Source organism: Callospermophilus lateralis, chromosome 1 (assembly GCF_048772815.1).
Source record: "Callospermophilus lateralis isolate mCalLat2 chromosome 1, mCalLat2.hap1, whole genome shotgun sequence".
Taxonomy (NCBI): Eukaryota; Metazoa; Chordata; class Mammalia; order Rodentia; family Sciuridae; genus Callospermophilus; species Callospermophilus lateralis.
In genome coordinates this window covers 211,252,810-211,324,898 of record NC_135305.1, presented here as the reverse complement: position 1 = coordinate 211,324,898, position 72,089 = coordinate 211,252,810, and the positions used below count along the sequence as shown (strand labels likewise).

Sequence of the window (72,089 nt, the reverse complement as noted above, 5' to 3'; positions counted from 1 at the left end):
GTCCAATCAACATGAGACAGGGAAAATACCTGGAATGCCAGATGACCCCCAAGTAGTTTATGGTGGTTGATAACATGTTAGAAAAACCATGTAGTTTAGCACATACACCTCTTGTGGCCTAAACCAATGGGTTCAAATGAATCCCTCTCTCGTACTAACCAATTATTCTACCCAACTTGTTCATGCCATTGAATGTGCTAATCAATGGTAAGAATTGTTGTTTGATTTTCCCATGGTATAGAATGATTTGCTGTGTTATGTTGTGATGCATAGAGTACCCCCAAAACCTATAAAATCTCACTGAACAAAGGACTGGGACTCACTCCCTGTGAGTCCAGTCTTCAGCTTGTAATAAAAGACTCTAGTGTGATTGCATCGGATTGGGCTTCTGGAGGTCAATTGGGGTCCCACGAATCTGGCATTACATCTGAGGCTTGTCCAGGATCCCTCAGACCCCAGACCCCGGAACCGAACCAGAGAGTCTAACACCAGTGAGTCTTTTTGTTATTCGTGTCTGTTGTCTGCTTTGTTCTAAATCTGTTTTAGAATCTGTATTCTATAATCTGAATTCTGGGGCTGGCAACTGGCCTTGACATAGGGTTGCCAGCTGGGGCTCCTGGGAGATATCCCAGACCCCAATCTTGGGGGGATACTCCCCCAATCTGTTCATCTGAGGGAATCTGTTTTGGCTTTTTGTCTGTGCCTCTGTTAAGTGTGATGGCATTGTTTTACTTTGGACAGATGCAGTGTACCAAGTTATGATCTGCCTTAGTGGAAGTAACTTTCGCTAAATTTTAGCCTGAAAATGTCCCTAGTATGCTTCTCCTGCTTCCCTGAAAGGGACCAAAATAGAACCGCCAGCTTTTCTGTTTTCACCTCTTGCACCCCTTTGAGCTGTGTTTTAAAGAACTCTGATAAGCTTTACTCCCCTTTGTTAAATGGGATTAGGGAAGCAATGTTTTCTTTTCTTCCCCTACTAGGCTGACTTGAGTGCACCTACTGCAGAGGGAAATGCCTGCTGGGAATCTAAGAACTTTGATATCTCCCTTTTTCTTTTTCTCAAAACCCTGTCCTCATTATTAAATTGGCATTAATTGGCTTCAAGGACAGGAACCAAACTTTTAGTTACAAATTTTGACACCCCAGGGGGGACTCTAGAGGAGCCCCACTCCGCTTTCTTGGGAAAACCTAGCACCCTAAACAACTGCATGCTGAGGATGTAAGATGAACTTTTTGAGAGCTGACTACTGAAAAGTTAGGAGATATGGAGCTTGCCTGGTGCCTGGGGTCAGACCAAACTAAAGGAGTTAATCCTGTAAGTAAAAGGAGGGACTGAGGGACTCCCAGCAGCTGCTGGAGCCCTTTTGCTTCGGGAACTCCCTCCTTCCTTCCCAGTACTGTAAGGATTACTTCACCTCTGTCTACATAAAGAAAAAAAATGGGGGGACACTGAATGCAGTAAAATTGCCACATTGAGACTCTTGATTTTACACTTCTGGTTTCCCCTCTGTGAGAACATCTGGTCCACTCGTAGGGCATCTATGGTGTCACTGGTGTAGGAGTCATAATTAAATGGGAGTTGGAAACTTGGGGAGATTTTTCTCTTATCTGGTCTGTTTTAAAGGTTATTATAGATTGTTTCTTGGGGATGATCTTGGCTGAATGTGTGTCTTAAAGATGATGTTTTGGGCTGGGGATGTGGCTCAAGTGGTAGCGCGCTCTCCTGGCATGCGTGCGGCCCCGGTTCGATTCTCAGCACCACGTACAATCAAAGATGTTGTGTCTGCCGATAACTAAAAAATAAATATCAAAAAATTCTCTCTCTCTCTCTCCTCTCTCACTCTCTCTTAAAAAAAAAAAGAAATGAAGCTTGATTAAAAAAAATAAAGATGATGTTTTATTGTAACAATCTGGTATCTGAATGAGTTTTTGAAGCATTGCACAATCTTGCAGTTGAAAGTTGGGTTTGGGTAATTGTTTAGTTTATTATTTCAGTTAATTCATGCCAAAGAACTTAAATACTTAGGATGGAAAACTAAAAAACTCTACTTCCAAGTTTGGCAAGTAACTCCCAATCATTTATTTTTTCACCAATTTTTGAATTGAGTAGCCTGGGAGGATTTCACTGGGTGTACCAATGCATTATTAATTTGGGCAAGGATAGTAAATCATGGTGTGGTATCTGTTCCCCTCAGCGTGTAGGGCTTGGGGAAAGAAAGTGTTGGATTGGGGGTTGGTCGGGCTTATTGAAATGACATTGAATAGCAACAGTCTTGGGAATTTTTAAAGCTTAATTTTGGATATAGATGGTAGTGTGTGTTTCTTTTTTGGAACTTAATATTACTATAGGAACTTCAGAGCAAAGGAAGTGGCTTAGTGATCCTGAAGGGATTTCTTCTGATGGTAGCTTTTATATTATCAAGTAAGATCCTATTTTCAGTTGTTTGTAAGCAAGTTTTTCTAGTGTAGGAAAAAAATTTTCCTTTGGCAAAACAAGATGTAAAGATATAAAATTTTGTGAATTGTATCTTAAATTTGCATCATAATTTTCAACATCCAAACCTGAAAATTATGACTTATGGTTAAAATGCCTTATGCATGAGGCTTCTGCTCAGAATTGCAGTTTTCCCTGCTCCTTCCAGACCTCAGTCAGGACTTGAGTTGAAATGCAAATAGAAGAAGCCTACAAGCTCAGTAGGAGACTGATCTGAGGCCCAAAGAAAAAAAGAGTAGATGTCTTTTACCTGAACTCAAACTAGACTAAACCAAAAAGTAAATTGTATGGTATTTACTATTTACTGGCCGGTCATTTTTTCTAGGATTCTTGCTTTTTCTTAGATTCTGTATTTTTTGAGCTCATGATTTTGATCCTTCAGACCTAGGTTAATGTTTTTCTGATCAGTTCTATTTTTGATCAACTGTGGAGTTTTTAAACATTGTAATGGAGATTTCACCTGTGAAAAGCTACAAGGCCTTTACTATTGTGTTATGTGTGCACACTTGTGTTATGTGTTGTATGTCTATATGTGCGTATGTCCATATATCATGCACATGATATGAAAATTGGCAGATATATGAGGAGCCTCATGAAATTTAAAAAAAAATGGATCCAAATATCTTTGATTCACGTGATTTAAATAAATTGGGTAAACAGATAAAAATGATAAAAATAAAGATGTCTTTAAAATTAAGCTTACAAGTTTTTCTAGATGCTAAAAAAACTAATAAAATGTTGATGTCTATGAAATGTTTGATATGCTTTCGTTCTAGGACTTTTCCTCAACAAGAAAGAAATGGTTAACACTGTGCAATACACTTGTCTGATGTTTTGATAAAATAAGTAAAGTAAATTTGACATGGGATTGCTCATTTATGAGTACTTTTGTTAGATATATGATTGATTTACAAGGTTAAAATGCAAAATGTTAAATGTATCATTGAGTACTCTTAACTCTGAATTGCATTGAGTAACATTATTGATGTTTTCGTAAGTTGGTAAATGAAGAAAAAAAGGTTTAAAGTTGTTGTGTCACCACTGACACTTAGACATCATGTTTTCATGAAATGGTAAACAGATGTGATTCTATATACAAGGGTTTATAGAAGATTTCTTTATACAAAGTCCCAAAAGTTTCAACTGTTTCAATTAAGAGTACTATAAGTAAAAATCAAGTATTTCTTTTTATTAAAATGAAATAATCTGCCTAAATTCAGAAATTTACAAGGATTTTTTTTAAATGTGAACAGAAAAGGAGGTTAACAGATGGAAAGGAGAAATTAGAAGGTTCTAGGTATGGAAATCATATTTAATAGAAGAGATAAAAAGTGTTTCTGGATAAAGAAAGTCTTTATGTGATGAAGTAAATAAGAGAGTTTAAGTAAGTGATAAAGAAGGTCTGTGTAAGTTTGCTTTTACAATAAGTCATATGTTAAAAAAACAAAGATTTCTTAAAACATTAGTTTACCCATCACATTGTGTTTTATTGAGTTTTGTTTCTTGTTTCTAGAGCAAGTAATCTTAAAGGAATTAAACTGCTGTTAAGGACTGTTATTTTAGAGAATTGTTATTTTAGACTGTTATTTTAGAGAATTGTACCATGTTATTTCTTTAAAAGCTAAACTTGGTTATTATAAAAACACCAATGAAATTGTGGTGCTATTAATGTGTTCATATCTTCCAGGTATACAAGTCTGTAAGGTAGAAGTTTTAAAAGACCATGATATCAATCCGGTGTTCTAAAGTTGTATGGTAATTTTAGACTTAAAAGAAAAAACATTTGGAGATTTATTTATATCATTTGATGTTCTGTAACTGGACCTGTTATCAATAAGATATGTAAAGTTTTTTGTTACTTTATACACTGGGGTACAATTTAAATGTATTTTTAAACTAATGAGGGCCTAATCTGTGTAAAAGTTAATATTGTAAAGCATAAAAGTACTTTGCTACTTTTCTACAAAAGGTTAAAAGCTTTCAGCCTTTCTTTAATTCATGTTTTAGATGTGATATCATATTGTGTTAGCTAATATTCATGTGAACTTGAGCAACAATTTATGTAAACTTTGTAAAATGATGTTTAAAAAACAAAGATCAGCTTTAGAACTACAGCACTTAAGATTTGTGAAGAGCCCTGCCTTACCTGAGATAAGGCTTTGTGTCCCATCTCACTACATGTGAGAATGACTATGAAAGAAGTAGGCCAGATTTCAGTATATTTAAGGTTGTGTCCAAAAGTTGGTTTTTGTCACGATTACTAGGATCTCAAACAGGGGATATGATGTATAACTGTGCCAAAGTTCAAGGTAGCTATTACATGAACTAAATACGTTTTTACTCTTGTTAATTTTGTTTTGTAGTTTTTGTATAAACGGTTTAAAGATGGATTGCCTGTTAATGTTTTACAGAGGTACTGCTTTAAGAACACACAACCTGGGTTAATTTAAGATAATAAGTTATCACCTACAGGATAGAGAGATAGACATTAAAGCCCAGTACTCTGTTGAAATTTATTTGCTGGATGTTTAAGATTAAGATTTAAAATTAAAGTTAAATTAAAAGCGCCAAGAAAACCGATATTTGGTTCTTGCCCTCTGAGTCAGTCTGAATCCAGGGAACAGGGATTCTTCTAAAGAGCTTTGCAACTCTGGGCCACATAACTTCCCGATCAGGGAGATTAATGAGACCACTGGAGAACAGAAAGCCAATCAGTGCATTTGCTATGAATAGGAGGGTCATTGGAGAAGGGAGACATCCCTGATGCTTCCAAGGGAAGCCACATGGTTAAGCAAGACCTGGACCCATCTTAGCGCAAATGGCACTAGCAGAACTGAGAAGCTGCTCCAAAGTTCCCCCAGAATTCCCATGGAAACTCAGCTGACTGTTAACAATAGATAGAAACAAAAGTCAGTTTGACTGCTTCATCTTAAACACTTAGCAAAAACACTTAAAACCAAAACAATTATTCCTGGGCATTTTAAATAATAATAATAATTTTAAATGTAACTTAAGGTATACACCTTGTGCTAGCCCCCAAGAATAAGTAAGACTGGAGGCTACAGAAGAGATTCTTACACAGGAATGCCTAATAATATCAAAAGAAACTATCAAGAGGAACTGCCAGAATAGTTTTTAGTTTAAGGCCTACAGATATTCCTAACCTACACAGGGAGGCTTGGTGTTTGCTAGTATGATTATCTAGCCCAGAGTAACAAAATTAAAGGTTTCTCTATTAGACACAGAGGTCATACTAGTAAAAGGATTTTGCAAGATGACATTAAATTATTAAACTGTATCTTATGGGGAAGGACATCTGTAACACTAAAAGTTAAATGTTATGTTAACAAGCCTGATAACTGGGGATGTTAAAGCTTGGTGAGGGAACTTCTATACAGTGACATGTTCCAGCTGCTGCAACATTTATTCAGTACTCATGGTTTTTATTTCTCTTATAGAAGCGCCCATCCCCAGATGACTTTACAACCTGTTCTTCCCCAACCAGACTTCAAACCAAAGTGACTTCTAAAAGGGAACTCATGCCCCCACATCGTCTCCCACGTCATAGAGCCCTCTCATGTTCAATGCCCCATATCAGCTCTGAAGCAGCCAGAACAAGCCATCATGCCTTCTCCTTACAGCAATAAGGAGTTCCTAAAATTAGAGGAGGAATGAAGCCAGAAATAGACAGTGTAGATAGGTAAATGGAGTCAGGAGGCCAATTTTGAGTGAGTCTGGAAAGTTGAAGACTGTCCCCTGAGGTTTACTGTATATTCTAAAATTACCCTAGTGTCAACCTTAGTAGGACCACTTGTGAACAAGCTAGTGGCTTTCATCAAGGACAGAGTAAACACAGTTCAGATGATGGTTCTGCGTACCCATTATCAAGTCCTAGACCCAGAAGGAGACTCCTACCAAGATATAGGGCCTGCCCATATAGACCCCCAACTAAGGGAACCATGATTGGTTCTCAAGTTTCCAGACAAAGGGGGGAATGAGAAACTGATGTGACTCCATTTTTAAAAATAACAGCAGCTTCTAAAGGAAGGGGGTGTGACCCGTGTCCTTGGAAAAACCCACAGAGCACTCCTAAGCACATTCCCACCCTGCTGAGTTGTTTGTCTGTAAATAACAGGAGAGGTCTGCGGTGCCAGGTGTCCCTGACTCAGTTAGGCTAGGTGAGGACCCATGAGACATGGGTCCATGAGCATGAGACAGGGAAAATACCTGGAATGCTAGATGACCCCCAAGTTGTTTATGGTGGTTGATAACATGTTGGGAAACCATGTAGTTTAGCACGTACACCCCTCGCAGCCTAAATCAATCAGTTCAAACGAATCCCCCTCTTGTTCTAACCAATCACCCCTACCCAACTTGTTCCTACCATTGAATGTGCTAATCAATGTTAAGAGTTGTTGTTTGGTTTTCCCACAGTGTGGAATGATTTTCTGTGTGATGTGACGCATAGAGTACCCCCCCAAACCTATAAAATCTCACTGAACAAAGGACCGGGACTCACTCCCTGGGACCGCTGCATCGGGAACAGTTGTGAGTCCAGGCTCGAGCTTGTAATAAAGACTCTTGTGTGATTTCATCAGATTCGGCTTCTGGAGATCTATTGGGGTCCCACGAATCTGGCATTACACTACAAGTCCTAGCTGTAAACTACTCAACCTGAGGAGACCTTCATAGCCTTCCCCTGTCTATCCGGACAGCACCTTGTTTACACATGGAAGTTTCTTTATTGAACAAGCAGAACATAAGGCTTGAATATGACATGGTGACATTACATGATACTTTAGAGGTACAATCTTTACCCCTAGTCACAAGTGCACAGCTTGTAGAATTGATAGCCCTAAGGAAAGCACATAAACCAGGGATACAACAGAGTTAATGTTTATAATACACCTACCTAATGCTGCTTACACATGCAACAATTTGGAAAGAGGATTCCAAACAACTGGGGAAACATCCAAAACTGTTAGAGGCTGTTTGTTCACCTAAAGAGGTAGCAGTAATGCACTGCCAAGTGTCAGATCAGGTGGGGCAGGCAGCGGCCAAAGGAGGCAGATTTAAAAGGGCCACTGAACAGACTTTATTGAGATATCACTCCCGGGCGGAACTCGATCAGACCCACAGAGGGACAGGGGAAGGGTCTGAGAAGAAACCGCGTGGAAGCTCAACCGGACTGGACTTTTACGGGGCTTACAGCAGGAAGGGAAGGGCTTGGGACAGGAAAAGGTGTTAGGGTCCCTTGCCCCCTTGGAGTTGGTCAGGGGAGTTGGCTGAACTCCAGGATTGGCCAGGGGGTCCTGCTGATTGACAGGCATTAGTCAGGAGATCTGGCTGATTGACAGGCATTTCCGGCGCGGGCTGCTTTGTTCTAAGTAGCCACTAAGTCACCACCACCGACCTAACACCAAGGGCATCAAAACAATAGACAAGCAGATCAACAGGCCAAAGATGCTTCTAAGGGAACTCTATGCCAACTGACAACCTTACGCCCTCTACTATGGACAGGGTCTCCCCCATAGATAAGACTTCCATACAGCCAAGAAGAGTCACATCAGGCCTTATATAGGGGAGACATTCTCTTACTTTCTGGGTGGATTCAGATGGAAGATAATAAACTTCCCACAAACTCTCAATTGAAAATTTTACACACCCTACATCAATCTTTCCATTTGGAGAAAAACACTGCCCAGCCAACTCAAGAGATATTTGAGGGAAAAAAAATACCAAGGAAAATCCATCAAATAATAGTCAAAGCCTGTGAGACATACCAGAGAATTAACCCACTTAACTCTACCAAAAAGCCTCCAGGATTACAAAAGCACAATTTTCTGGGGAGAACCAGCAACTTGATTTTACCCACATGCCTAAGAGCGGTGGATTCTAGTATTTATTAATTATGGTAGATATTTTTACAGGATGCACTGAGGCCTACCCCTCCAAAACTGAACGGGCAGAAGTAGTAAAAGCCTTATTATAGGAAATAATGATGAACCCAACCTAATTACATTTTAAGATTGGTAGCCATCTTGTCACAAAGTCCTGAAAAGTTAATTTCTGTTTTACTATAAATTACTACAATTTCTAGGCTTGTTTGGAATTCCTGTACCTTGAACTCACCCATTCCTGGCTTTCCCTGACCAGATAACAACCCTCTCTAAAACCTTAGTGGCGCCTCATAAATCCTGGCTCCCCCTGACCAGATAACAACCCTCTCTGAAACCTCAGCAGCACCTCATAAATTCTGATGTTGGGATCCGAATTTACTCCCTATCTTGAAATAGCATGCTGTGTAGATCATTAACCTGCTATCTGCCTTTGTGTTATGCTTATCAAAATCCTGTTACCTGTAAGTTCTCAAGACACCCCACTTTGCTACTTTTTGTGCTATAAAACTTTGTTCCTGGAGAGCTGGGGGGCTGATCTCTAGTCCTGGCCAGCTCCTGTGTGAAATTCACCATACACAGCTCTTCTGCTTTGGAAAACTGCAGCAAATTGGGATGACTGTAGAAGGCCTGTAGTCAACCCTGGGTTGGTAGGGGAAAAGAAGGCTCCAGTGGCTCACGGAAATGGTTTGTGGTGACATACTTCTGCAAGTTTTGTTTAGGCTGTATAGTTAAAGCAACATCCAGGGGTTTCATAAACTGACTTCCAGACCGCTCACGTATAATTTAATCAAGCCCATATTGAAGCACACCGGTGGTGACTGACCAGAACATACAGCTGTTCCCCTGATCAACCCCAAACAATTGCAAGGGCACCCCTTATAAGCCTGAAAACCACAAATGGGACAGGACGTTTGGGAGTCCAGCCAATGCCAGCCAGCCACATTACAGAAGCCAGAGAGTGCGTCAGAAGGAGGGGAGCTTAGCCAATCACAGTTAGCCCAATCACCCCAGTTACAGAAACAGCCCCTTTACCCTAGTTACAGAAACAATGCCCCATTAGTGTTCTTAAGGGTTTCTATAGCAAAAGGAAAAGAACAACTTGTTCCAGTCATGACCTTTCTATTTGGCATGGCTGTTTTACAGAATGGAGTTACTAAACAGAATGGAGTCACCTTGGCTTGACTATTGTAAGGCAATAATAGGTGAATTTAATAGGTAGTGTCTTTAAAGTCAAATTAGATAATATGGATTTTCTCCCTTTGTTTTAAATCATTTGGATCCAAAGGCAAATTGAAGCATATTACTAACATGCCAGTAGACTTAATTAAAATTTTTTTTTTTTAGTTGTTGATGGGCCTTTATTTTATTTTGTATATGCAGTGCTGAGAATTGAACCCAGTGATTCACACATGCCAGACAAGCACTCTACCACTTAGCCACAACCCAAGTCCTGCCAGTTGACTTAATTTTAATGTAGTTTTAAAATAATGGTAGTTAATGGGCTAATGAAAAATTTGTTTTCATTCTTGGGATTTTTGTACTGGTGGTATGTGACAGGTTTTTATCCTTTTATTCCTATATACATGCATACCTACATGTATATGTATATACACATATTTGGTTAGGGGCACAGGACTTTTTACATGAATTTTGTATTTTTTACTTTTTGATGTATATTTTCCTCAAACACAATTTCTGTACATTATTTCTTAGCATTTCCTAGCTATTTCAGAAAATCTGTAGGTGAAGAAATGGTATTGGGGCTGCAGATATAGCTCATTTGGTAGAGTGCTTGCCTCATATGCACAAGGCCCTGGGTTCAATCCCCAGCACCACCACCAAAAAAAAAAAAAAAGTTATGCCAGGCATGATGGCACATGCCTATAATTCCAGTGCTCAGGAGGCTGAGGCAGGAGGATTGCAAATTCAAATCCAGCCTCAGCAAAATTGAGGTGCTAAGCAACTCAGTGAGACCTTGTCTCTAAATAAAATATAAAATAGGGCTGGGAATGTGGCTAAGTGGCCAAGTGCCCCTGAGTTTAATCCCTGGTACCCCCCCCCCCAAGAAAAAAAGAAATGTTATCACTTTTTTCTCTATTTATATTTCCACAAAATTTTACTAATAAAATTCAAAATACAGTGATAATAATAACTGAGTGCTTTTTTTTTTTCACAAAGGTCTACTAAAGAGAAGAAGAGAAAGAAAAGAGAAGGATAAAATTCTTTTTCACAGGGATAACAATTCTCTCAACTGGGAATTCAGAGGTCAAGTTTCCTATCAAAGTAGTTACAGATATTGTCTATAAGAACCATTCTAAGCTCAAATGCCATGCAAAATCAGATGGCCAGATTTGGCCTGGAGACCATGGTTTGATGACCAAGAGACTTTTTACTGAGGCTGTGGAAAAGTTGAAAAACAAAAATAATCAAAGACAAGGAATATTAGACTTTGTAACATTCTTTTTTCTAAATTATATGCATTTTTATTATGTCATTTAAAAATATTTATTTTTTAGTTGTAGTTGGGCATGGTATCTTTATTTATTTTTATGTGGTGCGGAGGATCGAACTCAGGGCCACACATGTGCTAGGCAAGTACTCTACTACTGAGGCACAACCCCAACCCTCTAATTTCTTTTCTTTTCTTTTTAAAAATTTTTTAGTTTTAGGTGACACAATATCTTTATTTTATCTTTATGTGGTACTGAGGATCAAACCCAGTGCCTTGTGCATGCCAGGCGAGTGGGCTACCACTTGAGCCACATCCCCAGCCCACTAATTTCATTTTTTAAATTTATTTTTAGTTGTTGACAGACCTTTATTTTGTTTAAATGCAGTACTGAGATTCTAACCTGAGAAACTGATATGACTCCATTGTTGGAAAAAAAAAAAAAAATAACAGCAGCTTCTACCTTAAGGTCTGTCTGAGGAAGGGGGCGTGACCTGTGTCCTTGGAAAAACCACAGAGCACTCCTAGGCAGATAGCCATCCTGCTGAGTTGTTTGTCTGCAAATAACAGGAGAGATCTGCAGCGCCAGGTGTTCCTGATTCAGTTAGGCTAGGTGAAGCCCCATAGCAACCTCCTAGCAACCACAATCAGCACGAGACAGGGAAAATACCTGGGATGCCAGATGACCCCCTAGTAGTTTATGGTGGTTGATAACATGTTGGGAAACCATGTAGTTTAGCACGTACACCTCTCACGGATTAAACCAATCAGTTCAAACAAATCCCCCTCTTGTACTGTCCAATCACCCTTACCCAACTTGTTCTCCCAGTGAATGTGCTAATTAATGTTGTTGTTTGACTTTCCCACGATATGAAATGATTTGCTGTGTGATGTTGTGACACATAGAGTATCCCCAAAAACCTATAAATCTTTACTGAACAAAGGACTGGGACTCACTCCCTGGGACCGCTGCATTGGAACCGGTTGTGAGTCCAGGCTCGAGCTTGCAATAAAGACTCTTGTGTTGAAAGACCCTCTGATTCCCTGTCCAAGAAAGACGCACGAGACACTGGCTGCAAAAGCAGGAGGTTTATTCAGACACAGGCGCCTGCGGGTGCTCAGCGAAACCTCAGCCGGAGCTTTGGTGAACAGGCACACCGGGCTTTGGGGTACAGGTCTTTTATAGGGTAAAGGGGCAGGTTTCGCGCGCGCGGTAAGCAACAGGTTTCTTATTGGCTATTTTGAACCCAGCATATAGGTTACCTAAAGGGTAAAGTTATTTTTCATTTTATGTTCCTGGAAAAATACCACCTGACAGTTACATATGAGCATTCTGGTTTTTCTGTTCCTGCTTATTAACCCCTGTTTATTCAGGCATGCCCTGGGATCTGTTTTTCTGTTCTTTCCCAACCATCCTGTTTTCCTTCTCAATCGGTCACACTTAACTGATTATCTGAAAAACACATTGTCTGAAGGTTTGTGACATGCCCTGGTAATTTTGTAACTAAGCCTAAGGTTGCTGGATTAGGGTCTTTCAGTGTGATTGCATCGGATTCGGCTCCTGGAGGTCTATTGGGGTCCCATGAATCTAGCATTACAAACTCAATACCTTACACATGCTAGGCAAGCACTGTACCACTGAGCTATATACAGCCCCAGTCCCTTCTTATTTCATTTTATTTGACCTTCTTGGTGTATCGAAGATATCTATTTGCTTAGAGATTAATTCGAATTTTTTTAGCAAAAATGAAAAGACAGGGAAAGGATCTATGTTTCATTATTAATTACCAAAATGAAATGTTTTAATTTTCAACTATGACCAGAGTACTGAAGTGAAACATAAATAAGAAAGAGAAACTGGTACTGGGGATTGAATTCAGGGGCACTAACCATTTAGCCACAGTGCCAGCCCTTTTTATTTGTTATTTTGAGACATAGCTGGCCTTGAACTTGTGATCTTCCTGCCTCAGCCTCCTCAGTTGCTGCAATTACAGGTGTGTATCACCATGCCCGGTTGCTGCAGTGCTTTTATAAAGAAGCACTCATTATCTAAAGGAGAAAAGGACTTTTTGCCAAAGAAAGGAAGAAGAGAAAGAAAAAAATTCAACCCACAGAGACTGAGAAACTTACATGATCCTTTTATGCAGTGCGGAAAAAGAGAAAGTGTTTCAAAGAGGGCCACTGAGCTCCTTCATGTTTGTTTGTTACGGGGAATTGAACTCAGGGGCACTTAACCACTTTTAAATTTTGAAACAGGATCTTGCTGAATTACCTAGGGCCTTGCTAAATTGCTGAGGCTGGCTTTTCAACTTGCCATCCTCCTGCCTTACACCCAGTCAATGGGATTACAGGCATGTGCTACCGCACCGGCTCCTTCTTGGTTTTTGAGTTCAAAGACTCTTACTGATCTCAAGGATGGTGTCAGTTGTCACGTTCTTGCCACTTGAATCTACAAGGTCTGGGGATTTCCTAGCCACCCAAGAAGGCTAACCATGGCAAACAAGGTTTGTACTCAAGCTCAAGATTTACAACAGTCCTTTCTACATTTCAAAGGCTTGTGGACAATTCCTTTAAAATTTTTCTTATTTATTTATTTATTTATTTATTAGAGAGAGAGAATTTTTTTTTAATATTTATTTTTTTAGTTCTCGGCGGAACAACATCTTTGTTGGTATTGAAAGACCCTCCGACTCCCTGTCCAAGGAAGAACGCAAGAGACACTGGCTGCAAAAAACATGAGGCAATTTATTGATACACAGGCGCCTGCGGGTGCTCAGCAAAACCTCAGCCGGAGCTTTGGTGAACTGGCACACCGGGCTTTGGGGTACACGTCTTTTATAGGATAAAGGGGCAGGTTTCCCTCGCGAGGGGTAAGCAACCGGTTTCTTATTGGTTATTTTGAACCCAGCATATATGTTCCCGGAAAAACACATTAGAAAAACCACATATTTGCACTCTGTTTTTTTCTGTTCTTGCTTATCAGTTCCTATTTGCCTAAGAATGCCCTGGGACCTGGTTTTTTGTTCTTTCCCAACCATCCTGTTTTTTTTCACAACTGGCTACCCTTAACTGATTATCAGATAAACATCTCCGGTGTTTGTGTGGGTCTGCAACATGCCCTAATGGTTTTGCAATTGGGCTTCGGGGTTGCTGGGCTAGGGTCTTTCAGTATGTGGTGCTGAGCCACATCCCCAGCCCCCAAATTTTTCTTTATCCTAAATCCCTATATCTGCAATTCCAAGAAAGGATAGCACTTAGCTGGGTGCGGTGGCCTATGCCTAAAATCCCAGCAACTCAGGAAACTGAGGCAGGAGGATGGCAAATTTGAGACCAGCATTAGCAACTTACTTTCTCTTTTTTTGGTGCTAGATATTTACCTTAGAGGTTCTTAACCACTGAGCCACATTCCCAGACCTATTTATTTTTTTATTTTGAGACAAGCTCTCCCTGGGATTATAAGCGTGTGCCACCACGCCTGGCAGCTTTAGCAATTTAAGCCCTAAGCAATTTGGTAAACCCTGTCTCAAAAAATAAAAAGGGCTGGGGATATGGCTTAGTGTGTGCACCCCCTGGGTTCTGTATCAGAAAAGAAGGAAGGAAGGGAAGGGCCTTTAAGTCCCTCCGAGGCTGCACCATACTCGCGCGAAGTACTAGCTGCTCTCGAGCGCCACCAGTGGCAGAGTTGTTCCGGGACAAACAAGCCGGCTCCACGGTGGGGCGTCTGGGAGGGGGATTGCGGTTTAGTTGCCCTCCAGTTCATCTAAACAGGTGCCAGGAGGAAATCCATGGAACTTTCTAGCTCAGCCACTCCCCGAGACTTTCCTGTCTCAAGCTCGTGGGTAAAAAAATTGAAAGGGCCCACTGAATCCAGTGGATAGACAGGACCAGTTTTTTCTTTTTTAAATTTTTTTTCGTAGGTGTAGGTGGACAGCAGGCCTTTATTGTGTTTATTTTTGTGGTGCTAAGGTTCGAACCAGCGCCTCACATCTGCCAGGCAAGCGCTCTGAGCGCCACAGAGCCACAGCCCAGGACAGGGCCGGTTCTGGAAAGCCAGGATCAAGTACTGTTTAAAACTCATTATCCTTCAGGCTGAATCAGTTCAAGCCCGGTGAGGAAGTCCCTGCCGGGAGGGGATGTGGCCCACTCAGCCAGGTAGCGGATCCTTTCCGCCGCGGCTCGGGGCTCGGAAGGTGGGAACTGCCCCTCTGTCCTTTCAGGAAGCAGGGGCGGGTCTTACGATCTGTCCAATCAGGAGCGCCGTTGGGCGGGGTGCTCCTAATTATTTATTTCCGGCGGTGCTTCCCGGAGCAGCCTTGGTGGCCACAGCCTGTGAAGTGCTGAAAGCGATCTCAGGTGGCTCCGCTTCTATCGCTCTGTGACCGCCACCAGCTGCGGTGCTTTTTAGGAGGGACTCGGGGAGACCCCAGAAGCCGGGAAATGGTGTATCTGGCTGCGGAGGGGGTGGCACCAGCAGGCGGGGTAGGAAGGACTGCGGGAACCAACGCGGCTGTGGTTTCCTTGCCGCCCGCTTGGAGGGGCTGCGGGCAGCCTGGACCCCGGTGTCCTGCCCTGACCGCACGTGGCTACTTGAGCCCCGAGCTCTCTCTGGGCAGGTCGCCCCACAGCCCCGCGACTCCCTGGACTGCAGGGGCGGGTCGGGACCGCGGGAGGGTCGCAGAGAGAACCCGACTCGCGTGTGAAATGGGTGCGCGGGAGGAACCGTGGGTGTCCACCCTCGCTGTCTCGCCCTATGTCCTCCCTTTTCCCTGGAGTCTTGGTACGCAGGGCGTCCGGTCCACGGCCTTGTTTGCACAGCACCGTTCTTCCTTGGTGTGAGTGCGCTGTTCCTTTCATCTAAATAGCCCCAGCGGGGTTAAGATTTTATATTCTCCACCAGGATTCCCCTTGTTCTGATTGGTATTGGTCGTCACCTGATTGGATGCTGATATTGAGGGGGAAAAGACGGAGACATTCTTACTCTCTGGATTCCCAGATTTGTGAAAGGAGAAAACCTCTCCCCAAAGAAAAGGAGATGGCGCCAGAACTCAAAAACTCAGCACACTTCCAGCGCATGGCACAATCCTGTGTTGTGAGTGAGCAGTACTGGGGTGGAGGGTGGGAGTGGAGAAGGATGTCTGTCCTGTGTGGCAAAAAGATGAGTTTTAATGTTTCACCTATGTCCGTGTTACAGGCCAGCATTGCTCCTCCTTTAAAAAGAGTTGTTTATTTGAGCCTCATTTTCTCATTCAATGTAAAACATTTTATCAGTCGAGCTTGAAATATATCTAAAGAGGCAAGTATACAGGTGGATTTTATTAAAAACCAGTACATAGTCTTAGTGGTGCACACCTGTAATATACCAAGCCAGCCTGGGCAATTTAGCAAGTCCCTGTTTGAAAATGAAAAAATAAAAAGGGATGGGAATATGGCTCACTGGTAGAGATCACCTGGGTTCAATTCCCCAGTACTGAAAAATGGGAGAAAAAGGAAAAAAAAAAAAAAAAAAAAAACCTGTGTAGTCTTGTGCTCTGTTAAAATTTTTTCATTTCCCCTTTTTCCCCCAGAATGTGGTTATTATGCCTCTCAGTTCTTTTTTCATCCTTTCAATTGGAAATTCAGTACTTAGGCTGGAGAAAGACACTGGAGAAAAGAAAATTAGGAAACAACAGGCTCCCATTATGAATGAGGGAAATTAATATATTTCTACAAGAAAGTATGGTAGATAAATTGGTGAAATAGAGGCAGGAGGCTTGTAAATTAAGGGCCAGCCTCGGTCATTTAGCTTAGGCCCTAAACAAATTAGTGAGACCCCCCTCTCAAAATAAAATGGTTCATCAGTGTCAGTACCTCTCCTTTCCTAGGTGGAGAATTGTCCCTGTAAATAACTTTGATCTCTTTCCTTCTACCTGTACTTACCAGCTTAATGTTAAACCCTAAGGGTCGGAGCATGGTAATACCAAGAAATGTTTCAGTACATTTCTTGCTAAATGATTCTGTGTCATGGAACAAATAATTAAATGTCATATCTATTGTCTGAAAAGGATAGATACTTGTGCTTTTCCTTTGGAGCAAAGAAATACCAGTGCTTTAACTATTTCCTTCCCTGCTGTTAATACTGAGTTTGAGTTATTGTTATAGTTAAAGCTTTGTCCCAGGGTTTCATAAACTGACTTTCAGATCATTCAGGTATAATCGAATCAAGCCTTTATCGAAGCACACCGGTGGCTGCTGACCAGAACATAAAGCTGTTCCCCTGATAAGCCCCGAACAATTGCAAGGGCACTCCTTATAAGCCTGAAAACTGCAAAAGGGATGTTCCGGGGGTCTAGCCAATGCAAGCAAGCAGATTACAGAAGCGGGACAGTGCAGTCAAGCAGAGGGAAGCCTAACTAATCACAGTTAGCCCAGTCACCCCGGTACAGAAACAGAGCCCCGTTACCCTAGTTACAGAAACAATACCCCATTAGGTAGTTCCGTGTTCTTAAAGGTTTCTATAGCAAAAGGAAAAGAACATTTCGCCCCAGTTATAACTCTTCTACTTGGCATGGTTGTTTTACAGGATGAAGTCATAAAACAAAATGGAGTCACATTTGCTCCTACTATCACATTATCTTGATGGATTTTTCAAACTGGATATTTTCTCATAAAGTAAGTGAATTGTAGCTGGGTGCATTGGCACAGATCTAATCTCCTGACCTGGAAGGCTGAGACAGGAGGATTGCAAGTTTGAAGCCAGCCTCAGTAACTTAGCAAGATCCTTTCTTAGAATGAAAAATAAAAAGGGTTGGGATGTGGCTTAGTGGTAAAGCACACTTGGGTGTCTCCCTCCCTTCCCCTCCAAAAAATTGTCATTTTGACTGGGGAGCAGAGGTCTCCCCCAGTGATTCTAAGCAGAGGCAAGTAATGAAATTATGAAGGGAGGTCTTGGAGAACCATTAGCTTCTTCCTGGGAGCCTACCCCTAAGTATGTCCCAGCCTACCCACAAGTATGTCCCACACTTAGTACAGAAGGATACTTGGTATTGAGACACTGGAAAGCCTGGATCCACCTGCACCTGTGGACAGCATTGGACTGGAAGGGGAGATATGCTTACTCTCTGAGGCTGTGGTTCTTATTCCTGGGCTTTTCTACATGTTGTACAAAATGAAATGTTGTCAGGTGTGATTGTTCACGCCTATTATCCCAGCTGCTTTCGGAGACTGAGGCAGGAGGCTTGTAAATTCAGGGCCAGCCTCAATCATTTAGGTTAGGCCCTAAACAAATTAGTGAGACCCTGTCTCAAAATAAAATGGTTGGGGTTGTAGCCTAGTGGTAAATTGCCCCTGGTTAAATTTCCAGTACCAAAACTAAAAAAAGTGAAATTGAAATGTTGATTGAGGATATGGCTCTATTTGAAAGGAGTACTGTAGTAGGGGGAAAGCCTCAACTGTAAGGTCTGCAGATATCCCAGTAGAAAGCAGAAAGGGCTTCCCTTACCCCCACCCTCAGGAGGTAGATACCAGAAGAGAGCAGAAAGAATGGGAGAGCAAGGGATGATGGAGGGTGGAACATAAGATCCTGAACCAGAGAAAGTTTCCCCTGAAGACAGTCCATTATATAAAGGGAGGGTTGTGTGCTGGCTCAGGCTGAGATTGGGTCAGAGATCACAGGTCTAGAGGAAGGAGCGAATTTAAGTTTGATGAACAAGTGTATGTTATTTATACTGATAAGTTCAGCTTAATCATATGAGGCAAAAATCAAGAATTTGAAAATACATGTCTGGTTTAAAAGGTGGGGGCAATATCATCTAAGTGTAATGGGAAGGGTGTTTTTTGCACTAGGCTGCTTCTCCAGAACACCATGGCAATGGGACTTGATTTCTTTTATTATTGCTGGATGGCTAAACTCTTAGCAGCCTGATTTTGCATCTACAGAGTTGGGTTAGTTAGCATAATTTGTGCCAATTGAGAAAGTCTATGAATTTCTGTCCCAGACATCTCTGGGTTCTGCTGGAGGAGCATTTGTGAATTTGAGAATTTCTTTGGGTCTGTGATATAATTAAAAATACATATTTGATCTCTGTCTCCAGTTTCTGGCTTATATGTCCTAAACCCCTTGGAATTTCCTGAGTGATAGGATGTCTTTGGTTGTGCATAAGGAGCTTCTTTCTGGAAATATCCCATTATGCTAATGGAAAACTCAAGAGTGGGACCTCTAGATAACTGCTTCAGGACTGGTAACTAGACAGCTTTGGACTGGTATCTACAGTGGGGGTGGTGTGGTGAGATTGCGCACTGAACTTGTATGCTCTCTGTTAACTCTGGTGTCACTGTAGAATTGAGGCGCACTCAGTGGTGTTCGGTAAGTACCATGCATTTTGTACCTGAAGCGATGTCACAAGTCAGAGCTTTAAACTGGGTGAGTGGTCCTTGGCGAGAATTGGGATAATGGAGGACTGTGAGGAGAGGACAGTAGGGTGTATGGAGTCCCTAGAATTCATTTCCGGGCTGCTCAGGCTTTCCTCACTCACAGCCTAGATGTGAGCCACCCTGGGCCCAAGCTTAGGGGTGTGGGTTCTCTTGTGAATTCTGGCTAAAGTGCTCATCTTCTCTGAGCTGCTCCCTTTTGTTTCCTTTGAACAGCTCAGCCTTAGTTAAGCAGTGAAGAATTGTATGTATTTCAAGATTCATATGTAAGATTTTTATTTTCTTGGTTTGAACCTGAGTGGATAGAATAATAAGGTCTGGAGAAGCAAAGAGAATTCTTGAAATAAACTGTTTCATACTAAGTTTAAGAATATAAGCACCCACAACATCACCTCCAGGTAGAATGGTGGTTAATTTTGGAGTGTCTCCCTACTCTCACCTACCTCCGTACCCAGAGATGACAATAATTCCTACTTCTTGAAGTTCTTTATGGCTTTACCCTGTATTTAACATGAGGTAGTTTTGCTGGGTTTTACCTCTTTGGGATTTTCAAGGTGTTAATAGTACACTTAAGATCCCATTCCTTTGTGCTGAAAAACTCTTGGTTCTTTGCCTGTCACACACATGCTGCTCCTGATGCTGAACCTAGATTCACTTATTTTGGGATTTGGATGGTTTGGAGTTTAGTTGTTGTTTTTGATGGGAGGTACCGGGGATTGAACTCGGGGGCTCTGAGTTAAATCTGAGTTCAACCACTGAGCCACATCCCCAGCCCTATTTTGTATTTTATTTAGAGGCAGGGCTCACTGAGTTCCTTAGTGCCTTGCCAGTTGCTGAGGCTTTGAATTCTTGATTCTCCTGTCTCAGCCTTCCAAGTCGCTGGGATTACAGGCCTGCGCCACCATGCCCAGCAGGGGTTTTATTTTTGATGTTGATAATATCATTCTCAGTTTTTGTTCCCAACTGCTAGAATACTGCTGATTTTTTTACACAAGTGGGGAAAATGTTGCTTTTTTCATTGTGACTAATTTAATGTAAGATGTCAGTAGTTGTTTATGGATGTATGAGCTGACCTTTCAAGCATATGTATGTATGCTTGTGACTTACACTCGGAATGATCTAATTTATTTATTTATATCCTTTATATCTGTGTGATTATATCTTGCTTTTTACTGATCAGTATTGCTGTTTAAACCTTTGATTTTTATTTTTTTGGTATTGGGAATTGAAGGACCTTAACCACCAAGTCACATCCCCACCTTTTTTTTTTAATATTTTATTCAGAAGCAGTTGCTTAGGGCCTCGCTGAGTTGCTTAGGCAGGCTTTGAACTTGTGATTCTTCTGCCTCAGCCTTCCCAGCCACTGGGATTACAGGTGTGCACCACTGTACTTGGAAAGCATTTTTTTTTCTTTCTCCCAGGGATTGAACGCAGGGGCACTTAGCCACTGAGCCATATCTCCAGCCTATTTTGTATTTTATCTAGAGACAGGGTGTCACTGAGTTGCTTAGTGCCAATTTTGCTGAGGCTGGCTTTGAACTCATGATCCTCCTGTCTCAGCCCCATGAGCCATGGGATTGCAGGCATGCACCACTTGGTGGGGCCCCAGAGAGCCTTTTACTTTTTCATGAGGTTTATTATTTTTGCTTTTTTCTTGTTTTTGGTATTATGTGAATGATGTTGTGGTTTTAAATTTCATATCCAATTATTTATTGTTGATATATTACAGAATGATATACTTTTGTCCCCTCTGTTTATATTCTCTCTCCTGGTATGAGTATTAGCAGATTGTTTCTTTCCAGAAATTGGTTAATTTCACACAAGTTATTAAATTTTTTGGCATGGAATTGTAATATTCCTTTGTGGTTTCTTTAATGTTTATGGAATTCGTGTCAGTGACCCCTCATTATATCATTGTGGTGGTTATTTGTGTGTTTTCTCCTTTTTCAGTTAGTTTGACTGGGGTTTGTCAATTTCACTGATTTTTCCCCTCCCCCCCAAAGAAACAGGTTTTGGAGCTCAGCGTGGTGGCACATGCCTGTAAACGCAGCAGCCTGGGAAGCTGAGGCAGGAGGATTGCAAGTTCCAAACCAGCCTTGGCAATTTAGTGAGGCCCTATCTATAAATAAAATACAAAAAGGGACTGGGTATGTGGCTCTGTGGTTAAGTGCCCTAGGTTCAATTCCTGGTACCAAACAAGAAAAAGAAAAGACATAGGTTTTGTTTTTGTTGATTTCTTTTTTCTTTTCTTTCTTTCTTTTTTTTTTTTTTTTAATAATTTTTAGTTGATACAATACCTTTATTTTTATGTGGTACTGAGGATTGAACCCAGGGCCTCGCATGTGCTAGACAAGCGCTCTACCACTGAGCCACAACCCCAGCCCTATTTTTTATTTTATTTAGAGACAGCGTCTTGCTGAGTTGCTTAGTACAAATAAAGGTTATTGTGTCCACCTAAACTTAAAACAAATCTTTTTAGAAAATAGATAAAATAAAGATATTGTGTTCATCTGCAACTAAAAACATTTTTTTAAATATAAATCTATGGTTCAGTCTATAGTAATTTGAAGTTTCTCCAACTAATTTCTGCTGTTGATTTCCACTTCAGTTCCAATATGCTCTGAGAGCATACTTTATATGATTTCTCTTCCCTTAGATTTGTTGTGGTGTGTTTTATAGCTCAGAACATGGTCTATATTGGTGAGTATTCCATGTAATCTTGAGAATAGTGTATACTCTGTAGTTGTTAGGTGGAGTATTCTGAAATATCAAATGGCTTCAGTTAATGGATGATACGTAAATTTTTTTTTTTAAGTTTTCATTGGACCTTTATTAATTAATTAACTTATATGCAGTGCTGAGAATGGAACCCAGTTCCTTACACATGCCAGACAAGCACTCTACCACTGAGCTACAAACCCAGCCCTAATGGAGTTTAATTCTGTTATGAGTGTTTTTGGGGGTTTTTTTTTTAGTATTTTTTTAGTTGTCAATGGACCTTTGTTTATTTATATGTGTTGCTGAGAATTGAACCTAGTGCCTCACACATGCTAGGTAAGCACTCTACCACTGAGCCACAACTCTAGCCCCAGCTGTTTTTTCAGTTAATGCTAGAAACCTATCTCTCTTCATAACATATTTAATGTCTTTGTCTTTATTTTTATTTTATTTAAAAAATATCCATATACTTTTCATTGATACATAAAATTGAATTCTTATAATTTAAAACATCATGCTTTGAAATATGTATCCATTGTGGAGTGCCTAAGTTGAGCTAACATATCTACCATTTTTTGGTGTATGGAAAGGATGCTTAAAATGCAATCCTTTGATTTCTAGAGTACATTATTATCTAGATTGTGGTCAAATTCAAACAATAGGAAATACCAGTGGAGTGTGTCCAGTGATCTTCATTCATCATAATGACTTGCTGTGAACATTGACACTTGGCACTATCTTATTGGCTAAATTTTGTGCTTATGATTATGAAATGGGACCTACTTGACGGTTGATTTATTGACTACTCCTTCATTGTCAAGAACATGGATCTTTTTCCATGTATGGTATTTTTATGTACCATTAAATACATTATGATCATTTTCCCAGGTTGGTTGGTTGGTTTTTATGCCGGGGATTGAACCCAGGGGCGCTTAGCCACTGAGCCACATTCCAGCTCTTTTTTAATATTTTATTTAGAGACAGGGCCTTGCCAAGTTGCTGAGGCTGGCTTTGAATTTGGGATCCTCCTGCTTCAGCCTCCCAAGCTGCTGGGATTACAGGCACCACCCTGCCTGGCTTCCCAGTCTTTAAATCATGTGTTCGTTTGTTTTAACTTGGCAGAGTAATCCTTTCATTTTGCATGTGTTAGGTTATTTTACTTCTGCTTTCTTGTTTACCTCCCTGTATTTAAAGTATTGAAGAGTCTCTTCTTTCATCCAGAAAAATTTAAACAAATTTTTATTGAGGACTAGAATTGAGCCCAGGGCCTTGGGCACACTAGGCCAAGCTCTTGCATTGAGCAACATTTCCAGCCCCTCTTGCCCCTGTTCCACTTTGTTATGTTGAGATAGGATCTCACTATGTTGCCCACAGTGACCTCAAACTGGGATCCTCCTGTCTGAGCCTCCTGAGCAGCTGGAATTACAGGCCTGTGCCCTACATCTGCCTTCAAAAGATTTTTTTGACATCTTGAAGTCTTTGAGTTTTACCTTTCCCATTTGAATGTATAATGAATTGATTATTGTACATGGAATGGATTGGGAGGTAATGCAGTTTTCCAGTTAGATACCAATTTACCCATTCCCATGAATTAAAGTGCTTTTGATTTCTGCCACTTTTCTATTTCATACCTGTGCTATTATTAATCTACTGTTCATGTGTGTGAACATTATTTTCCTATACTTAGTCTACTGGTTTATCTCTATCCATTATTAGCATGATGTTCTAAATATTATAGTTTCAAAACCCTTTATGTATTTTAGGCAAGCTCTTTCCCATTTGGAAGATTTTCAGTTCTGTTAGAATTTGTTATTCCTACTAGATTTGGTAAAATAGTTTTGGTTAACTCCTAAAAGATCTATTTTGGAGGAACTTAGGGGATTTTATAGACATATGTGAGAGGAGACATTGAGTTCTTAAAAACCTATGCCTCGTTCTCCTTATTTCATTTTCCTTTGACATCCCCCAATAAAATATAAGGCTATTTGATAAGTGTTTTTAATTTTAATTAACCCATAATAATTATGTATATTATGGAGCACCATCTGATATTTCAGTACTTGTGTTTAGTGTGTGATAAGCAGATCATGGTAATTGTCACATCTATCACCTCAAATGGTTACCATTTCTTCATGCTGGGAACATGCAAACTCCTCCTATCTATTTTGAAGTATACAGTAAATTGTTCCCACTGATAGTTACCCAGTTCTGCTACTGAGTATCCTTCATGAGTCTTATCAAATATTTAATTAAATTAGATGTAAAGGATACTAGGTTCATGCTTCCAGACGTCCCTTAATGTAACCATAGAGGATATGCTGCATTCTCCAGGTGAAAAGTTGTCAACCACTGTCCATTAGGGAAGCTCATTAGAGATCTAGCATTCATTCCAGGCATGGTGGTATACACCCATACTCTCAGCTACTGGGGAGGATGATTCAGGAGGATCTCAAGTTTGAGGTCAGCCTGGGCAATTTAAGATAAAACTTTCTTGAAAGGGCTGGGGATGTACCTCAGTAGTAATGTACTTACCTAACATGTGCGAGGTCCTGGGTTCAGTCTCCAGTGCTGCAAAAAGAAAGAGGGAGGGATTCATTACCCAAACAAGATTTTCAGGACTGATCAGGTAGGCCCTTTCTATTAAGCAGGTAAGAAAAGTGCAAACTTTTAGAGGGGAAACAGGAGTAAAGCAACTTCCCATACCATTTGCATAAACCAGTTAGGCAAATCAAGCTTTTCCTGTTGGTTAGTTAGATGAAGTCCATCCCAATTCCAGTTCCCAGCTGCCAGTAAAGGAGGCAGAATGAGTGATTAAGTATTTCTAAGGTTGAAGTCTCAAGACCACTGATGTTAAGTCTGTTGCCTACACTACTTGGATAGATGCTATAGGTCCATGGTACAAGGAGTTATTAGGGATGCCCCAGCAGTATATTTGAACTCCCCAATGTGACCAATGTTCTCGTTCTGCTGTTTCAAATCTAGCATCAGGAAAGCTGTGTGAGAGAACATGGGTATGGGCAGAGAAAAAATGTAACAACCAAGTCATTGCAATAAATGTTTGTAGTTTGCAGCATTATGTCACCTTGTCATGAATTGAATACAGGACCCCAAGATCTGTCAGTCTCACCCTTCCTCCTGAAAACATATTTGGGATTCTTTTAAGGGTCAGTGACCTCTGAGGATGTGGCTGTGAACTTTACCCGGGAAGAGTGGTCATTGCTAACTCATTCCTAGGAGAAGCTCTACAGAGCTGTGATGCAGGAAACCTTCAGGAACCTGGCCTCTGTAGGTAAGGGTGAAATCATTCATTCACTTAGTCAGTTAGGGAACAAGTATTCTTCAATGCTGTTTAAAGATTTGGCATATGAAAAGGGAATGCTTTGGTGAAAAATTCAACATGATCTCAATATAATGTGAACCTACGTTCTTAGAAATTTTCTGTGGTATTGTAATAATTCATAATGATTTTTCTGGGTCTACATTTTAGGAAAAAAATGGGGAATCAGAACATTGAAGATGAGTACAAAAATTCGTGGAGAAATCAATTTTTAAGCTAACATATATTAATGATTTGAACTCACAAGAGAAAGCAGCATTCCTCAAGAAATTTGGAGTGAGTTGGAAACATTAAAACATTGCAAACAAAACAAATAAGCCCAGTTTAAAAATTATTTTCTCTCTCAGAATATTTTCTCCAGAACTAAATATAGGTTGAGCATCCTTACTCCAAAAATACAAAATTTAGATGCTGCAATATCCTAAACTACTTGAGCACCAGTATGATGCTACAAGTGACATTTTCTCATGATTTAATGTACAACATTATTTCATGCACAACATTATTTAAAATGTTGTATGGAATTACTTTCAGGCTTTGAGCATATGGTATATTATAAAACCTAAATGAATTTGATCTTTTTTCTTGGGTTCCATCTCCAAAATATTTCATATGTATGTGCAAATATTTCAAAATCTGAAATTCAGTGCACTTCTGGGCCCATGCATTTCAGATGAGGAATACCTAACCTATACTTAAATGTGACTTAGATGGTCAGTGTTTGCAAAATAGTTAAGTTGGAAATAGTATCAAGAAACCCCAGTGAGGGCTGGGATATAGCTCAGCAGTAAAGCACTTGCCTTACATGTGCAAAGCCATGCATTGAATCCCAGTTCCAAAAATACAATTCAAAAAGAAAAAATCCTCCCAAAAACCCCAGTCAAGAAACCCAGTGAATATCACTGCTTTGACAATATCTGTTGTTGAACCATCTTGCCAAGCAGTCAGTCCATTCAAGTTCCCTTGGTTTATATAGGTATAAAGCCTACACACTTCTTGGTGGTATTAACATGAAAGCTAATATATATTAATAAATGTAAAATCACTAATAAGCAAATCCTTTATATTGTGCTGCTTTCTTGTTACAGAAGTCAAGTGGTAGAGAGACTCAATGAATATAAAAAAAGTAGACAGTGTGAAAAAATGTTCAGCCAGACTCCAGATCATATTCTGAACAAGAAAACACTTCTTGGAGTAAAGACTCATGAAAGCTATGTGTGTGAAGTGGCCTTTGGTCATTCATCCCTTAAGAGGCACATCACATCTGACTCTACATGCAGACGACTTAAGTATCAGGAGTATAGAGAGAAACCCTATGAATGTAAAAAAAAAAATAAAAAAAAAAAAAAATGATAAAGCCTTTAAGTGGCCCAGTTACCTTTGAGATCATGAAAGGTCTCATACTGAAGAGAAACCTTACGAATGTAAGCAGTGTGGGAAAACCTTCAGTCTTCCTGTTTTTGTCGAAGACATGCACAAACTCACACTAGAAAGAAACCTTATGTGTGTGAGCAATGTGGGCATGCTTTCAGATGTTCCAGTTTCCTTCAAATACATGAACGAATCCACACTGGAGAAAAACCTTACATATGTAAGCACTGTGGGAAAGCCTTCACTCGAGCCAGTACTCTTCGGATACATGAAAGAAATCACAGTGGAGCAAACCTCATGAATGTAAGCAATGTGGGAAAGCCTTCAGAGAGTACAGTAAAATGCAAAGACATGAAGAGATTCACTCTGGAGGGAAACACTATGTAAGCACTGTGGGAAAGCCTACAAGGGCTCCAATAATTTAGAAAAACATGAAAAGATTCACACTGGAGAGAAACCCTGTTTGTAGTTTGTGGGAAGGCTTCATTACCATACAACCATTGTAGCATACATGAGCATGCAGAGTGGAGAGGACTCAACGCCACAGCTCTCATCATCTTGGTTCAGTTCACCGATATAGAAGAACACAATGTGGAGAGACACTGCTTCAATAGAAGATGTGTGGAAGTTTTCAGTTGGCCTACATGTAAGGATGCGCACTGGATCAAAGCCCTGTGAATGTGAAAAATATGAGAAAGTTGTCAGTTGTGACAGATAGTTTGAATATCCCATGAAAATTCCTCATGCTGTGAAATCCTATGAATGTTAAGAAATCCTATGAATATCAAGTCACATGAAGAGCCTAATACAAAGTAATTTGTATAAAATGCTGTAGAAAATATCCTCCTTGAAGCAAACTTTCTAAAAGTTATGAGTATTGTGTTCATCAGTGGCTCATTCTTCTTTTTTTCTTTTTTTTTTTTTTGGTACCAGAGGTTGAACTTGGGTGCTCTCGACCACTGAACCACCTCCTCAGCCCAGTTTTGTATTTTATTTAGAGACAGGGTCTCACGGAATTGCTTAGTGCCTTGCTGTTGCTGAGGCTGGCTTTGAACTCACAATCCTCCTACTTCAGCCTCCCGAGCCGCTGGGATTACAAGCATGCATCACTGTACCCAGCTAGATTCTCATATTCTTTAGCTCTAAATCCTTGAGGGTTCCCACCCTGAATCCCTCTCTAATGCACCTTCCTAACTCTACCCACTAGACTCTATTACTCATGACACCATCTGTTCCTCTCTGAAGTTCTATTATATGACTTGCTTATTAGTACCTTTTTGTGTCCCTGGCTCACCAGCTCCCCCTCTAGAATGTCCACTCCCTGGTACCTGGACACTTCTTCTTCTTTTTTTTTTTTTTAATAGAGAGGGAGAGAGAATTTTTTTTAATATTTATTTTTTTTTAGTTTTCGGCGGACACAACATCTTTTTATGTGGTGCTGAGGATCGAACCCGGGCCGCACACATGCCAGGCGAGCGTACTACCGAGCGTACTACTGCTTGAGCCACATCCCCAGCCCACCTGGACACTTATTTTGTTCTGGCCCCATCCTCATGCCTTGGCACATACCTCCTGAATGGCTACTGGAGATTCCCAGGATGAGCCTGTGGTGGGTTTCTTGGGAAGAAACCTGTAGAAGCTTCAGGCCCCAAGGAGATAACCCTTTCAGTCATAGAGATAGTCACACAGCCAACTCTGGGCAGGGTGGAGTACCAGAATGTTGAATTTGGGTCTTTTCCTGAATTAGTCATGCAGTATGACATTCTTCCCAGTCAGCATTGTGATCAGGAAATGGTAAAGAACTGATGAGTCTGTGCTGTACTATATTCAGTAAATTGCATGACATTTTCAACACTTCTGTAGAAATCAGACCTTGTTCATTCATTTTCCCCAGGTGAGGCTAATGGAAGTGCTCTGAGCACGTTCAAGGTATGCAGGGCTGACCTGTGCTGTTCAGTAGATGAGGTGTGTTAAATGCATTTTTAACATGATGATGGGTTTATGAGGGTGTGACCTGGTCCTAAGGGAAGGAACTTCTGTCAGCTTGTTAGAGTCTTTAATGACATGGTGATCAGCACAGTGCCAGTCTCAAGAGATTGTTTTCTGAGTTGCACGCCAGAGTGTTCATGAGTAGCTCCCAGAGTAGACTGAACAGTCAGTAAATAGTGGTGCCCTTGATCTGGGAGTGCATGGCTGTTTGATTGGTTTTCCTGTGTTTGTAAGTGAAAATCTTAGAACTATAACTTCTTGGAAATAGAAGTCAGAGCTCAGATTCAAACTTAAAATGGACGTGTAGTCTTATGCTGTGGTCTCAGTGTCTTCCCCAAAAACCTAGGTGGGAAACTTAGTCCCCAATGCAACAGTATTGAGAGGCAGGGCCTTTGGAGAGGAGTTTGGATGATGGGGGATGTGCCCTCATGAATGGATTGATGCTGCTCTAATGGGTTTGTGGAAGTGAGTTGTTCTGTCTTGCCCCTTTGCCATCTGCTGTATGGGAATGCAGCAGGAAGGACATGTCCAGGTGCTGGTGTCATGATATCAGACTTCCCAGCCTCTGAAAGTGTGAGAAAATGAATTTCTGGCTTTTTAGGAATTCCCCAATCTCGCAAGAAGCTGACCAAAACAAAAATTGAATGGAAGAAAGAAATGGATTTTGCTGGAACAAATAACCTAAAATGTGGATGTGGCTGTGGAACTGGGTAGTGGATAGATGCTGGGACAGGTTGAGTGTGTGTGTGTGTGTGGGGGGGTGCTGGGGAACCAACCCACAGCCTCACACGTGCTAGGTAGACACTTTGCCACTGAGCCAAATTCCCAGCGCAAGGCCAGGCAGTTTTGAGTCATTGTCTTTGCTTTTCTTTCTTTTTCCTTTTTTTTTTTTTTTTTTTTTTTTTTTTTTTTTACCAGACAGAGGTCCTGCCAACTTCCGGAGGCTGGTCTCAAATTTGTGAGAACTTGAGATCCTTCTGCCTCAGAGTTAATGTACATATATTTATAAGGTGTCCAAATGGAATAATGCTAGAGAATTTTTTCTGGTTTTTGATGTATTCGGTCAGTATTGTTTATCAGATAACATATATTGTGTGTCTTGACCTAGTTCCTGCCAGAGTAACATGTGAATGTGAAGAATGAAATCCACAGACAACAGGGTGAGAGCAAAATAACAAGATTTATTTGAATAGAAGCAGAGGTCCTGAAGAGGAAGGGGTCCCAAGAGAGGGATGCCAGGGGTCTCTGTTGTCTAGGGTGTTTCATGGGTTTGATTTGTCCCTATATTTGATTGGCCCCCTTTCTGAATCCTATTTCCTACCAATCAGCTCAGTATTTCAACAAATCTAGAAAAAGTAATTTTTAAGACTTTATTAACATAAGGGTGGGGGTGAGGGTTTGTTGGCAAAAGAGGAAGGATTTTATTTTATTTTTTTTAAAGAGAGTGAGAGAGAGAGAGAGTTTTAATATTTATTTTTCAGTTATCGGTGGACACAACATCTTTGTTTGTATGTGGTGCTGAGGATAGAACCCGGGCCGCACACATGCCAGGCGAGCGCGCTACCGCTTGAGCCACATCCCCAGCCCAGAGGAAGGATTTTAGAGAAGATTAAGTGGTTAGCCATTGCTAGGGGTAGGGTTAGGCATAACTAAGGAGCTGTGTGGCTGAAGCTGTTAGGGGCAGTGACAGAACATTCCCAGGCCCAATGTCTCCTTCTAGGCTGGAATGGCCTCATTCCCTCTTTCCAGTCTCTGAGGCCCTTACCCTGTTGGCTTATGGGTGGTCTGTTTTTCTGCATCACCAGGGTCTCCCTTTTTTGCCTCCATCATATCTTTCCTGCCTTCTACCCAGTAACAGTTCCCTCACGGAAAGAAATGCTTCTGGGAACATCGACTCCCATGCTGCCTTATAAACAGGTGTGAGAAGGCATCATAGAGACCCAGAAGCACATTTCCTGGTATACAGTGCACATGTGCATTTCCACCACTCTACCCTCCCACTGGCAGTGTGCAAGGATTCCTTATTCCTCCTATCCCAACCCTTGTCTGGAGCTGCCCTGAATGAATGCACCTTTAAGCCCTGATGCCCTGAGGCACTGAACAATTATTGTTTTCAGGCGGGCAAGGCTGCAAGGTCATGCCAGCTCAGATAACAAGGCATGGCTCCAGGAGTAGGTGTCACCCACTGGGGTTGAGTTACACTCACCTGTTCCTTTGTAATCCTACCCCTTTGTCCTTTTGGGGGGTACAGTATTCCATGGAACATCCTCCCCCCAATAAAACCTGGGTTCGAGGCATGTTCTCTTTCTTGCCTGCCTTGCCTCCTTTGTGGGAGCTGGGTCAGAGGAGCTGTCACAGAACCCAAAGGAAAAGGTATTTCTCTGTCTCTGATTATTTCATGCCAGCCCTGTTCACCTGGAGTGACCCTGACTGGTTTAGTCGTGTGTTGTGGCAAACCATCACTGGGTGTTCTCTAATTTGGAGAAATTCCTTGATAAACAGTGAAATGCAATGGCCATTTTTAATTTCCTTCCTACATTCTTTCCTGCCTCCCTCCCTCCTTTTCTTTCTTTCTTTTTTTTTTTTAAATATTTATTTTTTTAGTTATTGGCAGACCCAACATCTTTGTATGTGGTGCTGAGGATCAAACCCTGGCCGCACGCATGCCAGACGAGCGCGCTACCGCTTGAGCCACATCCCCAGCCCCCCTCCCTCCTTTTCTTCCTTTTGTCTATCCTTCCTTTTGCTCAGGTAACCCTTCTGTCAATTATCTGCTCATATTCTGTGCTCATGTTTTGTATTGGGGTTCCTATGTCTTGATATAACTGGTTTCTTGTGTAAGATCAGGCGAGGGGAGCAGCAACCAAAGGAGGCAGATTTTAAAAGGCTGCCAAAGGAGGCTTCATTGAGATATCACTCCCTGGCGGAACTTAATCAGACAGAGTGAAGGGTCTGAGGAGAAACTGCTTGGGAGCTCAACCGGACTGGGGTTTTATGGGGCTTAGGCAGGAAGGGAAGGGCTTGGGACAGGAAAGGTATTTTTAGAGTCCCTTGTCCCACTGGAGTTGGTCCCTGGAGCTGGCTGAACTCCACTGTTGGCCAGAGGGTCCTGATGATTGACAGGCGTTAGTCAGGAGATCCTGCTGATTGATAGGCAATTCTGTTGGTGCCTGATAGATGTTTCTTTCCCCAGGGCTGCTTTGTCCTAAGTCACTGCCACCGACCTGATATCTTGATTTTCAGTATTCTTCCCTTGTCACTTTTGGACAATGCAGACACCTTTTCCCAATTTTCCATCTGTCTGTTAATTTATCCAGGATAGCCTTTGCTGATCACAAATCCTAAATTTTGTTTTTCCTGTATATTTTTTAAAATATTTTTTTAAGTTGTAGATGGACATAATATATTTATTTTATGTGGTGCTGAGATTCAAATCCAGTGCCTGACGCATGCAAGGCAGATGATCTACCACTGAGCTATAACCCTAGTCCTTTTTCCTATATCTTTATTATAAAGTTAACTTGACATTTGTGGTTTTGCATATTTAAGAGGTCTTGTTGGGCTTGGTGGCACATGCCTGGAATCTCAGCTGTTTGGGAGGCTGAGACAGGAGGATCGTGGGTTCAAAGTCAGCCTCAGCACCTTAGCAAGGCCCTAAGCAACTCAATGAGACCCTGTCTCTAAATAAAATCTAAAAATTGGTCAGGGGATATGGCTCAGTGGTTGAGAACCCCTGGGTTCAATTCCCGCTACCAAATAAATAAATTGATGCCTAAATAACTTTTTTATATTTCTGCTTTGATTCCTCACATAGTAAATAGCAATAGTTTAGCCAAAGCAAACAAAAGTCCTTTAGAATCCTCCATAGTTATTGTGTGCATAGGGAACTGGAGAGTAAATGTTTGGGAGCTTATTTCTGAAATTAGGTGCAGAAGCTCATCCCTTAGAAAAACTGATCAGTGAGAGTCAAGTGTTGAGAATGAAAGACTTTATTGAGGATGCTACCAACCGGGAAAGGAGGATGACTAATGCCTCAATTTGATCTTTCAAGGTCTTTGGGGAGATGGAGAATGTTTATATGAAGATCAGTTAGGGGACTATGTGCCGAAATCAGCACTATCTCAGGAACCTGAGCCAGGCAGTCTGTTTTTGGGTTAATTTTGTGATCAACAACCAGTTTCTGGAGTCAGCTCTGAAAAATAAACAAGATTACCAGAATGCAGATGAAGGCCCCATAGCTGGCCAATGAGAAAGGGATCTGGAATCAAGCAAGATGGGACCATTGATAGCAACAGTCTATTACAGGGTTCCCTTTTCTTTCTAGTAGAAATCTGACCCAAAGATTAAGACAGCAAAGGATATACAGAGAGGTTTCAAGCCTTTTTATTGCTTTCAGCCAAAGTGAAGAGGAAGTATTTTCAGCAAAAGCAGTCTCAATCCCTGAATAGTAACCTGAGCAATCGTTGACATCATAACCTACATGACAGATGTGATCTACAACAAAGCTAGTGGAGACAAATAATGTAGTACCCCACTATGCAACCTTTCAAATTATGTCAAGTAAGAAAATCTAAAGCTACAGGGTTTATTTAGGTTTTTCCTTGGTAGCAAGCTTTTTAATTTTATTTTATTTTTGGTACTAGGGATTGAACCCAGGGGTGCTTAACCACTGACCCACATCCTCAGCCCCTTTTATTTTCATTTAGCAATAGGGTCTCCCTAGGCTGCTTAGGGCCTTGCTAAGTTCCTGAGGCTCTCTTTGAACTCATAATCCTCCTGCCTCAGCCTCCCAGGTCACTGGAATTACAGACGTATACAACCATGACTGGCTCCCAGAGTATTTCTTTTTTTTTTTTTTTTTTTAATATTTATTTTTCAGCAGACACAACATCTTTGTTTGTATGTGGTGCTGAGGATTGAACCCGGGCCGCACGCATGCCAGGCGAGCGTGCCACCGCTTGAGCTACATCCCCAGCCCCCAGAGTATTTCTTTATAATTTGTGTTGATATTGGAGTCACTTACTTTTTAAAATTTTTTTTATTTGTAGTTGGACACAATACCTTTATTTTATTTATTTATTTTTACATGGTGCTGAGACTCGAACTCAGAGCCTCGGCTCTATCCTTGAGCCACAACCCCAGCCCTGGGAGCCACTTACTTTTATGTAAATAATATGTTGATATATTTTGAATGATATTTACTGGTGTAAAAGTATGTGAAATGTGATTTTTGGCAGTTGTTTTTGTCTCTGGCAACACTGTGTTCCCTGTTATCATTCTAATGTATTGCATCTTTATTTTCTTAATTAATTAATTTGGTATAGGAGATTGCCCCCACAGGCACTTTACCAATGAACTACATCTCCAGTTTTTTAGTTTTTCTTTTTTTCCCGTTTTGAGATAGGGTCTCCCTATGTTGCTTTGCTCCTGTCCCAGAGGCTGTGATTCTGACTGTCAGGGAGAATAGAGGGCTTTTAAAGCGGTAATGGCTACATTCTAGATATTCTCTGTTGATGTGTAATTAACTCGTTAATATAGGAGTGTCATTTCTTAGATCTTCTGGTATCCCTGAAGCCTGAATTACTTAGTTTTTGTGGTTGATGTGTGCTTAAGGACAGATGGCCCTGCCCAGGATAGGGAAGAAAGGTAATCCTGTTTCCCTTGAGATTAGGGATGTGGAGAAAGAGAGAGGAAGAGAGAGAAACTTGTCTGTTTTGAAAATAATTTGCAGTAACAGCAGCAAGAGCTATATTCAAAGCATAAAGTGAACCATTATTACACACTTAGAGGTTATAAGTCTGTTTTCTGTGTAGCTGTTTTCTGGACAACAATTCTGATTTTGGCATGCATAGAGTTACTGTAGTCAACCTGTAATTTCTATGTAAATAAAATCTTTTAAGGTCAGGCTTAGAGAAGGACACATTTAGGCACTATCCTGGAGAAAGTTTATGAATTTGACAGCTTCTTTCTGGTCCCTGAATAACTTTGATATGTTTAACCTGAGTTCATGTTCTCTTTGTGACTCTGGACATAGAGTATTGCTGCCACAGAACTCTGTAGTTTCTTAATCTCTTAATGGCACCTTTATTTTCTTGACTGAAAATAGGTAGGTTAGAAGGAGGAGTAAAAAAGGCCTTGACCATGAAGTCGGCTGTCTCTGTCCCAGTGAGGCCTGTCCTGGCCTGTCCTAGGCACCCCTCCTTCTTGAGAACAGGGGTTGTCTGCATGGGACACTGAGTTTGGAATCCCCTGAGCACACCTGTGGCCCCATTTCCAGGAGGAACAAGAAGGGCCCACTGAAGAAGCAGCCAGAGCCGCCGTGGAAAGCCAGGAGCAAGTTGTGCTTCTGTGCACCGTCTTCGGGCTGCTGCTGGTCGCGGCCTGGGGAGAGCTCTGGTTGGAACTCACAGAGGTTCCAGGCAGAGAGTGATCACTGCTCGGTTCTGGCGGCGCGCTCAGGGCGGGTCTTTGACTGACAGTCAACTTTGGGGGCGGGACGGAGCTGCAGAGCGGTCCAATCAGGGGCGCCGGCGGGAGGCGGGTCCGCTCCGAACCGCGGGACCTTCCGTTCTGGCTCCGCCATCTTTGAGACCCTGTCGGCTCCCGAGGTTGCTCTTCCTGTTTGGCCTGTGACCTCCTTTGACTTCGGCCGCCGTGAGGTGGACAACAGGACACCCAGAAGCAGGGAGATGGTGAGTGTGCGGGGCCCAGGCGTCCCGGACGTGGGCACAGGGCCTGGCTGTGACGGGGGCCCAGCGAAACCCGCTGCGCTCCGTAGGTGCCTGGAACCGCGCTCGGCCCTCGGTTCCCTGGTCCCTTCTGTCCTGTGGGGCGGGGACCGGCGTCCGCTTGGCCCTGCGCGGCGCCTTTACCTGGTCCGAGCCCTGTGCATGGCGCAGGCCCGTCACCCTGTGCGGTGACGGCGCGGGGGCGGGGACCCGGCGGGGACCCCACGTCTCCTGGGACTCCCCACGTTCTAAGCTCGGTTGCGAGGGTGTCCCGCGGACTGGCTGGGAGGGGAGTGCCCCCCGTGTCATTGTTATAGATTGTTCCAGACGTTGTTTTTAAAAAGGAAATGCTGATTAAAGGAGGATCTGACTTCATTTGAAAGGAGCATTGCAGTAGGGCGAAGCCCCAACTGTAAGGTTCCGAGCATCTCAGTGGATAAGTAGAAAAAGGGACTTTTTTTCCTTGGGAGAAGAAGATGGGAGTAGAAACTAGGTTGGAGGGGAAGTTGCCATCAACGTAAGCTCCTAGAAGCCACAACGTTTCTCCTGTTCTTAGGGTGACAATAAAGAGATTTTGTGCTGGCTCGGGTTGAGGGTGGGTCAAGGATCCCAGGCCTGGAGGAAGGAGAAACCACCAAGGAAAGTTTGCCTAACAGTTTTGTTTCTATTAATCACTTGAGCTGGCAATTTTTGAGGCAAAAAGTGAGAATTTGGAAACTGTCTGGCTTTGTCATAGGTAAGGTAAAGGGACATCAGGTAAGTGGAAGGAGTATAGTGTTGTTTGCACTAGGCTGCTTCCACAGAGTACAAAGCATTATACAGGGGATTTCTTTAATCACGACTGATTTCCAGGATTTCAGCAGTTACATGAAATTTAATCTCTTCAGCTGTTTTTGCATCTACATAGTTGTTCTTGTCAGAGTGTAATTTGTGTCAGTGAGGACCAGTCAGAGAAAGAAAACTTTGGGTTCTGCCTACTGGAGAATTTCATATTTCATTTTGATGTATAGAAGAATTAAAAAAAAATCTTTGTCCCTGATTGTGGCACAGAAAACTTAAAACCCTGGAATTTCCTGATCAATAGTAGTATCTCTGGGTGCTTATCCTCATCCTCTTTTAGACAGTACCTGAATTTGTGCTCAGGAGTTGACTCGGTGCCACCCTTCTAGCTTCAAAATGGGGACTATTGAGCACACAAGCAAACACGTGCTTTGTGTTCGTATCTGCACTGGGGTCAGTATACTGGGACAGAGCCCTGAATTTGCAGGGACCAGATTAAGTCTGGGTGGTGTCAGAATTTAATTGTTTGATGCCTAGTTAGTATTGAATTGGTTAGCATTCAGTAAACACAGATTTAGTGTCAGAAATGATGTTAGAAAAGAGCACAGATCAGAACCTTCAAATGACTGAGTGAATGCTCGCTAGAATTGAACCTGTGTGTGAGGGAGCCTTTCATGACTTGGAAAAGTGAAAAGCAGGGTATGTGGAGGTTCCAGGATTCAATTTCCTGAATGCTCAAGTTTCCCTCACTCACTCTCTGACAGTGGATGCTTGGGCTTCATCTGCGCAGTGACAGAATTCTGTAGGCTTAAGAATGTGTTTGCCTTCTGAGTTTAGATCCCCTTATGAACTGTGGGTGAAGCACACTGCTGCCCCGAGCTGCTTCCCTTTTGTTTCCTGTGTAGAATCCTGTTTTTACAAAATAGCAGTTCTATGTTGGTGTATACCTGCAATCCCTGCAACTCAAGGTGTTGAAGCCAGAGAATCATGAATGGTTTCAGGCCAGTCTCAAAGTAGAATCTAGTTAGGATTGGGAATGTAGCTGAGTGGTAGTGCACCAGTGGATTCAGTCCCCAGTACTTAAAAAAAAAAAAAAAAAAAAAGGCAGTTGACTTACACATTTGAGAATTTTATTGAATGTAAGATGCCGACTTTCTTGACCTGAATGGATGGATTTAATGAGATGTGAGAAAGAGAATTATTGACATGAATTACTTGTTCCTAGGAATTTAAGTTTATAAAGGTACATGGAATCACTATGCAGGGGAATAAACAGACCGTAATCACTTCCAGTGTGTTTCTCTGATCTCATGTAGCTTGGCATCCTTAGGTAACTAGAGGATGTAGTTTTTGAACCTTCCTTATTGGTTTACCATCTATTTATCACTATGAGATATATACATATATTTTTTTAGGGGGAGGGGATTACCACGGATTTAACTTGGGGACACTTGACCACTGAGTCACATCCCCATCCCTATTTTTTATTTTGTTTAGAGACTGGCTTTGAACTGGACATCCTCCTGTCTCAGCCTCCCAAGCTACTGGAATTGCAGGCTTGTGACACCATGCCCAGCACTATGAGATTTCTCTTTTGTTGTGGTATCTTTTCCTTCATCTGTTGCTGGTGTGATGATAGTTCCCTTGGTTCTCACTGCTTCTGCAACTTGGTTATTTCAGGTTTATTTTATTTATTTATTTATTTTTTAATATTTTTCAGTTGTAGTTAGACACAATACCTTTATTTAATTTATTTTTTTAATGTGGTACTGAGGATCGAACCCAGGGCCTCACATGCTAGGCAAGCTCTCTACCACTGAGCCACAACCCCAGCCCTTTCAGGTTTATTTTTTGATGTTTTAAACAATGTTTATTTTGTCCTCTAGTGCTAATATATCTTTTTTTTTTTTTTTAAACAGAATGGGAAACCTTTTTGTAAATTATGGACAAATTGAAATTGAATAGGAAATTGTGTCTGTATAAATTTATGATCTTCTGACCTTTTATGTTTTTTGTGTTTATTGAAAGGTTTGCTAATATTTGCAATGCTCTAATTTATTTATATTTTGGTATTAAAGAGCACCACTATGGGATTGTATCTTTTTGAGATTTTTTCTAGGTGGTCTTCTACCCACCTCTTTTCTCAGTTTTGTGATTTTTTAAAAAAATTTCTGATCCAGTTATGTAGTTGATATGAAATAAAATGTATATTTGTATATTTAGCAACTATCATGGAAACTTGCTACAATCCCTTATTAATTCCAGAAGGTGCTTGATTTTGATTTTTTGGTTTTTTTTTTCTACATAGACAATTTCACCTATGAACAAAGACAATTTTATTTTCAGTCTCAGAGCTTTCTTTTCTTGCCTGGTGTTTTCTGTGTGTCAATGTGATTTTAGGAGTTTTGATATTTAGCTTGTAAATGTGATGGATTACATGAATTTATTTATAAATCTTCTATTAGGTTTCCATACTTAGAATTCACAGTTGGTTGTGGTACATATTTCTGTTTATGCCTTAATGGGATTTACTCTTTTCTATGTTTGTTAGAAATATTTTCCTGTGGTTTTTGTTTATTGTAATGTCTCTAATTTTGATATCATGGCAGTATGGGCCTCAGAGCATATTTCCTGGAAAAGATTGTAGATGGTTGGTGTCATATTTTGATTACATGTTAGGCAGAATAAACCAGTGAGAACATGTGGACCTGGTCTTTTTTGTATGATTATGTTTTATACTCTTTCAGTTTCTGTAATATACTCTATAATTTGCTAAACTGGGGATGCAACCCAGGATATTCTACAACTGAGCTGCATTTCCAGCTCTTTTTATTTATTTATTTTTATTTTGAGACATTGTCTTGCTAAATCACTAAGGTTGGCCTTGAAGTTGAGATCCTGATGCCTTAGACTCCTTATCACTGGGATTACTGGTGTGTGCCACTGTGCCTGGCTGTATAGGCTCTTATGTATATTGTTTATCACTTCTGTGAGTTGTGTAGATTATTTCTATCCAGGAGTTGATTCATTTTGTTACATTTATGGACATATAATTGTTTAGAATATTTGTTAATGGTTCACTTAATATCCAAGGAATTAGGTGGAATGTACCATTTTTGTTACCAAGGTTAGTAATTTGTGTGTCTAACTAAGGCTAATTAAGACTTATCAATTTTGATGATTTTTCCAAAAAACCAGCTTTTGGAAGGTATTTTGTTTTGGTTCTGGGCATTGAACCCATGTGTATTTTACTACTGAGCCACATTCCAGCTCTTTTTATTTTTTTTTGAGACAAGTTCTCACTAAATTGCTTAGGTCCTTGCTAAGTTATTAAGGCTGGTGTCCAACTTATGATCCTTCTGCCTTAGCCTCCCAAGTCACTGGGATTACAGGTGTGTGCTTCTGCACCTGGCTTCAAATTTTTTAATGGTGTGTTGTCGTCATACATAATGGTGGGATTTGTTTCGTACGTGCCTACAATATGACCATATAATTGGGTCACTATCATTCCCCAGTACTTCCCCTTTTTCTCCCTTCCTCCTTTCCCTAGTCCCTTTTCTGTATTCTACTGATCTCCCTTCACTTTTCATGAGATCCCACTGATCTTTTCTTTTTTCCTCTCTGTCACACCTTTTGAGTTTGACCTGTTTCACTTAACATAATGTTCTCAGGTTTCATTCATTTCCCTGAAAAATAACTTTTTTTTTTTTTTTTTTTTGGTATTGAGGATTGAACTCGGGGGCACTTAACCACTGAGGCACATCCCCAGCCCTTTTTTTGTGTTTTATTTAGAGACAGGGTCTCACTGAGTTGCTTAGGGCCTTGCTAAGTTGCTGGGGCTAGCTTTGAACTTGTGATTCTCTTGCCTCAGCCTCCCTAGCCACTGGGATTACGGACTTGCACCACCATGCCCAGCTCATTATTTTTATTTTAAGATGGGTATCTCACTAAGTTCCCAGGGTTATCCTGGAACTTCTGATTCTCCTGTCACAGCCTCCCAAGCTGCTGGTATCATGGGTATGTGCCACCGTGTCTTTCTATGTGACTCCATTTTTAGATATTTGATTCAAATTCACTATTTAACCTTTAACTCCTTCTTCCCTTTGTGCCCCATATCAGGATAAGGTGATCAAAAGCCTGACATTGCTCTACTTTGCATTGCCAGAGCCTGAAACCACCCATACCTATGTCCTTGTAACTGGAGTGAATTCTCATCAAAACTTCTGTGTTAATAACTTATAAAACTCCTAGGCCAGACTCATTTCTTCCCTCTCTTAAGGCACTTGCTACTTGTTTGAGATGCTTATCCTACTCTCCCTATGCCCTCAATTATATGAATAGTGAGAATTTGGCTGTCTTTTGGTTTTGTATTCTTTCTCCTCATCAGTGTCAACATCAGAACCACACCTCTAAAACTGACCAAAGCTATAACCACTTTCTGTGTCTGTCTTTTCTTGCTTTGATTGCTAACCTGGTCTCCTACTTGATGGCCAAAATATACTGGACCTCTGCTTCCTGGCTTTGAAGGGATTTTGTTCCGTTAGATCTGTGCTTCTCTGTTGCTGCCTAGTGTATAAATCTTGACTCATGTTGCCATGTTACAAGGAAGAAAAACATAGAAATAAGTATGTCTTTCCTAAATTTAATTTTTGTGTGTAGTGGGGAGGGTTCTAGGATTTAACCGAGGGTGCTTTACCACTGAGTTCCATCCCCAGCTTTTTTTGATTTTTTTTTTTTTTTTTTTTTTTTAAAGACAGTGTCTCACTATGTTGCTGAGGGTGGCTTTGAACTTATGATCCTCTTGTCTCAGTCTTTCGAATCACTGGAGATTACAGGTATGTGCCACAATACCTGGCCCAAATTTAATTTTTTGTTTAAATAAATCATCATGAAGTACATTTAAAAACAGTAAATAGCCAGTCATGCTGGACAGGGTAGGGGAAAAGGATCATAAGTTCAAGTCCAGACTAAGCAACTTCAGGAAACCTAATCTCAAAATAAAAAGAGCTAGGGATAGAGCTTAGTAGTAAAGAACCCCTGGGTTCAATCCCCAGTACAAAAGAAGAAGAAGGAAAAGAATAAAAAAGTTGTGGTAAGATTTAATAATACAATCTAAACTGGGAATTCTCATTATGATTAATAACTTGAGGGAAAAGGGGGAAAGAAGATTTATAACTTGGGTTGTCTCCATGTGGTCCTCTGACTGATCCTTTCCTGTCTTGCCCTGAAGGTATCTACTATCCTGATCCTTTGGCTATTTTTCCTATCTTTTAGCAAGTGTGATTTTTCACTCAGCAATTATTTTAGCATTGTCTCCTTGGAAATTTCCATAAGTGATTATTAAAGGAATCACAGAAAAAGGTATTATGTGTGCTTCACTTGCCTCAATGTTTCTCACAGGCTAGTATCAGGAGGGGGGCAAATTATTTCCTCATCAGTTCCAGTGGCTGCTGTGTCAAGCTACTTTCTCAACCAAATCTGCTTTTTGTTTTAATATGTGGTTTCTTCTTCCTAAGTTTCATGATTTTGATCCTTCTTGGTTCATGTGTTCCTTCCTTGCCTTTTACTTCCCTTAATATTCATATACTAAAATCCCCAATCCATTTTTAGTGGCTTTTCTCTCTCCTTTCTTTTTATTTTTTTTTTTTCTTTTTAGTTGTAGATTGACTTGATACCTTTATTTGTTTTTACGTGGTGCTAGGATTGAATTCAGTGCCTCACATTTGCAAGGCAAGCACTCTACCACTGAGCTACAACTCCATCTTTTTTTTTTTTTTTTGTACCAGGGATTGAACACAGGGGCACTTTACCACTGAGCCACGTCCCTAGCCCTTTTTATTTTGATTCAGGGCTTGCTAAGTTGCTTAGGACCTTGCTAAGTTTCTAAGGCTGGTCTTGACCTTGTTATTCTCCTGCCTCAGCTTCCTAAGTCACTGGGGTTACAGGTGTGCACCACCATGCCTTGCTGGCTTATCTCTTTTTATACAATTATTATTTCATCCAAAATATATTTGTTACTGACTTCTCAAAGAATTCAAGTTTTAACTTTCCCATTTTGTTTATAATTTGATTATCATCCATGACATAGACAGGAATACTGTATAAAATTCAAGTAGACACCAGTTTCTCCCTGTCTCATGTTTTGAGATTGTGATTTCTGCCACTCTTGTATACAGCTTGGGCTACCATAAATTAATATTCTGTAATCTGTTAATCTGTGATAAATGTTGTATTCCTGAATAGTGTAGTAGGAAAATCTTTTATGTATTTTAGGTAAGCTGTGAATTTCTAATTCCAATTATTTTGAATTAACTTTAAGTTAATTTCTAGTTCCAATGATTGTTGGGCATTGATTATACCTACTAAATTGAGGAAAGTGGTTTTTGCTGACTAGTTAATGTATAAAAAGTGAGCTTTGGGAATTAAGAATTTTATTAATGTATGTGAGATATCTTGAAGACATTGAACTCTCTATATTCATGTGCTATCATTTCTTGTATTTCAGTTGTTCTTGGACATTGTCCAATAAAAAGTATTTTCCATTAGCATAGTGAATTATTCTTCATGAGTCTTATTTAGTTTTTTTTTTTAAGAGAGAATTTTTTAATATTTATTTTATTTTTTTTTTAGTTTTTGGTGGACACAACATCTCAATTTTTTAAATTTTTTTATTTTTATGTGGTGCTGAGGATCGAACCCAGTGCCCCGCACATGGCCAGGCTAGTTCACTACCGCTTGAGCCGTATCCCCAGCCCCTATGAGGCTTATTTAGTGTTTAAGGTTGTTTTGTAAGAAACAATGTACAAGCTTCCAAAGGTTGTCTTTTAGGGACTAGAACACATCCTCTGGTATTGTACTTACAAGCAAGTTGTGACAAGTGGTGTAAATTGTACCTGTCAGACCTACTCCTTAGAGATTCTTCATCCAGAGTGTACTTGGAGGGCTGATGACCATTCTGAATATTGAAAACATTCATAGGTACAACAGATTATGAATGAGAACACATTGTTGCCATATACTCTCAAATTTCTCTCAGGCATATATAAAAATATGCAGTGGGTTGGGGTTGTGGCTTGGTGGTAGAGCGCTTGCCTAGCATGTGATTCTCAGCACTGCATATAAATGAAAGAAAAAATAAATAAAGGTCCAGGACTGAGGTTGTGGCTCAGTGGTAGAGTGCTTGCCTAGATGTGCAAGGCCCTGGGATCTATCCTCAGCACCACATAAAAATAAATAAATAAAGGTATTGTGTCCAACTAAAAAAAAATGAAAAATAAATAAAGGTTCATTGACAACAAAAAATATTTTTTTTTAAAAAAAAGGATATGCAATATCTAGGTATTGTGTCCAACTAAAAAAAAATTAAAAATAAATAAAGGTTCATTGACAACAACAAAAATATATATATATATATATTTATTTTTTTTTTTTTAAAAAAAGGATATGCAATATCTGGACAGGTGGTGCTTACTGTCTTGGATGCACTCAAGATTTTGTTCTGAGAGGTATTACAAACCCACTGCATAATAAGATATTGGTGTGACCCAGGAGCATAATGTGTGTTCCTATCCTGCTGTTAAGTTTCAGACTAGTATCAGAATTGTTGTGTGAGAGGAGATGAGTGTGGATAGGGAATTGGAGAGTGATGATATGAAGTGAATGTTGAGGAATACAACATCATGTCAAGTTTTAATGAAATGATTTCCCATTTCTGGTACTGAGTCTTACCCTTCCTCTTGGAAATATATGTGGGATAATTTAGGAGTTGGTGACCTTTGAGGATGTTGCTGTGAACTTCACCCTGGATGAATGGGCTTTGCTGGATCCCTCCCAGAAGAAGCTCTACCAAGATGTGATGCAGGAAACCTTCAGGTGTCTGGCCTCTCTAGGTAAGGATGACATCAGTCTCTTATTTATTTTATCAGAAATAAAGTGTTTCTTCCTTATGAGGGCTACTACATGATATGGAATGTGTAAAAGAAATATTTAGTTGTTACACTAGGTGTGGTCACAATACATGATGAGCCTAACTAGAATGTAATAAGGTTTCTATAGTGTTTACTAATTCATACTGATTTACTGGGTTTACATTTTAGGAAAAGAAAGAGACAGCCAGACCAATGAAGATGCATACAAAAATCCTGGGAAAAATCTAAGGTAATCTATATTTAGGAGAAATATAGATGTCAAGCATTCAGTTGACATCTTCAGCCAAACTCCACATTATATTGAGAACAATGTTGCTCAAGAATGTTGTAATGACAAGTAATTTTAAAAAACAAACAATGCAAATAAACACAGCTTTAAATTGATTTGATTTGAGGAAATTTTCCTTGACTTTTATTCAGGTTAGTATTGTTAATCAGAAAATCAGAAATTCAAAATGTTCCAGCATTAGAAACATATCAGGCACTCATATATTGTCATATGTGATACTTTTCTGATGGATCCACCTAGAGAGACTTTGTTCCATGCACAAAAGTATCAAAAATGTTGTATTAAATTTCCTTTGAGTTTAGGTACAAGGTGTTTATGATATTAAAGTAAATTTTGTGTTTGAGCTAACTCCCTGAATATTTCTTTATTTATTTGCAAATGTTTCAAAATCCAGAGCTTTTGATCCCCATCATTTCACATAAGGAGTAATGAACCATATTTAATTGTGATATTATATTCAGTATTGGCCAAATAGTTTATTTAGGAACAGTATTAAGATTTTTGCATTATAACATCACTATTTTGCCTGATGGGGTGGCGCACACCTATCATCCCAACTACTAGGGAGGCTGTGTTGGTAGGATCATGGTTTCAACGCCAGTCTCAGAATTTTAGTGAGGCCCTAAGCAACTTAGTAAGACCTTATCTCAAAATAAAAAATTAAAAAGGGCTGGGGATGTAGCTCTGGTAAAGAGTTCCTGGGTTCAATCCCTAGTGCAAAAAAAAAACAAGCAAAACCCCACTAACCCTACTTCGATGATATCTGTGATTGACCCATACCATAGTGTATGGTATCATTTTTAAAATATATATATATGTATTGTTTTTAGTTGGACACAATATCTTTATTTATTTATTTTTATTTGGTGCTAAGGATCGAACCCAGGGCCTCGCACGTGCTAGACGAGCACTCTGCCTCTGAGCCCGAAACCCAGCTCTGCATGGTATCATTTCATGTTCAAAAATTATAGGACATAAAACCAATGCTTTTCCTTATAAGCCATAAAGAAACAAAAGCTTAATGATGTACTTCTCATTTTTTTCCAGAAGTCAAGTATTAGGGACGCTCTGTGAAGGTAGTGAACATGGAGACATCTTCAGCCAAACTCCACATTATATTGAGAACAATACAGCTCTTCCTGGCGCAAAACCAGGTGAAAGCTTTGTGTGTGGAGAAGTCCTCATTGACGATTCATCACCAGATGTGCTTTTCAGATCTCAAACTGGACATAAACCATATGAATATCAGCAGTATGAGAAGTCTGTTGTTTATTACCAGTGCTTGCAGGAGCATGGAAAGACTCAAACCGGAGTGGAACAACATAAACATAAGCAATGTGGGACAATCTTAACTTGTCCTGGTTCCCTTACAATACATGAAAGGATTGACACTGGAGAGAAACCATATATATGTACACCGTGTGGTATAGCCTTCAATAATCACAGTACTCTTCGATACCATGAAAGGGTTCACAGTGGCAGAAAACCCTATGGATGTCAGCAATGTGGGAAAACCTTTAGTTGTTTCAGTAGTTTGGGAAGACATGAGCAAAATCACAATGGAAAGAAACCATATGGGTGTAAGAAATGTGAAAAAGCCTTCTTTTCTTTGAGTCACCTGCGAAGACATGAACAAACTCACAATGGACAGAAACCTTATGTATGTGAGCAGTGTGGGAAAGCCTTTCATTTTCCCTGTTCCCTCAGAAAACATGGAAGAACTCACACTGGAGAAAAACCCTATGTATGTATTGATTGTGGGAAAGCCTTCAGTGACTCTAGTTCCTTTTATAGACATAAAAGAACTCACACTGGAGAGAAACCCTATGTATGTGAACCATGTGGAAAAGCATTCAGTTGTTTCAGTACCCTTAAAGTACATGAAAGAAGTCACACTGGAGAGAAGCCCTATGTATGTGAACAATGTGGAAAATCACTCAGTTGTCTCAGTTCCCTTAAATTACATGAAACAATTCATACTGGACAGAAGCCCTATGTATGTAAGCAGTGTGGGAAAACCTTTAGTTATTCGAGTTCCTTTCGAACCCATGGACGAACTCACAACGGAGAGAAACCATATGTATGTATGCATTGTGGCAGAGCCTTTAGTTATTCTTTTTCCCTTAAATATCATGAAAAAACTCACACTAGAGAGAAACCCTCTGTATGCAAGGAGTTTGGAAGAACCTTTAGTTCTTTCTGTTACATTAAAATATGTGAAGGCATACACAATGGAGAAAAATCCTATATATGTAAGGAATGTGGAAAAGCTTTCAGTCAAACCAGTCATATCATCAGACATCAAAGAACTCACACTGGAGAGAAACCCTATGTTTGTAAGCAATGTGGAAAAGCATTCAGTGACTCTAGTTCCTGTCACAGGCATAAAAGAACTCATACTGGAGAGAAACCTTATATATGTGAACAATGTGGAAAAGCATTCACTTGTTTCAGTTCCCTTAAATTACATGAAAGAATTCACACTGGAGAAAAACCATATGCCTGTGAACAATGTGGAAAAGCATTCAGTTGTTTCAGTTCCCTTAAATTACACGAAAGAACTCACACTGGAGAGAAACCCTATGTATGTCAGCAATGTGGAAAATCCTTTGGTTATTCTGGTTCCTTTCGAGACCATGCAAAAATTCACAGTGGGCTAAAACCCTATGTCTGTAAACAGTGTGGAAAAGCTTTTAGTTACTCTAGTTCCTTTCGAAAACATGAAAGAACTCACACTGGAGAGAAGCCCTATGTTTGCATGCAATGTGGGAAAGCCTTTAGTTCTTCTTTTTCCCTTCAAAATCATGAAAGAACTCACACTAGAGAGAAACCTTCTATACGCAAGGAGTATAGAAAAGCCTTTAGTTCTTCCCGTTACATTAAAAGACGTGAAAGAACTCATACTGGAGAGAAACCCTATATATGCAAGGAGTGTGGAAAAGCATTCAGTCGATCCAGTCACGTTCTCAGACATCAAAGAACTCACACTGGAGAGAAACCCTATGTATGTAAGCAATGTGGAAAAGCCTTTAGTTCTTCTAGTTATATTAAAATACATGAAAAAACACATACTGGAGAAAAATCCCATGTGTACAAGCAGTGTGGGAAAGCTTTAGTTCAATCCAACTATGTTCTCATAGATGAAAGAACTCAAGGGAAAGTAGCGCTGACCAAAGACTGTGGTAAGACTTCTTTCTTGAACTTTCTGTCAAACGTGAACAGTGGAGAGAACTTGTATTAATGTTAAGTATGTGGGGATGCCTGCAGTCATTTTGTTCAGTATATACATATAAATGAACGTAGAAGAGATGTGCAAAAGCCTTCAGTTGACCCATGTGTAAGTATTTGCACTGAACAAAAAGGCTGTGAATGTGAAAAATACAAGAAAGTTGTCATTTAACAGAAAAAGTTTCACTGTCCTCTAAAAAGGCCTTTGGACTGGAATTCTAAAGGTGTGATTACTGTGAAGACCTTGATGCAAAATAATTTTGAGTAGAATGCTTCAGAAAATGCACCACCTGAAGGAAATGTACTAGTCATGAATTGATTGTGCTCATCAGTGGCTTTTTTGGGAGAGGGGAGCATCTTGTCTTTTACATGTAGTGTTTATTTTCCCAAATGAATGCAAGCTGTGAAGGGCATGGACATATTTTATAAATATTTCTGCCACTTCAGTTCCAAAGCCTCAGGGGAGTGCTTGCTTTTGGAGGGATAAAAGAGAGTAGCTCTGAACCAGCCCTGGGACTCCAGTCTGAGTCATCTCTGCTTCTGATGACTGCAGGACCCAATAATTCTATTAACTTCCTTGGGCCTCACATGAAATAGAGGTGAGGCTTTGTTTCACCAAATACTTAAACAACAGGATGGATAAGAAAAAGCTTTTGTGAGGCAGGATGCAAACCTAAAGGAATTGATATTGCTCTCTTTCATCAGACAGAAGTGGTGATACACAGAATTGGAATGCTCTCAGTGGAAACTGAGTGACACAGGAATTTAAATACTTCAATAGATATTGAGACTTCAACCAAAGAGATTCTGATTTTGTTTTAGTAGTCTGCCCACCTAGGCTTGGCTCCATTTTGGCCTGATGTAAATTCTTTTAAAAATCTTTGGTTTGATTTATTAGTGAGTAAAGCATTCTGATTTGAACCATAATTGAGCCTAAAGACTCTGTACCCAGAGTTTGTCCCCCTTAGGAGGGTGGACTTCTATAAGGATCTGCTGAGGACTGGATAGAAGAGGTCTGCATCTATGAGTGTCAGTTACCACAAGGTTGAAGACTCCCTTGGCCCAGGTGATGAGGGTTGGCAAATGTGAGGCTCCTGTGCTGCTACTTCTTATATTAGCTTTAGCTTGGGCCCACACTGACTTGGGTAAAGTTCCTGCTGTCAACTGCAGGAAAGATGCTGCAAATGGAGGTGGTTGCAGTAACAAACCAGTCTGCCATTTCCACTGACTACAGATCTCTGCTTAGGGTGGCTCCATTAGGTTGGCTCCACTGAGGTGTTTCTGCCTGGCTTGGATTGTGGGACTGGCATGGGGGACCCATGGCTGAGTTCTGGGGAGTGACCAGTACCATGCTCTTGTGGTTCTTTTCTAGTGTGAATGTCTTAGGGATCTGGCAGGTTGAGAACAGAGTGGCCAGAACATCCAGATCATCCACTAGGAGATCCTTACTATCACAACACTGCTGGACATGGTGAAGGTGTATTCATCCTCATTATCCTGACATCTGTGGGACTGCTTTTGGTGTGACCCTGGAAGGCCAGAATCCGGCGCGATCATAGCTGCCATCTCTGCACTCTTGTACCATTGTGGTAAGAGGAAGCTGCAAAATCCTCAGTTTTGACACAGACCCCACTGGCACAGTGCCTGCTGCCATGGGAAACCTGTATGGCCATGTTGTTCCTCTTGAAGAATGAGGTCCTGGAGCCCTGAGATAAACTGACACTCCTGCAATTTCTTCTCTCCAGCTCCTGCACTGGTGCAAGTGGAGGGCCTTCTGTGGCACTATGCCTCTAGCTGAGCTGTGCATCCTTCCACACGAGGATTGGATGTAAACAAAGTGGGTTAATTGCACTGTGATGAGGCAGAGCATTTTCTGTCTTGAAGGAGATGGTAATTGGAGCTGCTAAGCCCAGCTGAAGAAGAGTAGGCGGTTCTGAGTGACCTGAGTAAATGTTTCTCAGGGAGTTAAGTACCTTAGGTACTTTTTAGACAGTGATTTCTTCAAACACCTGAGAACATCACATGGCTGGGGTTCATCTTCCATTGGTGAACATATGGCTTGAGGGCAGGAGCCTAAGCTAGGAGGTTGTCTCCTGTTTCACGAGCATGTGCTTTCCCAGTCCAAGGCCTGACAGCCCGCCTAACCCAGACTACACTCTCACACACAGTCCTTAACTCCCAGGCTGCTGCAAAAAATGCCCATCTTTGGAAACCCCAGGCAAATTGGGAAGACCACAGAAGGCCCTGGCCATCCCCAGTGTGGTAAAAGGAAAGGGCTCCAGTGGCTCGTTCTTAATGTATATCTCCACCCTGTGTGTGTCTAATTTTCACTCATGAAAGTATAAAGTTGTGGTGACATACTTTGTTTTGTTAAATTCAAACCAGGTAATGGGGTTTTTCTCCTTTTATTTTGAATCATGTTGGACTCATAGGCAAATTGAAGTATATTTCTAATGTCAGAGGACTTAATTTTTATGTAATTATTTTTTTCGCTTTTTGATGGACCTTTATTTATTTATCTATTTGTGATGCTGAGAATCAAACCCAGTGCCTCACACATGCCAGGTAATCGCTTTACCACAGAGCCACAACCCAGCCCTATTTTGTATTTAGAGACATGGTCTCACTGAGTTGCTTAGCACCTCGGGAGTTGCTAAGGCTGGCTTTGAACTCTTGATTCTCCTGCCTCAGCCTTGTGAGCTGCTGGGATTACAGGCATGTGCCACCATACCTGGCTCCGTGTAGTTTTTAAATAATTGTTTTTAATGGACCAATGGAAAAATTATATCTCATTGTTGGGGTTTTCCTAATAGTCACGTGACAAGTTTTTACCCTTTTATACATACATACATATATAAGTACATATATATACATACACACACACATATGTATATGTATGTACATACACATTTGGTTTTGGGGAGACAAAAGACTTTTTACATAGATTTTGTATTCACTTTTTGATGTAGATTTTCTTCAAACACAATTTTTTTAAAATTTGTTTTTTAGGTATACATGACAGTAGAATGTATTTTTACATACTATACATACGTGGAGTATAACTTCCCATTCTTGTCGTTGTGAATGATGTGGGGTTACACTGGTAGTGTATTCATGTGAACCTTGGGAGAGTTAAGTCTGATTCATCCCACTGTCTTTCCCATTCCCATCTGCCAAAAAATTATTTCTTGTACATTTTTTTTAAATGCTTTTCTCAGTGTCTCAAACAACTTTAAGAAATGTCCTTTTTCCCCATTTTTATATTTCCACACAATTATGTGACAAAATTCAAAATGTGATGATAATAATTGAGTATAATTTTTTTGGATATAGGTCTACTAATGAGAAGAACAAAGTCCTTTTCAGGGGTAAATTTCCTTAACTGTTAAAATTCTAAGTTTAGTTAAAATTTTAAGTTTACCTATCAAATATACCATCTGTGAAGACCATTATAGCTCAAGAGCCATGCAAAATCAGATGACCAGATTTGACCATGCTTTGGTGACTAAAAGACATTTTATTGGGACCATGGAAGAGTTAAAAAGCAGAAGTAAGGGCTGGGGTTGTAGCTAGATCATAGAGCACTTACCTAGCCCGTGTGAGGCACCGGGCTCGTTCCTCAGCACCACATAAATAAATAGATAGATGGATTGATAGATAAAATGTGTTGTGTCCGACTACAACTAAAAATATTTTTAAAAAGAAAGAAAAGCAGAAGTAAGCAAAGACCAGGACTGTTAGGTTTTGTAACTTTCCTGGTTTATATGCTTTATTTCACATTTCATCTTTTCCTTAGTGTATACAGGACATCTATTTGTTTGGACATGTATTAGAACTAGCAGAGCCAGGCATGGTCGTGCACGCCTGTTATCCCAGCAGTTTGGGAGGCTGAGAGAGGAGGATCATGATTTCAAAACCAGCCTCAGCAATTTAGCAAGGGCCTAAGCAACTCAGTAAGACCCTGTCTCTGAATAAAATATATTTTTAAAAAAGGGCTGGGTGTGTGGCTCAATGGTTATGTGCCCCTGGGTTCAATCTCCAGTACTCCCACTCCCAAAAGAATTATTTAGCAGAGATGAAAAGACACAGAAAGAACCTATGTTTAGTTTTGATTACCAAAATAAGTATTTTTTAGTTCCATGTAAGACCAGATTATTGAAGTCAAACAGAAGTAAGAGAGTTAAACTTTTTAGAACTATGTATATGTGAAAAACTTGGTTAGAATGACTCATTCCCTTGGTTTCACTACGCCATGGGAAGAAACTTAAGCGTTTTCAGGACGTTTTTTTAAACTTGTTTTTCATTTCTTTCAAAAATTATATATATTTTTGTTTGTATTTGCTTTTAAAAATCTTAGCTGGAGTACAAAACCATAATACATAAGAATGGAGTAATGTACTATCCCATATAATATATATACTGTGTGATATTTAAGCCAGGTTAAATATTGAAATATTTTTTCCCTGTAAGCCTTTTTTATATCTTTGCAGTGGAACCTTTCAAAAGTTTTCTAGATTTTTAGTATGTATAATACATACCTATAGTTACCATTCTGCAGTAGTACGTCAGAGCTTCTGATTATATGTAATTTTAACTTACTGCCCATTGATCAACCTTTCCCCATACACCACATCTTTCACCAGCGTTTGGTAATCTACACTTAAATGTCATCTTCTATAAAATCAGCTTTTTTAGAATACACATATGAGTGAGATCATGTGATACTTGTCTGTGTCTGGCTTATTTCACATAGTGTCAAAATCTCCATTTCCATCCATGTTGTTGCAAATGACAGGATTTCTATATCTTTTTTTTTCAATTCTTCCTTACTTCTCTAGGGCCTCTTGCATATTAGGCAAGTGCTCTTCCACTGAGCTGCATATTCAGCCCTGATTTTATTCCTTTAATGGGTGAATAGTCTGCCATTGCAAATGGGTACCTTTTTTTTTTTTTTTTTTAAAGTACCAAGGGTTGAACCTAGGGGCACTTAACCACTAGGCCACATCCCCAGCCCTTTTTATTTTTTATTTTAAGGTAGTGTCTCTCTAAATCACTGAGGCTAGTTTTGAACTTACGATCCTCATACCTCAGCTTTTTTGAGTCACTGGGATTATAGGCATGCACCACTGCACCCAGCATGCAAGTATGTACCACATTTATTTTATCCATTTACCGGTTGATGGACTCTTAAATTGCTTCTGTAACTTTGCTATTGTGAATAGTACTATGATGAATATGAGAATAGAGATGTCTCTTCCAAATTCTGGTTTAATTTCATTTGGACATAGAGGCAGTAGTGGGATCGCTGGTACATAGGTTCTGTTTTTAATTCTTTGAAACACCTCCATCCTCTTTTCCATAATGTCTGTACTAATTTACTTTCCCAACAAAAGTTTGCAAGGATCTTGTTTCTCCACATTTGGGGGTGAGGGACAGGTACTTGGGAGTGCTCTACCACTGAGCTAAGCCCTTTTTGTTTTGAGAAGGCTTGCTGAGTTATGGGCCTTGCTAAGTTGATGAAGCTGGCCCTGAACTTCAGCCTTCCCTCAGCCTCAGCAATGGTGCACCACCATGCCCAGCCATTTCTCCACATTCTTGTCAGCACTTGTTTTCTTGTGCCTTTTACATCTTAGCCATTCTTACTGGCTTGAGCTAATAATCTCACTGTGGTTTTGATTTGCATTTCTGTGATGACTAGTGATGTTGAGCATTTTTCCATGTACCTGTTGGCCACTTCCATGTCATCTTTTGAGAACTATTTAGATGTAATGACAACTTTTGAATTGGGTTGTTTTTTCCTGTTGAGTTTTTGTGTGTTGCAAATATTTTCACACATTTTGTGTCTGTTGCAAATATTTTCACACATTATGTTGGTTAAGTATTCTGTGATTCATGTTTCCTTTGTTGTGCAGAAACTTTTAACTTCAAGTAAAAAATCTCATTTGTCTATTTTTGCTTTCATTTCAATGCTTCTGGATTTTATCCAAAAAATATGTGCACTCCAGAGTCATGAAGCATTTCCCCTGCATTTTCATCCCGTAGTTTCAATTCTTATGGTTAGGTCTTAAAGCCATTTGGAGTCGCTGTTTATGATTGGTGAGAGAAAGTGACAAACATCTATATGGTCACTCTGCATTTGAAAATTAAGTTTTTTCATTAGCATGTTGAAAGACAGCCTTTTTCTAATACATATTGTTGCATTAATAAATGTGTCTCTTGTGTGCCTCTGCCATGCTGTTTTAATTACAACAGCTTTCTTTAGTAAAGTCAGGTAGCTAATTGCTTCCTGCTGTATTCTTTTTTGCTAAAAATGCTTTTGGCTATTTATTAATAGATTTTTTTTTCTGGGTACCATAAAAATATTAAAATTCTTTTTTATATGTGAAAAATATTTTGATATGGATAGTATTGAATTTGTAAATCACAGTGGGTAGTATGGACTTTTTAACAATATCAATTCTTCTGATCCATGAATGTAGGTTATTTTTCTGTGTGTGTGTGTCCGTGTCCCTTCAATGTCTTTCATCAGTGTTTTATAATTTTTAATTTTAAGGCTCTTTTCCCTCTTTTTTTTAAAAGTCACTCCTAAATATTTTTTTCTTTTAGCTGTTGTAAATGAGATTGTATTCTTAATTTTTATTTCAGATAATTCATTGTTGGCATATAGCAAAGTTTTTTTTTTTTATGTTGAACTTTCATTCTGTATTATTGCTCAATTCATTTAAAATCTATAACCTCTTTTTTTTTTTCTTTTGGTTGATTTGGATTTTCTATGTATAATCATGTCATCTGTAGACAGTATCAGTTTTATTTTTCTAATTTGAACACCCATTATTTCTTTTTCTTTCCTTGTCTCTGGCTAGAACTTCTGCTGTTATGTTGCATAAAAGTGAAACTGGGCATCCTTGATCTGTTTTGTATCTTAGAAAGCCTTTAGCTCTTCCCCTGCTCAATATAATGAAAGCTCTTGGCTTATTGTAAATGATTTTATGTTGAGATACCTTACTTTCTGCTTAATTTGATCAGTATTTTTATGATGAAGGAATGCTAAATTTAATCACCTTTTTTGCATCAGTTGAGATGACCATGTGGTTTTTGTCCCGTTGATGTACTATATCAGCTTTATTTATTTAATATTAATTTTTAGTTGTAGATGAATGCAATACCTTTTTATTATTTATTTTTATGTGGTGCTGAGGATTGAACCCAGGCCCTCGGACGTTCTAGGTGAGCACTCTACCCCTGAGCCACAACCACAGCCCTTACTGTATCAGCTTTATTGATTTGTGTTTATTGAACCATCCTTTCATCCCTACAATGAATAAAACGTGATCATGGTGAATAATTTTTTAATGTGCTGTTGAATTCAGTGTGCTGGTATTTTGTTGAGGATTTTGCATCTGTGTTCAACACAGATGGATACCAACCTGAAGATTTTTTTTTAATTGTTTTAGCTATCAGAATAAAGCTGGCCTCAGAGAATGTCTTTGGAAGTATTCTTCCTATTTCTTCTTTTTTTCTTTTTTTATTTTTTTGGAATAAGGAGACTTGGTAAAAATCCTTTAAATATTTGATAAAATTTAACAGTGAAGCACTCTGATCCTGACCTGTTTGATTGAAGGCTCTTACCCACCACCCCACCTCTGCTTGAATCTTGTTCCTTTTTATTTTTCTTTTTTTGAAGTACTGGGGATTGAACTCAGGACCTCGCTCATGTTATGCTAGTATTACTACTACTGAGCTATAGCCTTAGCCCCATCAATCTTGCTACTTGCTTTTGGTTAGTTCATGTTTTCTTTTAATTTAATTTAATTTTCTTTTTTTTTTTAGTTGTAGATGGACACAATACCTTTATTTATTTACTTTTATGTGGTGCTGAAATCGAACCCAGTGCTTCACACATGCCAGGCAAATACTCAACCCCAGCTCCAGGTTTTCCTAATTCTTTGAGAGTGAGTCTGGACAAGGTGTTGTATCTAGGAATTTCTTTTAGATTATTAACTTTGTTTGCATATAGTAGTGCTTAACAGTGTCTAATGATGTATTATATTTTTGTGGTATCAATTGTAATGTTTCCCTTTTCATCTTCAGTTTTATTTGAGTTTTCTCCTTTTCTTAGTCTAGCTAATGGTTTGTCTTTTCTTTTTGAAGAACAATCTGTTTGTTTCATTGATTTTTTTTTTTTTTCTTTTTTGTATTTCTTTAGTGTCCCTTTGATTTATTTATGATCTGATATTTGTTATTTCTTTCCTTCTACTAATTTTGGGTTTAGTTCTTTTTCTGGTTGAGATGCAGTAATAGCTTGATTATTTGAAATACTTGTCCATTTTTTTATTTGGGCATTGACTGCTATAAACATCTGTGTTGTTGATATGTTGTGTCTTCATTTTTATTTGTTTCAATGGAATTCTTAAAATTTCCTTCTTAATTTCTTCAGTACATTGGTTGTTCAAAAGTTAAGTCATTTAATTTCCACATGTGTGTATAGTTTTCAAAGGTTTTTACTTTTTTTTTTTTTACTGATTTCTAGCTTTACTAAATATATTACATTTTTAGAATTTGTTACTATTTTATGACGTTTCACTTCATTTATTCTGTAGAGTGTTCCGTATGCTACTGAGAAAAATTTTTCAGCAGTTGTCAATCGAAGGTTCTGTAGTGTTTTAGGACTAATTCTCTTTCTTTGTTGATTTTCTGTGGGTGATCTGTTCAGTGTGGAAATATTATGGTATTGGATATTATTTCTTACTTTAAGTCTACTAATACTTTATATGTTTGATATAAATATATGTGATACTGGGTGCATATAAATATATTTAGAATTGTTTTTCTTTCTGAATTGACACCTTTGTCATTATCTAATACCTTTGTCTCTTTACTGCTTTTTATTTAAAGTTTATCTGAAATTAGTCTGGCCACTGCTGCATTCTTTTGGCTTCCACTTACTGAGGTGGCATATATTATTCCATCCCCTCACTTTCAGTCTTATGTCTTCTTACAGTTTAAATGAGTTTCATATAACATGGGGCATTTTTTAATCCATTTATTCTTTCTGTCTTTTAATTGAATATCAATCTTATTGTTATGGTAATTATCGAGGGTTTTTTTTTGTTTGTTTGTTTTTGTTTGTTTGTTTGTTTGTTTTGTACCAGGCATTAAATCCAGGGGCCCTCAGGATAATTATGTACTTTGTTCTGTAGTTTTTTGTTCACTTATTTTATGGAACTGGGGGTTGAACCCAGAGGCACGTACCACTGAAGTATATCACAAGCCCTTTTTATAATTTTATTTTGAGGCAGGGTTTGGCTAAGTGGCCAAGGCTGGCCTCAAGCTTGTGATCATCCTGCCTCTGCCACCCAGTTATGGTTTTGGATATTATTTCGTACTTTAGGTCTACTAATACTTACTTTATATGTTTGATATAAATATGTGATACTGGGTGCATATAAATATATTTAGAACTAGGATTACTGGCACCACTACACCAGGCTGTTGTTTTCTAGTTTTGTTGTAGTTCCTCACCCCTCCCCCACCTGTACTGGGAAATAAACCTGGAGCCCCTTTCACTTAGCCACATTACCAGCCTGGACTGGCTTGGAATTTGTAATGTTCCTTCCTCAGCCTCCCAGCTCACTGTGATTATACGTGTGTGCCATCATGTCCAGCATACTGACTCTCTGCTTATGTTAGAGACTTCCTTGAAGGTTAACCAAAGTATTTAGATTCACTGTTTTTATTACTTGCTTATTGTTTTCCTCCCTGTTATGGATTTTTGTTTTTGTCAATTCTGTGAGTAATAACAAAAACTATTGAGGCTGGGGGCAATGGCACACTCCTGTAATCCTAGGGGATCAGGAGGCTGAGTCAGGAGGATTGCAAGTTCAAAGCCACTCTCAGCAACGGTGAGGCACTAAGCAAATCAGTGAGACTCAGTCTCTAAATAAAATATAAAATAGGGCTGAGGATGTGGCTCAGTGATTGAGTGCCCCTGAGTTTAATCCCCAGTATCCCCCCAAAAAAATTTATTGAGTATAAAGCTACCTTGAAATGATTGCAACATTAACTTTGTCATAAGGATATAAATAGAGACTAACAAAAGGAGAAAATGTAGTCATAACAAAACTTTGCTAGAGTGTTTTCTTTACAATATGTTTTATTTACTGAGAAAATACCTGTAAATAGCCCATCATAATCACTGATAAATCAAGTGTGTGAGTTGTATTTCCTTTCATGTCAATATACATTATCATATGTATACAACTAAAGATTATTTTCCCACCTAATTTTCATTCTTCCTGCTTATATGTTATAGTTTTATAGCTTTTCTTTTTATCATAATTTGTCCTTCACTCAACAAACCCAAAAAGACATTTTGATATTGTGAGTGGACTCTTGCCAGAGACTGCCAGAATATACCTTTGTCATATAGAATGTATTGAATTGCAGTAATAACTTTCTTCATCACAAATGATTATTTATGTGGTTCATTAGTAAGAGCATTCTCCTAGAACTCCTGACAGGATTTGGTGTTTTTCTAGGGGGACTGATGACTTTTCAGTGTAGTGAGGCATCTTCATCTTCTAGATGCACTGGCAGGGTTGAGTGCACTCCTGTCTGGTAACCATAATAGTTTCTGACTTGGAAGGCAGCAATAATGGGGTGAAGGAAACCCTAATTCATGAGATGTACCAGTCACTTCAGTGAGAAAAGGGAAACTTTGCTCCTTTCCATGATTCAGAGTATGTTCTGTTTCACCAGTTTTACAGGCACATTGTCAGAAGTATGTGTCATAATTGGCTGGAATATGAATTTGACTCCAGGTTTCAGGATCTGGTTTTGCCTTTCTTACTTACTATCTAAATAGTAATTTCCTACAATGTATTGTACAGTGTTCTCCATAAATATAAATTAACTACTGATATGATTCCATTCTGATAAACCCATGGTAAGTTAACACATAGTGAACAAATGCATTTAATACACCTAGTGAACCTCAAAGCTGAGCCAAACCTATCTCACATATACTCACATGCATTAGCCTACAGCTCACTGCTATTGCCCAACAACTCAGGAGGCTGAGATATGAGGATCACCAGTTCAAGGTCCTCTCTGAAAAACTAATTAATAATTCTGGGGATGTAGCTCTGTTGTAAACTGCCCCTGGATTCAATCCCCAGTGCAAGGGAAAAAAAAAAAAAAAGTGTGATGCATATTGCTACTGGAGATTGTAGCCAGGGATGCTTTACCATTGAGCTATATCCTCAGGCCTTTTTACCTTTTGTTTTGAGACAAGGTCTGCTTAAGTTTCAGGCTAGTCTTGAACTTGGAATTCTCTTACCTCCCGAGTTGCTAGGATTATAGGTGTGTGCCACCATGCCTGCTCCAGTAATTCATTCTTAAAAGTACATCTCTGTATTGTGTGTTTTTATTTTTATTCTTGAAAATAAACTTTGAGGTGGTATACTTCTGCAAGTTTTCATTAGGTATTAGTATATGAGTTTAATAGGTAACTGTCTTTTTAAATCAAACTGGATGGTAAGTCTTCTTTCATTTTGAACTATGTAAGTGTGTGTGTGTGTGTGTGTACATTTTCAGGAAACAAATGACATTTTTACATTTTAGGTTTTTTACTTTTTGATAATATATTTTCAGATTTCTGTAGATTTTTTATAAAGAATTTCTTAACTCTTTCAAACAATTTGTAGATTAATATATTTTTCCTATCTTTTTTTTTTTTAACTTTCTCTAAATTTTATTGGAAAAATTGAAATATATATACTTTTTTTGTTTGTTTTGTATCATGGCTTGAACCCAGGGGTGCTCCAAAAATAAGCCACAGCCCCAGACCTTTATTTTTTTGAGACAGGGTCTCACTGCATTGATTAGGGCCTCACTAAGTTGCTGAGGCTGACTGAATTTGCAATCCTTCTACTCAGCCTCCTGAGCCATTGGAATTATAGGCATGCACCACCGCACTCATTTCTCAAAATATATTGATAGTAATTGAGTACTATTGGGGTGGGTATAGATCTATTGAGAAGAATGAAATTCTCAGATACTAATTCCCTTCCCTGAGTTCAAAATTAAGTCTTCCCTGTTATCAAATTGATTACAGGTATCTGTGAAACCAATCTTAGCCCAAGGGCCCTGCAAAACCAAATTGCTATATTTGCCCTGTAGAGCATATAGTTTGACTAAAAGATGTTTTTCTTTCTTTTTTCTAGTACAGAGGCCTCATACTTTATAGGTAAGTGCTATACCACTGAGTCATATCCCTAGACCTGTTTCATTTTGGAATATGTTCAAGTTGTCGAGGCTCAGCCTCCCATGTAGCTGGACTTTCAGGTGTGTACCACTGACTCAGCTAAAACTTTTTAATGGGGCCATGCAAGAGTTCTTACCTGTCAGGCAATTGCATTATGTTCCTTCTCAACTGTAGTTATGGGGATTAGGTGTAGATTCTGCTAGCACCAGGCTTGGATCCCACTGATATCAGGCCTCCTTTTCAACCACAGATATCTTGTTAGCTTGTAATTGAGCAAAAAGATGTCCATACAACCAGCTCCAAATAGTTTCTCATGCAGGTGCACTGAGAGTCAATGTAACCTCTACTTTACCTTCTTGCTTATTATGGCTCATTACCATATGTAATCCCTCCCGCTTTAGCTGAATAATTATATGCTAATGAGTTGAGCGGAGTTCCATGAAGTTACCTCCCTATTCCAAATAGTCAACCCCTGATGTTACTATCAGTTCTAAATAACCACACAGCCCTTCTAACACTGGGGCTGCTCAGCTTTCGGGTATGCCTGCATGCTGTTCCTAGTACGTGTACCTTTCCTTTGCAACAAAACAGTTGTTCTTCTGCTATAACCTGACTTGTCCTTAAATTCTTTTTGGTGGTTGGGCATGCCTGAAATCCCAGTAGCTCAAGAGGCTGAGTCAGAAAGATCACATGTTCAAGACCAGCTCCAGCATCTTGGTCCCTAAACAACTTTAGGAGACCCTGTCTCAAAAAATACAAAAGGATTAGGGATGTAGCTCAGTGATTAAATGCCCCTGGATTCATTCCCCAGTATAAAGACATAAATAAAATTATATTTGATGGCATAGACAGGAACCTAGAAAGATTTCAGTGGAGGTCTGCTCTGACTCTGGACAACTCTGCAAACCCCTAACTGATGACAGTTTTCCTTCCTTGGCAAGCCAACAGGTAGTAAATTGAAGGCAACAGCACAAACTGGTGAGTGGCCAACTTTTTTCTAGCATATTCTATTTAGTCTGCTATCCCTCCACTAGATAAATTTTCTGTCCCCCCCCCTTCCCTGTTTTGTTTCCTCTTAAATCACTGTAGCCTTGCCTCTTCTAGTTTGGAACGTCTGTGAGTGCCCGATTGTAAGCATTCATTCCTTCGAACTCAACAGGGAGAACATGTGAGGGGGGAACACCCCGCATGTGCAGCACCCTCTCAGGGAAGCCCCAAAGGAACACTTCATTTCTGGGTGTGAGAAACATCCCTGGCTCATCTGGGAAGGTACACACAGGTTGATCACCAGTGTCTTGAGGGAAAGAAGACATGTCCATTAAATTAGGTTTTTTGTTTTGTTTTGAGGTGTAGATGGACACAACACAATGCCTTTATTTTTATGTGATGCTGAGGATCGAACTGGGTCCCGCCCGTGCTAGGCGAGCACTCTACTGCTGAGCCACAATCCCAGCCCCTAAATTAGTTTGTTGTTGTTTGTTTTTTAAGGCATCTAGAGAAAACGTACCTGATCCTGTTCAATGGATGCTGCTCACGTTGCTCTGACTCTGAAGCTCAACCTTTTCTAGCTTTTGCATTTACTTGCAAAGGCTTGTTACTAAGCTTTCGGGGCAATCTTTTTTGACTTTCCATGGTCATCTTTGGAATCACCCCCACCCTAATCTTACAGAAGATAACTCTCCTCTCTCACACGCACTAAAGGTCTCTGCCCTTGGACTCATTTTCTGGTAGATCCCTGCTCTCACTTACTCAGGAGTTAGCTTCCCTGCCCACTTCCTCTCCTTCCATCACAACACTGGCAGACTTGGCATCCTCGATTGCTCTGGCAGTGGTGTGGGGATAAGATAGTCACTAAGTCCAAATTTTTTCCATTAGAAAGCTCCTATTTTCCTCAAACCTCTCGCCAAATATTTGGGGGAGTGTTCAGGGTATTTGTCCTTTTACCCTACTGAACCATATGAATAATTATGAGGATAAATATAAATTATTTCCATCACTGAAAATTGCATTCAATATTCTTATAGGGCCCACCAAAACTGACTCTTTTATTCTGACATTGTTCTTTTTTCAAGAACCCTGATGGAGCTTTGTGGCTCTTGTAAATGGGCTTTGAGAATGCTAAGCAGATTCTGGGTCTTTAGGAGTACTTGGGTACCACAGTATTATGTTTAGGGATGCCTAACATCCTTAACCTTCAGCAGGATCACAAGCCAGACCTGTGTAGGCCAAATCCACAGTAGATTGCTCTTGAACTTGGTCCATAGGGGCAAGGATCTCTTCAGGAGATGATCTTTTTTTTTTTTTTCTCTTTCAAGCCTAAGAAGGTTTAAATACCAGTTCATGACCAAGCTGAGCTTTTTCAAAATGGTTGATGCCTCACCTCACCCATCCTAGCCAGTTCCCCTTTGGGGTTTTGTTTTGTTTGTTTTTTGTAGTAGGGATTGAATCCAAACACAGTAAGTGTACCACTAAGTATATTCCCAGGCCTTTTTAGTTTTTTATTCCAAGACAGATCTCACTGAATTACAGAAGGTCTTGCTAAGTTCTGGCCTTGAATTTCCTGCCTTCCTGCCTCAGCCTTTCCAGTCACTGGGATTACGGACATATACCACAGTGCCCAGCTCCTTTGGGGTTGATTAGAAAAGTAAATCACAGGTCAAGTAAAGTTTCTCAGCTACACGTAAGATAAATGGTTCATCATCTAAGGCTCACAGATTCAAGAAAAAGGTTGGTTTTGTCTTACAGTACTTCAAGATCTCAATACAGATTGGGAATTGGGGAAATTTGACCTCCCAATGGTTCTCTGAATTAAAATACAAGGCTGAAATTGAATCTCCTGCAAGGGAGAGGAAAACTGGACAGAAGTTCCTAATGTCCAGACCTTCATGGTCTTGTACCAGGATTCTGGGCTATAGTCATGTTCCTTGCCAGAAGCCAGGAAGAACGTTCTGAGTGAAAATGCTGTGTGTCAACAAAGCAGGCCTGTGGAGCTGGGAGTCCAGCCTCTCCCACATAAGGGGACTACCAGTCACTTTTCAGTGCCATTCAATCCAATTGCCCCACCTATTTGTCCTCCCTAGTTGCTTATCATATCAGAAAAGCAGGCAGACATATACCTCACTCCATGGTGGGGCCCCAGAACAACTACCATGTGTCCACTCTAGGAAGTCTCCAACGCAGATGGTATCACTTGAGTATATTCCCCTTTTCTCTAGTTTAGACTTGATGCAAACAAAAACTAATGATGACTCTGATGGGATTGAGGCAAATTGATTAGTTACAGGTGCTGTGACCTTTAATCTTACCTGGGGTGACCTGTTTTTAGTGTTGTCCGCCTACTGTACCCTAGAGGAGAAGGTTCATACCTGGGGCAAGGCTCAGGCTTATGCTGAAGGTGTAGTGGCCCTGGATTTCAGTCAGGGAGTAGGAACTACTGCAGGACACACCCAGGATCCTAACTGGATTGGTAGCCAGGGTATACCACCCTGTTTCAGTACACAACCACACCAGCCAGGTCACTCGAGATGAACTAGGCTGACACGAAAGAATCACACAGAGTCAGAGAAATACCTTTTCCTTTGGGTTCTGTGATGGCTCCTCTGACCCAGCTCCCACAAAGGTGGCAAGGCAGCATGCCTCGAACCCAGGGTTTATTGGAGGAGGCTGTTCCATGGAATATTCTATCCCCCAAAGGGCAAAGGGGTAGGATTACAAAGGAACAGGTGAGTAACTCAACCCTGGAGGGTGACACCTACTCCTGGAGCCATGCCTTGTTATCCAAGCTGGGTAACGCCCCCCTCCAAGTTACTGTGACCTGGCACTGTCGTCCAGACTGAAGGCAATAATTGTTCAGTGGCTTGGGACATCAGGACTTAAAGGCATCTGCATCCAAGACAGCTCCCAACACCAACCTTTCTCATTGGAATGACATGACATTTAATTAAAGGAATGAAAATGTGCACGAGCAAATAAATAAATTATGAAAAGTTCACAGAAATAACTCAGGAAAGGGATGACATTCATTGCCAGTCTCCTGATTCTATCAGCACTAAAGCCAAATGGGGAATATCTGCTACTCCAAGGTTTTCACTCAATTAGTAGGCTGTTATCCCACTCCATCCCACAGTCCCAAACCTATACACTGGTTTGACTTGTTTACCAGTAGGCCTGGATGAGTCAAGTGTCTCCTTGACCTCAACAATAATAAAACCACCTTTCTTATTCCATTATACTCTGACTCGAAATACCTGTTTGCCTTGAGTGGACTGACCCTTCCCCAACAGAAACCACTCAGTACACTTAGGTGGTGCTGCTTCAGGTACTCAAGCACAATTCCCACCTATTTAGAAATGGCCTAACAAAAGAACTGAAGCTTCCTAACTAATAGAAATGGGCTCTTCAATAATTATCTCCTTATCTGCAGCCCTACAAAAATTGCTGTCAGTTCTTAATTTCTTTCCATTGTACCAAGGATTTAACCCAGGGATGCTTAACCATTGAGCCACATCCCCAGTCTTTTTAATATTTTATGTAGAGTCGGGGTCTTGCTGAGTTACATAGGGCCTTGCTAAGTTGCTGAGGCTGGCCTTGAACTCATGATCCTCTGTCTCAGCCTCCTGAGCCACTGGAATTACAGGCATGTGCCACCATGCCTGGCAGTTCTTAATTTCTTAGGGGTCCCAGTGTACTGGTGTCTCTACAAAATCCCCAACTCTCCCAGCAAAAAGTAAGATATGTAGGCCATATCCTAACTCCACAGGAAATAACTCTTCACCCCTGAGTCCTTTAAATGGTAGAACCACCAAGAGAAAACTCAGAGCCTTCCTAGAAATGACTGGATTTTGTAGGAGGTAGATCCCTGGTTTTGAACGTGGCCAAGCTACTCTGTGGGGTTACTCTGGGTCCCAACTGAACTGCTGGGCTGGACAGGGAAATGGGGCTGTTAAAGTGCTCAAAAACTTAACTGCTGTCTATTGCAGCTGGGGGGATTCCTGACTTGGATGAACCCTTCCCCTCATATATACCTGAGAGGGTCCTCAACCTGTAACTTACTTTTCTAATCAGTTTGATTCTGCATCCCATGCACGGCCTCAATGCCTATGTACCATGGCCACCACAGGCCTTCTGGTGGAAAAGGTCATTAAACTAACCCTGGGATACACACTGGAGGTTCAGACCCCTGACTGGATGATGATGGTCCAAGCCCCAGGCCCCCTATTGGAATCCCCTGTGGTCATCCCTAATGTTTGCCTAACTAACCTGGCAACCCTGGTTCCCTCCCCAGAGGAACAAGATGACTTCATTCATCCTCTATGGAGACCCCAGAAAAGGTTCACCCTAGAAGGCCTTGCTTCTGGGATGGAACCAACATTTGACCAACTCTGATGTGGACTGGTTGACACAGGGAAGTAGTTCCTTGGGGGAGGGAGCATGCAGGGCAGACTGTGCCACTCCATCCCAGAAGCAAGACCTCTTCCCCCAGGCTCCTCAACAAAACAAGACTGAAGCAACCAGCTTTCCTGCAGCTGAGTCAGAATCTACACTGACTGTAGGTGTGCATTCCTAGGTCTTCATGCTCACATGACAATATAGAAGGAACGGGGACTCCTGACAGGAGGGGAAAAAACCCAGTCGAACATAAAAACATGGATGTGAAACTGTCCCCCTCCTGGAGGCAGTATGGTTACTCAGGCAGCATCCATGCAGGTCAGGGGACCCCCCAAGATGGTGGTTCACACAGAATGCCAGGAGTACATTTATAGATCCCAGTGCTTCAGAAATGGCCTAATGCCTGTGGCCCCAATCTCGTGTGCTTTCTGCTCTTAATCAAAGATGAAGGAGGGATGGGCGAACAGTGGGGACAGATGCAGCAGAAGATGGCTGGGGGACTAAAGAGAGAGATCATAAAACATGTTGCGCAGGGAGGGAGGCACTGATGACTTTGGTCACACAGGCCTTTGTGGGGAAAGATGTCACCTCTACCGTTCAAGATGCTATAAGAGCTTGCTCCACACCTGTGTAATACCAGCAAAGTCGGGGTGTGGGTGACCAAACCACCCCCTTTACCTAACCTCTGCAGGCATGAGGTGCATTCCCCATTTCCCTCCCCCGTGGTAAGGATGTGAACACCTTGGTTTTGCTGACAGCTTTTATGGATGGATAGCAGCATACCCTACCTGAACCCAAAAAGCCCAACAGGTCACTAGAGCTCTATGAAAAGAAACTATCCCTCAGTTTGGATCCCTGGGTCACTCCAGAGTGATCCTGGGCCTCTATCTCCTAGGTGACACAGGAGGCCTAAAGGGCATTGGGCACTTCTTACATTTTTTATACCCTTACCTCAATTGTCAGACGAAGTGGAAAGGGATAATCTACTGATTAAAAACACCTTGAAAGACTGCCAAGAAACCCCCAAACCCTGGTGACAACTTTGGCCTATTGGGCTGTGAATAATCAGACTGGCCCCCAAAAAACTTCTCTCCAGCTGAGCCATTATGAAATACTGTATGGGAGGCCATTTGTAACTCAGATACAAGAGGCGGTCAGATGTGTAATCAATTTGAAAGAGGTGCAAAAGGCCCTTTGGAGTTCAGAAATAAAGTCCACTCAGCTCCTGACTCCAGCCCTGCTGCACCACAAATTCAACCAAGGGATGTCATTGTTTTAAAGATTTGGAAAGGTAACTCACACACCAACCTGTTAAGTAAATGAACTTGTGACACCTCAGCGGCTCCTATGATAAGACAGAAGCTGTTCCTGAACACAGGCTTGTGTGCTTACCTGGGAAAATGTTTTTTTTTGTGACACAGGCACAAAACTTTGGAGGCTTCTATGACATGGAAACTATAACACATTGTTGAAAAGAGGTGTCTCAAACATGGGGAGTAGGATGTATCTTCTCTTCAGCTTGACAAAATACACATTTTTCCAATGACCACTGAGATACCATCTCTATGCTACACAGGAACTGGACAAGAGAGGTCTAACTGTAGCTGGGGAATCACCTGAATTAAATCACTTTCTGGATTGATGACCCCTCAGAAACCACAAGAGACATTGCCATCGAAACCGGACAAGACATTCAATTGCTACCAAATTCCATGGTCTCATTAACTCATCTGGTGTTACAAAATAAGATTATTTTTTGCCTCAGGAAGATGTTAAAGTGCTCAAAAAATACCACCTGCTGTTTTCATGTCAGTGTGTCTGAACCCAGAAACCAGTGCTGATAGCTGATAAGTAAATCTTTGTAAATACTTGGGTTACAACTGCTTTTCCAAGCAGTGCTGGGCTCTATGCCAAACTATGAGGCTTCCTTGACTAGCTTCACCTGGCTCTTACCATGATTAGGATTTTTGGTTGCTATATTTCTCCTACTTTGGGCCCTGATCTTCTTCATCTCCTGGTAAAATATGTCTCTTGGAGACAGAAACTTGAGATTAAGAAAATGCTGGGCCAAGGCCATAGGCTTCCCTACACCAGAGACTCCACCCTCACCCCACCCCACAGCTGCCAGCATCCCTCCACCGAGTCCAGGCAGTCAGACACCTTTGGTTCCTGGCTAGGCAGGGATATTGTCCTACTCCAGCCAGAGGCATCTCTGGAAGATGAACCATCCCCCTTTATCAAATCCTAAGTAAGATATCAGAGTCTCTAGAGAAGGGAACGAATGAGACAGGAAACAGGGAAGTAGGTGCAGGCACAGTCTTGCTCAGTGGGCAGTTGCTCAACAACAGAAATTCCATTGGCATAAGGCTTCCTGCTCAATTCTAAATATGGGGAGTAGTTGGGAATCTTGCTGGCATCAGGCCTCCTGTTCATCCACAGGTATCCCACCTGCATTAGTTTGGAAAAGACAATAGTCTCCCTAGCCACAAGGGACCACACCTTGAGCAATGTGTACCTTGAGCAAGCCTATAATTGCTTTTCCGGGAGGGGTACTAAGAAGAAAGCTGACCTCTACTTTACAATTTGCTTATTATGACTTATTACCATAAGTCCTCCCACACCCCTTAGCTGCATAATTACATGCTAATTAGGGGCTGGGGATGTGGCTCAAGCGGTAGCACGCTCGTCTGGCATGCGTGCGGCCTGGGTTTGATCCTCAGCACCACATACAAACAAAGATGTTGTGTCTGCCGAGAACTAAAAAAAAATAAAAATATTAAAAAAAAAGAATCATAATTACATGTTAATGATATTGAGTAGGGTTCCACAAGGGCCTCCCTATTCTGAGGCACTGCATCCATAAGAAACCCTGCTTGTGAATATTAATATGAAGATCAACCCTAAACTTCATAAGGAGACAGAAATAGAGACCTCCCATAGGCAACCAGAAAAGGGTCTCAGAATAAAAGGAGGAAGAGACCATGCCATCCTAGCCTGGGGGATGTATTGTTGCCGCCCTTGACAGCTTCAACTGCAACAGCTCATCCTGAATTCCTCCTCCCGCTATGCCTAACAACATAAATCACATAACCTTCTCTAAATCACTTTCTCTAGAGCCAGCAAACCCTCACCCCAACCCTTATGCTAGGAAAGGCTTAAAAACTATTGTCTCTGTGTTTGTTGAAGAAAACAAAATACAGTTGATGAGCCCCTTTTTAAATCCTATATTTTTATGTCATCTAACCAATCTCCTATAGGGACAGATCAAGTTCATAACACCCTAGATGACAGACACCCAGTGGCTTCCCTCCATCTTTGGGAGCTCTGCCCAATAAACTTGTTGCTTTGCTCTCAATCTGTTGTGTCCACAGATTTCATTCTTAGAATTCATGAGACAACTCAGACTCATGCTCTGTGTTACAACAGCCCACAGTCTTTCTAACTGTGGAGCTGCTCAGCTTTTGAATAAGCCCACACGTAGCTTGGAATATGTACTTTTCACTTTGCAATAAAACATTTCCTTTCTTCCTACACATTGGACTGTGTCTAGCCTGGAAAGAGAAGGCACTGAATTCCCCTTGGTGCTTCCTGCAGCAGCCCTTTCCTATAGGTGTCCTGCTGCTGCTGAGCACAACCCCAGAGGGTGAGGTGACAGTGAGAAGCTGCAGAGCTCTGAGAAGCAGGAGCCCCCTTGTAGGTGGACTTGGGACTGCTTCCTTTTTGAGGTTGAGACTCATGATTCACTGTGGCTGTTTTGGAGACAGTGATTTTAGTGGGTTTCTGAGTTCAAATGTGTAGCTTGCTGGAGATGGTCTGTAACTTGTTCATATGAAGAAAATGTATGAGGAATAGCATTAGAGAAAGAAGATTTAAAGATCTCCTGAGAAAGGGTCATGAAAGTGAGTCAAGGTGAGACTGTCTATGGTGAATAATCAGGTCTTGAAGGATGGAGAGTTTGCACACCATGAGGAGGGGACAGCTGGGCATGGTGGCTCCCCAAGTGAAATCCTTAGGTATCCTGCCTCAGAACTCTGGAGTGTCCCACTCTGAAAACTTGGATTCAGCAAGCTGTCATTTTGTCCCTCAAGCTTGTGAACATGTTTAAGCTTCTGAGTCTAAGTTTTTCTTATGGCCTCATGTGGAGCAGGCTGGTTCTGAGTTCAAATGTTTCCTTCTATTCCCTCTTGATTCCTTTGTAGAATGTTGCTTCCATATAAGTCCATTTTCCCCCTGAATTGAATAAGTGTACTTCCCTGTAGGTATGTTTTATTTTCTTGGGTGAAAGTGGGTAAGTAGACAGAAAAGGCAAAGAAAGCCTTGGCTGTGAAGCCAGCTGTCTCATCCCAAATGTCTGACCTCTGACAATACAGGGCACTGCCTCACTCCCTTCTGTCCAATTATGTCGTGGTAGTCTGGGTGGATGTCCTTTTATTTTTTTGGTACAGGTGATTGAACCCCGGGTGCTAACCACTGATCCACCTGCCCAGTTCTTTTTTAAATTATTTGTTGGGGAAAGAGTTGCACTAAGTGTCTGAGGCTAGCTTGGAATTTGCAGTACTCCTGCTTCAGATGCCCGGCTGTGGGGATTAAATGCATGTGCCACCGCCTCTGACAAGATGTCCTTTTCTGACGTGGGGTGTTATCTCTATGGACATTGCTTCTGGAACTGCCTGTACACTTTGCTACCTCAATCACAGGGGCAAGAAACAGGAAGAGCCCACTGGGTATGCTGAGAAGACAACACCCGTTCAGAAGGGCTACGATCGAATTTTGCTTAACCAATTAAATCCAAAATTTTCAATTCTATAATGATTTTAAATTAATTAAATTATGTAATATTAATTAACCATATAATATAATATGGTAGTATTTTATAAAATTATATTACATATTGTATACTATATTTATTTTTTATAGGTGTTTCCAAACCTGGGAGGGTGGACCTAAATGGATCCATGCAATTATCCCTCCCGTTAGCTCAGATCCAGGCCCTGGGAATAAGCTCAGGCTGGGAAAGGCTGTAGCTGGAAACCATCTCGGGTTCCATTCAGCCAGGAGGGAGGTTTTCTTCTGCTGTCACTCAGGGTTCGGGGGCGGGTCCTGGGACACTAGCCAATCAGAGACACGGGGTGGGGCTGCACGAACTGTCCAGTCAGGAGCGCAGCTGGAAGAGGGCGGGAACCTTTCACTTTTGAACAGCTTCATTCCTCGAGCCACCTAGGTAGGTGTGTCGCATGTGTTGCTAAGAGAACTTCTAAGTGGCTGAGCCTCCTCGCTGTGACCTCCGCCCTCTGCAGGTCGAGGCGACCCCGGGAACCCTAGAAGGCGGGCAATGGTGAGTGTGGAGGGCGCCGTTCCCGGAAGGGGAGCGGGTCGCCGTGAAGGGAACGGATGAGTCGCTGTGGAGGGACCCGGGCCTCAGTCCCTAACCCAACGCTAACCTTTCAAATACATGAAATAAGGCACCCTGGAGAGAAACCTTATGTATGCAAGCATTGTGGACAAGCTTTAGTACTTCTAGCTACATGGAAATCCATGAACGAAATCACCGTGGAGAGAAACCCTATACACGTAATCAGTGTGGGAAAGGCTTTCCATTTCTCAGTTCCCTTCACATGCATGAACTAATTCACAGTGGAGAGAAGCCCTATACATGTGAACAATGTGGGAAAGCTTTCACTCATGCCTATGCCATCAGAAGACATGAAAAAACTCACACTGGAGAAAAACCCTTCATATGTAAGCACTGTGGAAAAGGCTTTAGTTCTTCCAGCTCTATTAGAATACATGAGCGAATTCACAGTGGAGAGAAACCTTATTCATGCGAACAATGTGGAAAAGGCTTTCAGTCCTTACAGTTCAATGAGAACACATGAAAAAATTCACACTAGAAATAAACCTTAACATATGTTAGCAATGTGGAAAAGGCTTTAGATCTTGCAGCTCCGTTAGAATACATGAGCGAATTCACAGTGGAAAGAAAAGCTATACCTGCAAACCCTGTGAGAAAGCTTTCATTCATTCCTATTTAGTCAGAAGACATAAAATAATTCACACTGCAGAAAATCCTTATGTGTGCAAGCAATGTGGAAAAGCCTAACCCTAACCCTGAGAAAAGTGATCAAGGTTTTCTTAACCAAGAGTTTATTTTAGGAAGAAATAACTTGCCCCTGAGGAGGAGGGGATAACCACTTAAGAGATGTTAATGGGGATTCTGGGGATTCATTCTCTTCTGGATAGTTTTTGAAAATGTGAGTTGAGTCAGGTTTTCCAGATATCCTACTCTGCCTATCCTGCCTGGAAAAAGAAAAGGAAAACAAACAAACAAACAACAACAACAAAAACACCCAACACTGATGAGTAACAATTTGTGCAAGGCTTGAGCTATAAAATATTAAAGTGTGATGTCCATTACTTTTAGGATTTTTCTTTGGTAGAGAAGCAGATAACTTACAGTTTTTGCCAGGCTTGACTTTTTCATGGATAATATGTGAATATATGAATATATGTGACTAGAGATGTGTATGCATCTGAAGCTAAATAGGTTTGTCTGAGTCTTATTTAAAAGTTCTGTAAAAGTTCATAAAATGAAATTTTATATAGGTTTCACCAATAAGTGCTATCTTTTATATATTGCATCTGGCATAAAAGGGCCATACTGCCATTTGAGAAAGTGATATCAATCTGTCTGCTTTAAGTAAATCTAGTTCTGATCATTAATGCTGTTCTCTAAATGTATAAGAGATTTAAGGGTTTTTTTCTAGTACTGCTAAACTCTGCAAACCTGTAATAATCTAGTTAATATAAGGACATCTGTGT

The 72,089-nt window shown here is 40.5% G+C and overlaps 1 protein-coding gene across 3 annotated transcripts; it reads left to right on the top strand.

The window, feature by feature from the left end:
- The first annotated feature begins 35,273 nt into the window (after nucleotides 1–35,273).
- LOC143392769 (uncharacterized) lies at nucleotides 35,274–49,541 on the top strand. Of its 3 annotated transcripts, none has more exons than XM_076846807.2 (5): nucleotides 35,274–35,356; nucleotides 43,935–44,061; nucleotides 44,269–44,329; nucleotides 45,437–47,393; nucleotides 48,990–49,541. In XM_076846807.2, the coding sequence occupies exons 1-5, from the start codon at nucleotides 35,354–35,356 to the stop codon at nucleotides 49,017–49,019; spliced, it is 2,178 nt and encodes a 725-aa protein (XP_076702922.2). In that variant the 5' UTR covers nucleotides 35,274–35,353; the 3' UTR covers nucleotides 49,020–49,541. The 3 variants fall into 3 exon arrangements, with proteins under 3 accessions (XP_076702922.2, XP_076702913.2, XP_076702904.2); XM_076846798.2 differs by having other exon boundaries at nucleotides 45,437–47,571; nucleotides 48,990–49,026; XM_076846789.2 differs by lacking the exon at nucleotides 48,990–49,541 and having other exon boundaries at nucleotides 45,437–47,697.
- The last annotated feature ends 22,548 nt before the right edge of the window (nucleotides 49,542–72,089 follow it).

What these genes read in the sequence shown, in the direction of transcription:
- LOC143392769 (XM_076846789.2), top strand. An exon ending in CAGGTGTCTGGCCTCTCTAG is followed by an intron (nt 44,062 to 44,268) that starts GTAAGGATGACA and finishes TTTACATTTTAG; the next exon opens with GAAAAGAAAGAGACAGCCAG. An exon ending in AATCCTGGGAAAAATCTAAG is followed by an intron (nt 44,330 to 45,436) that starts GTAATCTATATT and finishes ATTTTTTTCCAG; the next exon opens with AAGTCAAGTATTAGGGACGC.